Here is a 71,668-nt window from a genome sequence, read left to right on the forward strand (position 1 = left end):
TCTCAACATTTATCTCAATCTCCCAACAAAACTCAGTAGCTCCTCAAAGGATATCAAAAGAGATTTATTTTCTCAAGAAGCGTTCAATGGGAAAAGGAATTTTAAATGATGATGATAGTGACAAATAATAGTTATCTTGCTCTATGTCTTTTTTCCTTATTTTTGTGTGTTTAGTTTCATGCAAATATTTCCTTGTATTCGAATCTTTTTCATTAAAAATTAATCGTAAGTTCTTCTTATTTCTTAATTAATTAATTTTTATCTATGTGTTTGCATATTTTCTTGTCGTTTATCTTTCTGTTTATTTTTCTGACCTTTTTGATAATGTCAAAGGAGGAAAAGTATTTGTTACCGTATATATACGATCAATATTTTATTTTATAATTTTTTTTAATGAAAATATATTTATAAGGGTTAAATGGCTTTCACCCCCTGCAATAGTAGCGAGATTTGATTTTCCCCCCTATTAAAAAAAATTTAGTTTTCGCCCCTTAGAAAAAAAGATTCTGTTTTCAGACACCCCCTATTCCATGTTTGGCTGACTGGGCTGGGAGAATCTTGCTGACTGGACGCCATAATCCATATTTGGCTGACTGGGCGTAGGCTACATTCCTCCAAGCTTACCACCAAACCATGCATGTTTAGTTGTTTATGATTGCAAAATAGTTCTATATATTATAAAATACATTTATAAAATACATTGTTGAATACAATAATTAAACTATATGGTTAATTGCTGAATACAATAATTAAACAATAATTAAATACATTGATGAATACAATTATAAAATATATTTTAATAAATTTAAATATCTTGTTGATTATTATACATATAATTATAAAATACAATTATAAAATACATTGCTGCAAGCTTTTTCAATAATATATAAATTAAAAAACTGTAATAATATTTTAGTTGTATTCCAAAATTATTTTTAATAATTATATGATTATAAAATATTTAAATGTATTTTAATTAACGTTTTTTTATAAAATATTTAAATGTATTTTACTTAAGGTTTTTTGTATAATTATATAAATGTATTTTAAATGTATTTTTTAATATCAATGTATTATTTTATAACGTTTTTTTTATAAAATGTATTATTTTATAATGTTTTTAAATGTATTTTATAATTATATAATTATATAAATGTATTTTTTTATAACGTTTTTTTTATAAAATATTTAAATGTATTTTAAAAACGTTTATTAAATAAAACATTTAAATAAAATTATTTAAATGTTTTTTAATAATTTTTTAATTAACGTGTTTTTTATAATTATATAAATGTATCATTTAATAGTTATATAATTATAAAATATTTAAAAATACATTTATATAATTATATAATTATAAAACAAAATGTTAAAATATTTTAAATACATTTTTATAATTATATATTTATAAAATATTTAAAAATATATTTAAAATACATTTATATAATTATAAAAAAACGTTAATTAAAATACATTTAAATATTTTATAAAAAAACGTTAATTAAAATACATTTAAATATTTTATAATTATATAATTATTAAATAATACATTAATATAATTATTTAAATATTTTATATGTACAGCTTTTTTAAATATAATTATATAAAAAAACGTTAATTAATTTGCAATTTATATAATTTTGGAATACAACTAAAATATTATTACAGTATTTTAAAATATAATTATTAAAAAAACGTTGATTAATTTGTAATTTATATAATTATTAAAAATAATTTTGGAATACAATTAAAATATTATTACAGTTTTTTAAAATTATATATTATTGAAAAAGAATGGAAAATTAATATATAGAACTCTTTTGCCATCATAAACAACTAAACATGCATGGTTTGATGGTAAGCTTGGAGGAATGTAGCCTTAGTGACCTGGGTTGAAACCCCTGGTTTTGCAATTTTTCCAAGCTTTCCAAAGGCAGCCACGTCGTACGCCCAGTCAGCCAAACATGGATTATGGCATCCAGTCAGCAAGATTCTCCCAGCCCAGTCAGCCAAACATGGAATAGGGGGTGTCTGAAAACAGAATCTTTTTTTCTAAGGGGCGAAAACTAAATTTTTTTTAATAGGGGGGAAAATCAAATCTCGCTACTATTGTAGGGGGTGAAAGCCATTTAACCCTATTTATAATAAATATATATATATATATATATATATATATATATATATATAAATATATAATTATTTTATAACACAAATATAAAATTATATCATTAACAAATTTTATCCGTTTATTTATCATAAAATAGATGTTATTTCAAAAATAAAGCTCCAGGTATGGATGGGATATTTTTTCAAAAATGCCTGAAAAGTTATAGGAAGAGATGTGACTGCTGCTGCCAGAGAATTCTTCCAGAAGAAACACATCTACAAAGCTTTCAATCGTGCTCTAGTCACTCTTATCCCTAACATTGCTAGTGCTGAGACTATGAAGGACATGAGGCCTATCTCTTGCTGTAGTACTTTCTACAAGATTATCTCTAAAATCCTGACTACAAGGCTGTGGGAGGTTCTGAATGAGATTATAGATGACAGCCAATCTGATTTTGTGCTTGGTAAACTCATACAGGATAACATATTGATGGCTCAGGAACTGATTAGGGGTTATGGAAGGAAGCATATATCTCCTAGGTGTATGGTACAAATAGATATCCAAAAGGCATATGACACTATTGAGTGGCATGCTTTGTTTAAAATCTTACATGAATTAGGATTCCCTAGTATATTTGTTGATTGGATCTCTGCTTGTGTAACCACTGTCTCCTACAGGTACTCCATCAATGGGAGCCCATCTAGATTGCTCAAAATCCAAGAGAGGCTTGAGACAGGGGGATCCCATATCCCCACTTCTGTTTGTTTTGCTCATGGAATATTTGCACAAGCTGCTCTTGACCTTAGCAAATACACCAAATTTCAAGTTCCACCCAAGATGTGATAATTTGCATATAACAAACTTGTGTTTTGCAGATGACCTTCTTATTTTCACTAAGGGGGAGCCTATTCTGTTCAGCTTATGATGGGAAAAATTAGAGAGTTCTCTGCCAGCACGGGGCTGATTGCTAGTCATCCCAAAAGTAAGATTTATTTTGGTGGAGTGAGGGAAGATACTTAGGAGCTAATTCAGCAGGAAACAGGATTTGCTATCGGTACTTTGCCTTTCAAATATTTAGGTGTTCCCTTGGCTAGTAGAAAGCTAACTATCCATATGTGCCAACCTCTGATTGAGAAAATGACTGGCAGACTTAATCACAGGTGCACCAGGCTGCTTTCTTATGCAGGTAGGATTCAATTGGTTAGGAGTGTCCTCTTCTCCATAGCCAACTATTGGATGCAGGTTTTCCCTCTTCCAAAGAAGGTTATTCATCTATTGAAGCAATATGCAGAAGCTTCATTTGGACAAGAAAATAGAACATTTCAAAGAAAGCTCTGGTTTCTTGGGAGAGCATGTGTGATCCTGTTTCTGCTGGAGGAAGAAACTTGACTGATCTGAATCTATGGAATAAAGCTACCATAGGCAAATGCTGTGGAATCTGTGTGCCAAGGCTGACAAGCTTTGGATTAGATGGATCCACATGTACTATATTAAAGGAAGGGATTGTACCACTTTTATTCCACCCCAATAGAGCTCTTGGCTGCTAAAATACATGTTCAATTATGGAATAGAGGTTAGGGTGACAGAGGCTTGGAAAGAACCTAACACACAGCAAAAGTACGTAACTAGGAGGATCTATAAAGGCCTGTAGGGTACAAAGACTACTATACCATGGAGAAGAATCTTCTTTGGAAATGGAGCTAGACCAAAGGCTATCTTCATCCTATGGCTGACTTGCAGAAATAGATTGATGACCAAAGATAGATTGTACAAAATTGGAGTTCAAACAGATGGCAAATGTACATACTGTGAGGATGTTGAGAACTGCCAGCAATTGTTTTTTGACTGCAGGTATACAAAAAATATATGGAAGCAGGTGTTATGTTGGCTCAAGCTGGATCATACCCCTAAAAAATGGGACTAGGAGCTGGATTGGCTGTGTAAAATTGTTAAGAGAAAGAATAGTCAAATCAAAGTTCTACAAACTGCAATTGCTGAAATGACTTATGCTGTGTGGACTGTGAGGAATCAAAGGATCTTCCAAAAGGATAACAATGTGGAATTGGATAGCCACAACATCATACAAAACATCAAGTGGAGGATATGTCGAAACCCAAAGATGGAAGCTTACTGCAGCATGCTTGAGAAATAGTTTTGTTTTAGTTTCTGTCTGTTTTGCCTAGTCTTTTGTGTTGCCTGGATCGATGGAGATCGGCTTGTATCAAACGTTTATTTTTTGGAATAAAGTTATTCTTATTTGCTCAAAAAAATAGATGTTATTCAACACTTATTTTACTTATAACTCATAATCACTTCCATTATTTCATTAACCAATCAAACACATAATATTAACCACTTTTAAACATTAAATTATAAATTGTATTAACCGATCTTTTACACGCCATTAACCAATTTTATATTAGCACTTAAACTATTTTTTATGTTTGGGCATTCATTAACCAAATTGTGAACTCAATTAGCCAACCGTTTACATATCATTAACCAAAGTTGATTTATTAAGTAAAATTTTATTTTATTTTAGGCTTAAATGCATTTCATGAACAATGAGATGGAGTCGAATGGGATAATCTCCCTGTGATCCTCGAACAGCGTCCATTGGATGTCATCATGAATAATCCGATCAAGGTACTCCCGGAATGGAAGCACAACATGATTCCCTCTGTGAGGGATATACATGGCAGCCCTCGACATCTCCTCCCTATACGCCGGATCAAGATCAAAACCATGAGTGCGGTGGAAGTGAAAAATGATCCATCCCTAGAAACACGAATAAAAGTCATGTAAGAATAAATTATTAATAGTAAATTAAATTCAATAGTTGGAATGAAAGGTATTGTCATGAGTGTAGCTGAGCCTGTCAGCTCCATGGTCCTCTAGTTAGAGGTTTTATTCAGTTTTTGGTACAGATATACCAAACAGGTGGCCCCCTAATTCCACTCCCTCACTGTATCCAAATCCATGAAGTAACAGAGGTATGTTACATCCACGTAGCTTGCACTTTTGCTCACAAAAATGGATGTGTCAATCAAGAACATTAAGTAACACCTCAAGACATAATGACAGTGATACTGAACAAAGAAGTTGTCGCCCTCAGTCTCATAATCAGCTCCCGCTACAAGGTGGTCGTGATAAAGGTCCTTCAGGAATGAGAACTTGGCATGAGCCCCATTAGTCGAGGCATGTAACACCCGAGGCCGAAGAAGGCGAGGGGTGGTTGCACCGCATGGAACACCTGGGGCCAATTGGGGCTAGAGTGGTCGCCACATCGGAATGAGAGGGATCCTAAAGCCGTGCAGGTATGGGACTGCATGGTTGAAAGATGTCTTATAAGGATTGATAGGTACTACTTATACCAACAAGATGCATCTTCTTTTCGGTAGCTCATTCCATAAGAACTCCATAGTTAAGCGTGCTTGACTTGGAGTAGTATTGGGATGGGTGACCTTCTGGGAAGTTTCCCGGAAAGCGTGCGAGTGAGGTCAAAGCATGCTGAAAAGACCCGTGTTGGTTTGTGGGGTCAGTCGATCATCCCGAAAGCAGTCTGGGGCGTTACAAATGGTATCAGAGCCAGACCTCTCCCAGTACGATGTGGTTCGAGGACGAACCATGCGGAAGCTGGTGGGCATGTAACACCCGAGGCCGAAGAAGGCGAGGGGTGGTTGCACCGCATGGAACACCTGGGGCCAATTGGGGCTAGAGTGGTCGCCACATCGGAATGAGAGGGATCCTAAAGCCGTGCAGGTATGGGACTGCATGGTTGAAAGATGTCTTATAAGGATTGATAGGTACTACTTATACCAACAAGATGCATCTTCTTTTCAGTAGCTCATTCCATAAGAACTCCATAGTTAAGCGTGCTTGACTTGGAGTAGTATTGGGATGGGTGACCTTCTGGGAAGTTTCCCGGAAAGCGTGCGAGTGAGGTCAAAGCATGCTGAAAAGACCCGTGTTGGTTTGTGGGGTCAGTCGATCATCCCGAAAGCAGTCTGGGGCGTTACTGTAGCTCAAGTGGTAGCAGGAATTGCTATGAATATGTACTTAACCCCTAGGTACGTGGTTCGATTCCTGCGGGAGGCAAAAACAATATTTCCTGGGCAGCCGATAAGCGGACCTAGGGGGGATTATTGATTAAGCTGGTGACATGCTTGGTAGGCCGGGATCCCTGCGGGGTAAGCGGAAATCCAGGGTGTTACATTAAAAAAGGCGCCTTTTTAATGTAACACCCCGATATCCGCTGCACACATCAAGCGTGTCGGCCAACCGAGCATGTTACCGGCTTAATCAATAATCCCCCCTAGGTCCGCTTACCGGCTGCCCAGGAAAATATTGTTTTTGCCTCCCGCAGGAATCGAACCACGTACCTAGGGGTTAAGTACGTATCCATAGCAATTCCTGCTACCACTTGAGCCACTACTCAAATGCCTTTCCCGGTTGAGCTCCCAAATAGTCAATCATCCATTCGACGGCGAAATCACGAGTGATCTGGGAGTGGTTAAGTAACCTCCCTCTGATAGGAAAGTGTAGCAGGCAGGAGACGTCGTCAAGTGTAATCGTCATCTCCCTAACAGGAAAGTGGAAAGATGACGTCTCCTTGTTCCATCTCTCGACAAATACCCTTTGCATGCTGTGACTGATAATGTTGTAACCGGAACAATAAAGTCCGGCAAGTCCGGAACTAAGAATGACCTCCCTTAACCAATTTGCATTAGGATAATACATATCAAATGTTTTTCGCGCGTGGTTCACAGACTTTAGTGGCAGTCGTTCTTGTAAAGATAAATATTAATATCAATTTAACATATTTGTGAATAAATTATTTAAATGAAAAAGTGTAATAAAAAAATACCTGTCCTGTGGAAACATGTCGAGTGACATGGTCAGAGTAGTAGAAAAATGAATTTTGAGAAACTTACTCAAATTTGAAACTTTGAAAATTGTTGAAATGAGTTGCAATTTGTTGAAATGAGTAGAAATCAATTGATGTGGGTTTTGAAAGTGAGATTTTGAGGATTTTGGGTGTTTGAGTTTGAAAACAAAAGAGAATGAAGGGTTGTTGTCGTGGGTTTAATGTATAAATCCCAGTTCAAAGATGTGTCTCCAAAAAGTTCAAAACTTAACAAAAAGATGTTTCGGAGATGCATCTCCGAAAACACCCTTAAAAAAATTGAAATATGGTGCGTTCAGATATGTCTCTCCAAATTCAGAGAATAAATCTAAAATTTCGCCAGAGGTCTTTAAAAAGATTAAGGGGTTTAAAAAGAAATTCCTTTTATAAATTGGTCTCACGCCGTGTTGGTTAGAAACAAGATGACAGTTTATAAACCTTATTCACACATAGCCTATCGTCATAATTTGCATTGGATCTTTGTTGCAAGTAATTGGGCCTGAAGCCCAACAATATATTGCTTAATGTCTTTGGAAGACCTGGTTCTCAGTTTTTTGTTACGTGATTTAACATGACTATTATTAGTCATGACTCATGTCACTTTATTTAGTAAAAGTAGCTTATACTTAATTCTAATTTTTGGAGGGGGAAATTTAGTTGCTTAATTGTAATCATTAGATTCATAATCAACATAATTTGTTTGTCTCTATCTTAATTAGTAATTAGATGTTATCATGACACTTTATGTGTATTTTCTCATGTTTGAGTTTAGATTTATTTTAGTAGTAAAACTAAAGTTGAATAAGCAGCAAAGAGGAAAAACAAAAAGACGAGGGTGAGCGTGACAAATTCCGTGATGACAGGAACGAGAACGACATCAGTATTAGTTGACTTGGGAGTGGAGGACACAACACAACACCTAGAGATTTCAATCAAGGTTGTTAAATTAATTTTAAATTATAGTATTAAATATAGTAAGAATGTTAAACCATAAAGTGAGCAGGAAATCAATCCCTTCATTCACGGGCAATAGACCTGCTTGTCAAAACTTAAAATAATATCAAAGACAAAACTTAGGTATAAAGTGTGCTTCTTACTATTTTCTAATAAAAATATGACAACTGTATAATTTTCTCTTACATATATGTAATTTTTTTTTATATTCACTCATTAAATAATCCTCGTATTTAAGTATATTTGTCATATTTTTATTGAAAAATAGTAAAAACCGCACTTAAAGAATTGGACAAAACTTAGGTACAATTCTTTAGATGTGGTTCTTACTATTTTCCAATTAAAATATGACAAGTGTATAATTTTCTCATACACGTATGCAAATTTCTCCTATTTTCACTCACTAAATCATATTTAAGTATATTTGTCGTATTTTCATTTGAAAATAGTAAGAACCACGCCTAAAGAATTGTACATAAATTTTGTCCTAAAGAATTGTACCTAAGTTTTATTCTAATATGAATTGTGTTGTTTATTTTTCTAGATTGATATATGTAAAATCAAGTTTTTTTTAAAATGGAAAATATAATCACATATACTATATACTATAATAAAAATGGATAAAACCAGTGTTTTAAAAATTGGGTCGAACCGGCTGGTCGGACTAGTCAGACTAAGAATTGGAGGGGTCATCGGTCTGATCTGATTACTGGACCAGATATGCTATTGAACCGGTGAGAACCGGCCAAAACTGGTCAAAATCGGAAAAAACCAGTGAACCGACGGTTTAGAAAATCAGTGGTTCAAAAGCATACTTTTTCTTTTTTGCACAAAATGGCGTTGTTTCCTTTTTTTAAGGCAAAATATTTTTTTTGGCCCTTTAACTATACCCCAAGGTCCATTCTGGTCCCTTATCTTTAAAAAGTGTCAAAGTGGTCCTTTAATTGTTCAAAAAGGACCACTTTAGTCTTTTCTGTCCTATTTTCTCAAACGGCGCCAACTTTTGCATGGTGACATTTGACGTGTGACATATGTTTATACATGTGGAATTTGACGTGGCATATGATTATCACCAGGGCCGGTCTTTTGAATTTGGGTGCCTTGTGCGAATCAAAATAGTGGTGCCCCTATACTTTTTTAATAATAAATACATAAGGATAAAAGAAATGATTGGATAAAAACACATTTTCATTTGACATTATGCAAAAAGAATAAAAATATAGATCTTTGAATCAATGTTTATACTAATCAAAACAGAAACAACTATAAAGAGACTTATTCTTCTTCTTCTTTTTTATTCGGTCTTTCTTCCTATAAAAAAATTGACCAAACCTCTAAAATTATTTAAATATCATCCTCGTAGCATTTTTTGTTGCAAAATCGTTAATAATTTGTTCATAATCAAGGTTTTTCAAAAAATTATTTTCAATTGAAATCAACGCAAGTCTATTTAATCTATCTTGTGACATAGTAGACCTCAAATAAGATTTTAAGAATTTTAATTTAGAAAAACTTCTTTCAGTAGACGCAACACTAATAGAAATAGACAATATTACTCTATAATCTATGTGTGCATTAGAAAAACAATTAAAAGTCTTTAAAGAACTCAATATCATATAGCTTGATTTTGATTCAACTGTTAAAACTTCTCTAATAACTTTCAATTCTTCAAACAACACTTCACCATTAAGATCAAGAGAATCGTCATGTTTTAAACAAATTTCAAGATGTTTACAACATGCTTTCAAGTTTCTTTCAAATAATGATCTAAGCCTTTCAATACTAAACAAGAATCCAAAAATATTTTCATATGTGCTATACTGCTCAAATCTTCTATCAAGTGAGTCAATTGTTTGATCTACAGTATATAAGAAATAATGATTTCAAAAAGACTCTTCAGTAGACTCAAGATTCAGTTGTGTGGGTTGAGATGTATTTTGATCATAGTGTTGTTTTCTACTAATTTGACGTTTTTGAATAAACACACATTCAATCTCTATTTCATTCTCAATCTTTTCAGCACTAGCCTTAGCATTTACAAATCCAGATTCTCTATTTTTTTTTCAAATATTTGATCAAACCTTTTACTAATTCTATAGCCACATCAATACACATGTCTTTTTTTTTTTGCAAACTTTTGCTAATTTCATTAACAACAGTTAACAATTCAAACCAAATAATCATAGCTACTAAAAATTCAAAGTTTCCAATTTTATGAGTTGTTAAAGATTTGACTTCATTCTTATTTTAGGAATCATTATCTTGTTCAGCTAGTTGAAATAGTGCTCCACTCTTAATTTTAGGATCAATATTATAAAATATCTTCTATATCATTGTTTTAATTTAAGTGTCGCAATTAAACTCTTTAGTTGCTAAAATTATGCATATATTAATTGATTTTATTCTACTCCATATTTTATTTATGAGAAATTACATTCTTTTATTTAGTAGTGCCCCTATAATTTTGTTAACCAGTATTTTTTTAAGAAAATATTTTTAACAAGTATTTTTGTAATAAAAAAAATTCTCTTTTAATATATATAGGGGTGAGAAATTTTTTTTTGCGCCCCTAAAATTATGGGACCCTGGGCTCCCGCCCCGCGAGCCCGTGCTCAGGGCCACCCCTGATTATCACCATATTAATTAAAGGCAAAATACCCTTTTTGGTCCCTTATGTTAACCTCGGGGTTCATTTTGGTCCCTTAACTTCAAAAAGTGTCACATTGGTTCCTTAACTCTTCAAAAGGTGTCATTTTGGTCCTTTTTGTCATATTAGCGACTGATTTAGCGACCGATTTTTGAGTTTTTCCGTCGCTAATGTGACAAAAAGGACTAAAATGACACCTTTTGAAGAGTTAAGGGACCAATATGACACTTTTTGAAGTTAAGGGACCAAAATGAACCCTGAGGTTAACATAAGGGACCAAAAAGGGTATTTTGCCTTTATTAAAATTCAACAGCCTAAGATCTGGATTCAAATTAGGTACATGCTAGTCATTTAGCAATTAATTTACCAATAAGTCATTTCTCCTTTTGTGATTAAGTTTATTAATTAAATTTATATTAATTCTTTCATTTCCTGGGTTTCAACAACATCATGAACCCTAAAGCTCCAAATTTGCTTTGTTCCATGAATATCTCAACTTTGCTCCTCTTCTTAGTAACAATTTCAGACTTTGCAGGCTACAAAGAAATAAAATAAAATCCAACCACCATAACTTTCATCTATTCGAAGGCATAATTATTACATGCTTACCTAGTCGAAGGTCCATTGTGGTCTTTGGAAAGCCAAAACCAACCCACTTTATTGGTGCAAAATCATCATTGGTTTTAGAGCTCAGCCATATTATCTTCACTTGGAATGGATTCTTTGAGATCACTCTGGATGAAGGCATAATAGCGTGGCATGCCATCTTCATCGTCATATGCAGTCCATCAAAGTGTCTTTAATTCGGTTCCCATCAAAGTCATGGAAATCTGGGTCTGGAACACTCGTTGAGACAGAAAGAGGTTCCTCTGAATCAGCAGTGATAGAGTTGTTGTTGGTCTCATAATCAACAATTTCTTTTGGACCAGGCTTCACACCATTAATATCCTTTTCTTTCTCCTTCACTTTGACTTCTGCACCAATGTTATTTAATATAGAAGACGAATATCGTTCATCAAGCTTTTTACGAATTGCCTTCCACTCATCAAGCTTTCTACAACTCTCTTTCCATTCATGAAGTTTCTTACAAATCTCCTTCCGATCCTTTTCCATCAAGATGTTACCTTCTGTTGAGGAAAGCAAGTATGGTATCAATCTTGTCGAATCATGAATCGGTTTAATCAAGTTTTCTATGTTATCAGATGAATACTTTGTTGGATTTGGGAAGAAAGGGTTATAAAAATTCTGGGCAAATCTATCTTGATGAAAGACACAATTTTATTTCACTCATTGTGTAAGACATATAATCAGGTGTGAACTGGTGTAATGGTTTATATGTTGTCAAGCAATTAAGTGTGCTGTGTTCGAATCTTGGCTGAAACAATTTTTTTTAGAAAATTGACGTCAGGTGCCATCATGCAAAAGTTGACGCCGTTTGAGAAAATTGGACAAAAAGGACTAACGTGGTCCTTTTTAAACAATTAAAGGACCACTTTCACATTTTTTAAAGATAAGAGACCATAATGGACCTTGGGGTATAGTTAAGGGACCAAAAAGGATATTTTGTCTTTTTTTATATAAAATATAATTAGACTTTATTCAAACCTTAGTTTGAACAATTTTCCCCTGTTTGCAATTAGACTTGATTTAAAATTTATTTAAATTTAAATTTTGTATTATTTTGTTGTGAGTGATGATTATATTTAGAATTTGAATGTAAAAAATAAAGATGTGAAATTATGATATTTTAAAATTGTAAAATTTTGTAGGTGTTGTGTTATTTTTAGAGACTAAGTCATCCGGTTCGACCGATTTAATAAATATAAAGTATTGCAATAGAGACTGGTTTATTCAACCGAGTTATACGGTTTAATCCGATTTAGTCATGCGGTTCAACCAGTGACACAGTGGCTCAACCAAGGAACCAATATCCCAGTACCCTCACCGATTTGATGACCGGTCCAGTTTTTAAAACATTGGATAAAACCAACAGAAAACCAAACTATAAAAAGACAGAAAATCAAAGTAATAAACAACACTATCGATAATAGAATTAGAGTTTGGTCTAATTTACTTATACAAAATTGATTTGTAAAGCAGTGTATGTTATTTTATATAAAGTCTTTTTAAGTTTTACTTTTAACAAATATTGATATATGAGTTTGGTACGTGAATACACACGGTGGACAGTCTATGGTCTGATTGACAGATTATGATATCATATTAGAATTTGAGTAATTTGGCTTAACACACTCCTACAAAACTATCTTATAAGATGAGATGTGTCACTCTATATAAAATCTTTCTAAGCTCTATCTCTAACTAATATAAAACTTGATGTTTTCTCAATACCCAAGTAGAAGAACATAACTCTATCTACAAGGTTTCAGACACTGGATAGAGAAAGAATAAAAGTCAACTACAAACTTACCAAAATACAATTTTCAAACAAGAAAATTGTTCTTTTCTTCTACTTCCTTCACATGCATGCAATCAAATTATTATATGTGTTGGGATTCAAGTGTGAGTGGTTAAGTCTCACTTCGACTAGAAATGAAGGAAATGTTAGATTATAAAAAAGATGACTCATGCTCTCATTGCTTTAAGGTTTAAAGTGAATATGTAGTGTCAAGGTCTCTTGGATCTTAAACATTTAGTCCATTGACAGTTTTATGCTACCAAGACTCCCTAACAAGTGGTATAAGAGCAATGGTTAGGCTCGATGGAAGAGCGGAAGTGAGATCCTAGTATAGATCAAGACTAGTAATATGGGTGACTCACACATGTGGATGAGATTGTTGGGATTCAAGTGTGAGTGATTGAGTCTCACATCGACTAAAAATGGAGGAAATATTGGGTATATAAGAGAAATGACCCATACCTCCCATAACCTTAAGTTTTGGCTGGATAGTGACCTATCAGAGTTTCTTGATTCTTGAGTTTTTACTGGCCTCACGTTCTGAGTCTTCAGAAGATGAATCTCAACTTTTTTATCCTTCACACTCTGAGTCTTTAGAAGTTGACTTCTTCAAAGTTTGAGTCTTCAGGTTCTGATCCTTTAGAGGTTGACTTTCTTGAGACTCTGGTCTTCAGAAGTTGGCCACTTCAGAGGCTGATCTTCAGAATCTGCATCTTAAGGCTTCTATATGAATGTTCAATGCAATGCCAGAACTAACTTTGAATCAAAATTTTAATATATGTTCCTGCACACTTGAACAAACATTAATATACTCAATTGTTCTTTAAATATTTTGTTATCATCAAAATCTAAGGGGTATGGTATAAACCAATTTTGTTCCAACACCTCTTTGCTCATGGTTGAACGATCCTTGGACTCTTCAATGGCAACCACTACGTTATCGAATCTTGACATTAATGATTTCAAGATTTTACCAACCACATAGTGCTCAGCGATTGTCTCTTCACAAGCTTTCACTTGATTCATCAATCTTGTGATCTTTGTAGTAAAATCGCTAATGGTTTCCTTCTCTTCCATCTAAATCAATTTTAGCTATCTCTTGTGAGTTTTTAACCTCATCATATTTGCCTTATTAGCCCCTACATTACTTTTCTCTAGGATTTCTCAAGCTTCCTTTGAGGATGTGCAATCACCAACCTTCTCAAAGTTGTCAGCATCAACACATTGATGAATGAGATACAAAGTTTTGAAATCTTTCGTCTTCTCTTCCTTGTGTCAGTTCTTTGTGCGGTCGTTCCACCATTTACAAGTGAATTAACACTATTTTTGATCATTTCAAAAACATCTTGATAACCAAACACCACATTCATCTATTTGCACCACTTGTCATAATTCTTCGAATCAAGAATTGGAAGATTTGCAAAGATACATTCACTGGAGATGGAAATCATTTTCGCACAATAAGTGTTTGATCTAAGAACCAGAATCTTGATGTTAAATGTTGGAGCAAAATTCTAATCACAAGATAAAACGATGAACAAGAGAATAATGGAGAGAGTGGGAGAATTAAAGGGAATTATGGTGAAAATTGTGGTTATTCATTAATAACCCAACATGGGGTTGGGGTATATAAACAACAATACACAAAAGTTCAACTATACAACTAAGTAAATAAAAAACAAACTTTTCAACCATGTTACCGGTTACATAAAGCCTATAACCGGTTACAAGATGCTATTGACTTTAAAAATATAAAAAACTGGAGGGTGATAATCGATTACACTATACATATAATTGATTATCTTTTGCTATTGAAAAGGATAGTAACCGATTACACCCCACTCCAATCGGTTACACCAACTTGAATTACTTTTTTTTTTTCTTCCAAGAGTTATGTGATGAATTGGTTCCAATTGTATTTGAGAATTCTAGCAAGCTCAAAGCATGTCCAATATGGTTTATGGGTTAACTTGACACATAGTGCAGGTATCATTTGTTGTCATCTGAGTGTGTACTCAAATTGCATTTGTTGACAGTGATCTAAAGAATAACATGAATAACATGAAGCAAGATCGGATATTTCCAATGTCAAACATGATCAAGTAAAAGATGAATATTGGAAAGTTCGTTGTCATTTTTACTAAAAAGTTACAAGGTGGATAACGTTGCATAATTACATTTCAACAATAAATTTGAATTGTTGAACATTAGTACGTAGGTTCCCTATCATTGTCTACTAATAACTTTGCAATTTGCATCATTATATTTCATCCTCCAATAGAAACATCTAATAAATAGTGGTCTTTATTATTAGATAAAGGAAAAATATATTTTCTTTTTATTTTAATTGTGGAGCTTGCATGTTATAAATTAAAGAGAGAGTTCTTATACAAAGTGTTCTATATAATAGTCATCCACTTTTTCATCCTCCAAGAACTCATTTAACTACAAGAACTCATTTGAGATGCTCCCTTTAATAAAAAAAATTGCTTATGAAAAAAAAAAAACCTATATGCAATGAGTTGCTATTAGAGATAAAGGTTAGTAGATATTTTGAAAGCCAGCTATGATTACGAGTAATTTGCTAGTAAGAGACAACATGATATGTGAAGGTTGATAGTCCTAAAAAGAGAAATGTGACTGCGACATAAAGAAGAGATTGAACATGACAAATTAAGGTATTGTTGGCTTGCGAGGGTTAAGCCATGTGCTGAGGTTACTTAAGCCATAGCATTTAATACACGTATATTATACACTCTATAACATTTTTTAAATAAATCTAGTGACTTAAATGATAAATAAATATGATGTCACATGTTTGAATCTAAATCTTTAATATTTGATATTTTTGCACATCTATCGACTGAACTGGTTTAAGATGACATAAAATTTATAGCATTTAGTATACATATAATACCTTCGACCTTTCACCATCTTTACATATATAACTCTAATTGTTTATCTTTTAAACTAGTAGAAGACCCAAATACTTCTCTAGAGTACGAGCTTATTCCTCTGAGTGGTAGTGGAGAAGAACACTTTTGATTTAACAACATTCACTTTAAGACCAGAGAACATGAGAAAACGATTCAAGATATCAGAAATGATCTCTTCCTAGGAGTTATAAATCTTCACAAAAATAACCCGACAGATTTTCAAGGGCCTTCATCATTTACCCTGATGATTGTCTGTTGCGACAAGAATTCCATGCAAATCACAAAGAGATATAGTGAAAGGGGGTCAACTTGTCGTAAACCTCTAGTTGGAATAAACATCGAGGAGCTGGTTATACAATGCATCATCAACTTTATAGTAATGGGAGGAAACCCGTTTGGCTTCAAACAAAATTTCAAGAAATCTCAATTAGCATGATTATAGGCCTTTTCAAGATCTGCTTTGAACACCATGTCAACTTTTTTTCTTTTTAGATTTACGCATAGACTGAATTGCTTCTTGAATGATAATGACATTATCAATTGTCCCTTTACCATGAAAAAATTTACTTTGGAAAGGTCTAACTATCTGATTTAAATAAAGACGCAATATGTAACCGTGATATTCGTAATAAGCTTGTAAATAGTGTTGCACAAGCTAATGGGCCTGAATTCCTTAAATTTTTTGGGAACAATCAACCTTAGGAGTTAATGCGATAAGAGTCTCAGAAAGAGAGGAGTGAAAGATACCTGTCATGAAAGCATCTGATATAAGTTTGACAACGTCATCTCCAACTATATGTCAAAACTGTTTAAAGAAAACACATTGGAATCCATCAGGGCCAGGCGCCTTGAAAGGGTATATTTGATTCAATGCATAAATAACTTCTTCCCCCGTCATCTGTTGGGTCATAGTTGGGATTTTTCAGTAAGGCTTTGAGTCATAGTTGAGTCTCCCATACTAGCGGGGAGTATAGGAGATGTAAGGCAGAAAAGACCTTTAAAAAAATTAGTGCTTCTTCCTTGAGAATAGTATCATCATTACACCAAATATCATTGGGAAGATGAATATCATGGAGTTAATTTCTCTTTCGCCTAATTATTGTCTTGGTATGAAAAAATTAGTGTTTCGATCTCCCAATTTAACACAATCATCTTTAGCCTTTTGATACCAATGAATCTCCTATTGCGCAAGGATCTCATCATACTCTTGTCGAACTTCCTATTGAAGATAAACTAATCTTGCCAAATCTATTATCTCCAAAGAGTGTTAGATACCCTGAGTCTCTTCTCAATTTTGTGCTTCTGTTTGCTAATATTGCCAAAAGTTTCCTTATTAAAAAAGATATAACTGTTCTGCATATTTTGGAGACAATATACAGTGCCATATAGGGATTTCCCTAAAGTACTTTGGCCTATATTGGAGTATTCAGGGTGAGTGATTCAAGCTGCCTCAAACCTAAAAGGACGCAGACCATGGTCTTCGAGGGGAAAGTCGCACCTAAGGAGATTTAGGTTGTGATCAGAATGGAATTTACACAACACCTCAACATATGCATCAGGGAAACCCATGCGCCTACCAAAGTCAACCAAAGCCTTATCCAGCTTGTTATAATTCATTCAATTACCAGTACAAGGCCTATTCCATGTGAATTTCCCACTAGTAATGTCTACTTCAACTAAACTACATTTATCAATGACATTCAACAAAGAAGTTGCCCTATAATGATTAAAATTACCTCCTGTTTGTTCACTTGGATGAATGATATCGTTAAAGTCTCCAATAAATATTCAAGGACCATCAATTGTGTTCCTTCGGTCAATAAGGTGGAGTCACATGTCAAGACGAGAAGTGTATACAAGACTAGCATAAATTCCAGTTATATACTAAGAGGAAGTTACCAATGATAGTTTGATAGTAATTGTATCCATAAAGTCATCATGCACGATAGTTACAATGTTACTACCATTCTACTTTAACACCCAAATGCCCCCCGGATTGACCACGTACATCCATGTAGTGAACAGTCGCATATCCAGCTCTGTCCCAGAAGGACTTGGTCTTATGAAAACCAATGAGTATCTCTATAATGATTAAAAACACTGGTGAGTGTTTTCTAATAAAATCCGTAATATGTCCTTTAGCCTTATTATTAGAAGCTCCTTGAATATTCTAGGAAAGCACAATGACTTCTTTGAAATCTAACATAATTAGTCATGTTGGTGAAGGAGACAAATAAAGTCCCAGACACGGGACAATTTACATAGAAGATTCTCATTTAATGGGAGTTTGACGAACTACTTCCTCTTCTTGAGTAGCACCCTCATGCATAACGCATTGGTTATTTCCATTTCCCTGACTTGCTGTCGGTTCAAAATGTGAAATGTTGTATCGTGTGATGGTCTCCAAACCCAAACTTACTATGGGAATGATGAAGGTGTATTTAGCAGTGCTAGGCACACCCATTTGTGTTGAACAAGAATTAAAAGTTGCCCCAATTTTGTGTGAAGACCCACTAATAGCATGACATGGTTCCAAAATGGCAGATTTGGCCTTGGTGTGCGGGTCCCCTCTACATGCTGGCTGACACACGTCTAAGATGGATCCACTCTTATCAAATCGTCATTTCTTGGAAATTTGCGTCAAGTTGATTGGGTACAATAGATATGTTGAGAGCACTTATTCCTTTCAAGAAAACATCAATCCCTTGGATTTTAGAACTCCCGGAATCTTTAGGAACATTATTGGATAAAGATTTTCCTAGACCATAACTGACTCTTTTGTTGTGTTTTTTCCTCTGCACCACCAGCCAATCACCATGAACTGCATTTATTTCTCTATATTCTTTTGCTACAATTTCGGTGCTATCGTCACCTACTTCCTGGTGCAGTTTCAATAGTCTTTGCTTATGGATATCATCGTTTTTCGCCAGACCTCTTGGTTGCGGCATTGTAGGAACGATCAGTTGTGTCAACTTATGTGGTCTTTTCTACCAATCACGAGTGTGATGTCCATAACAACCATAATTTAAGCAAATAATATGAAGACCTTAAAATTGCATGTTGTACCAGTAACCATTAACATTAACCTTTCCGACAACCGACAAGATCAGATCAATCTCCATGCAAATTATCACAAACCTCCCCATAAAAAAGTTTCTCATCCATTGTGACCTTTGCCAAAATTTTGTTAAAACATTTTAACTTAAAGTGATATACCATGAATTTAGCCTAAAAAATAAAATTATAATTCCCACAAATTGTCTTCTTTGAAAGGGTTTTGAATAAACAAACTTCCAAACAAATAGTAACCATATACTAAAATTCTTACCGTGATTATCCTCACTGAAATTAAATTAAAATACACTTAATATCTCAGATCATCCAACTCTGTATATCATCAATCTCTCTGCCCCTTCTGTATCCCTCCAAGCCGCGTTAACTGGACCCCACACATCGTTGAACCCAGCGCAGCAACTATATTCCTTTCCTTTCCACCATCCCATGTTCTTTTGTTTTTTTCTTTTTTTTTTCCACAAAAATAGAACCCTTTCAACTCTCATTTCTCTAACTTCCACCATTTTTTTTCAAAAAATATATATATTTTTTTATCACTCAAAGATTCCACAAAATCTTCAGAACCAGCTGGTTTTTATTTATTTTATCAAATTCTAGCAACTTGCAGAATTTGAAGCTTCATAATTTTTTTTTCATTGTGGGGTCCTCTTTTTGACAGGCTATTCACCAGCCTGGAAAAGGGTGTTTGCATTGCATTGCAACCACACTAAAAACTTCACCTTTCATCACTTTCTTCATTTCAACATTTTTTGTGGCAACCCCTTTGTTCTCATTTTGCTTCCTTCAAAGGTAACTAACTAACTCTACATACATTTTAATCAACACCCTTTTTTTGAGCTAATTTATGTTTGTTTTGTGAGTTCTAATGTTGTCTTGTTACAAGATTCATTGTCTTTTGTTTGGTTTTTGTGCATTGATTTTGATAGATCCGAGGTTGTTTTTTTTTCATGTTGTTGCAGGTTGTTTTTTTTTCTTCAAGTTTGTGACTTTTGGGATTGGAAGTTAAAAGGGTATTCTTGTAATTGCTTAAAATCCGTTTATGGGTTGGTGTTAGTGAAGAATACAATGGTGATGGTGATGAGGGTGAAACTTGTTTTGGTTGTTGTTACTGTTATTGCAATTTTGGTGAATGTGTCATTTGCCTTATACACACCTCATGATAATTATTTAATTGCTTGTGGTTCATCTAAAAGAATTAGCTTTCAAGATCGTGATTTTGTTCCGGATTCGGAGCATTCTGTACTAGTGGTAAAGACTGGGAATTCGGTTGTTGTTGGTAATTCAAATTCGAGTGATGTTCCGTCTCCAATTTATGGATCGGCTCGAGTTTTCAGTGATAAAGGTTCTTATAGATTTGGAGTTCAACCAGGTAGGCATTGGATTAGGTTATATTTTTATCCTATTCCAAATGCTAGTCATGATTTGACTTCAGCTTCTGTAACAGTTGTTAGTGATGATTTTGTTTTGTTGAGGAACTTCAGTTTTAGAAACTATAGTGGTTCTTATTTGTTTAGAGAGTATGCTGTTAATGTAACTTCTGATAGTTTGACTGTAACGTTCATTCCTTCGAATGGTTCGGTTGCTTTTGTGAACGCGATTGAAGTTGTGTCAATGCCGGATGATTTGTTTGTTGATCAGGCATTGGCGCTTAGCCCGTTAGCGCCTTTTAATGGCCTTTCGGAACTTGCTTTCGAGACTGTTTACCGTTTGAATATAGGAGGTTCCTTGTTAACTGCCGAAAACGACACGTTGGGAAGGACTTGGGAGAATGATCAGAAGTATCTCCATGTGAACAGTTCGGTCACTAATGTATCGACTAACCCTTCGAGCATTAGGTATCGACCGGGTGTTACATCTGAGACGGCGCCTAATTGGGTCTATGCGACTGCTGAAGCAATGGGGGATGCGAATGTTGCCAATTCGAATTTCAACATTACTTGGAGTTTTAATGTGGATCCGGATTTCTCCTATTTTGTTCGGCTGCACTTTTGCGATATTATTAGTAAGGCGATGAACACGTTAGTGTTCAATGTGTTCATAAATACGGATATAGCTATTGGAAGCCTCGATCTATCATCTATGACTAATGATTTGGCTTTGCCTTACTATAAGGACTTTGTTTCTAATGCATCGGATAGTACTTTGACGGTAAGTGTCGGTCCTGATACGATGGCAGACATTACAAATGCAACGATGAACGGATTGGAGATAATGAAAATTAGCAATTCATGGAAGAGCTTGGATGGACTTTCTTCGGTTTCGAGTCTCCTTCCTAATTCAAAATCAAAAAAGAACAAGATAGGAATAATTGTTGGTTCCGCCGCTGGTGCTTTCGTTGCCTTAGCTTTTGTTGGTTTGAGTTTTTGCTTGTTGGTTAGAAGAAAGTCGAAGTCTCCTCAAGAGGGTGGTCATTCATGGCTGCCATTGCCCTTATATGGAAATTCTCAGACCATGACGAAAATGTCAACAACTTCACAGAAGAGCGGAGGAACTGCAAGCTTCATTTCTTCGACAAATCTTGGACGGTTCTTCACTTTCCAAGAAATACTAGACGCAACCAACAAATTCGACGAGAAGCTTCTTCTCGGAGTTGGTGGTTTCGGCAGGGTTTATCAAGGAAGCCTTGATGATGGTACCAATGTAGCTGTTAAAAGAGGAAATCCTCGATCCGAACAAGGTCTTGCTGAATTCCGAACCGAAATTGAGATGTTATCCAAGCTTCGCCATCGCCATCTTGTGTCTCTAATTGGGTATTGTGATGAGAGGTCAGAAATGATTCTTGTCTATGAATACATGGCTAATGGTCCCCTCAGGAGTCATTTGTATGGAACAGACCTACCACCTCTATCATGGAAACAAAGACTCGAAATTTGCATCGGCGCAGCAAGAGGCCTTCATTATCTCCACACCGGTGCATCACAAAGTATTATTCACCGAGATGTAAAGACAACAAACATCCTTTTAGACGATAGCTTTGTTGCTAAAGTTGCTGACTTTGGCCTCTCCAAAACCGGCCCTGCACTCGATCAAACTCACGTGAGCACGGCCGTTAAAGGTAGTTTCGGTTATCTTGATCCAGAATACTTTAGACGACAACAACTCACAGAGAAATCCGATGTTTATTCCTTCGGAGTAGTTTTAATGGAAGTGCTATGCACAAGACCGGCTTTGAACCCTGTCCTTCCTAGGGAGCAGGTCAATATAGCCGAGTGGGCAATGAACTGGCAGAAGAAAGGAATGCTTGATCAAATCATGGATCAACAACTTGTCGGGAAGGTCAATCCTGCTTCGCTTAAGAAGTTTGGGGAGACAGCCGAGAAGTGTTTGGCCGAGTATGGAGTGGATAGACCATCAATGGGAGATGTTTTATGGAACCTCGAATACGCTTTGCAGCTACAAGAAACCTCGTCAGCACTCAGGGAACCTGAGGATAACAGCACAAACCACATAACCGGGATTCAGTTGACACCACTTGAGAATTTTGATAACAGTGTGAGTATGATTGATGGAAGCAACTCCGTCACAGACGATGATGGTGAAGACGCTGCCACGAGTGCAGTCTTCTCGCAATTGGTAAATCCACGTGGAAGATGAGTTCTTTTTCATGTATCCGTGATTCTGGCCACAGGTCGTTAAGTATAACGGCTGTTCCGGCCTATGACTAAATTGAAAAGTCCTGCTTGATGAATGAAAGGTTATTTTCTGTTACATTATCACATTTGTTTTCTTTTTGTTTTTTGCCTATAAGCAAGTTACTATATAATATTTGAGCAATTTAGCTGACTAGAAATTGTATGTAAGTTACTATAAGGTTCTGTTGTATAAGAGTTCTTCTTTCACTTTACAATAAAAGTTCTTTAGAAAATGAATCAACTATTGAAAAGTTACTGCTTCTGATAATGTAATTTGCTTTTCTCTTTTTTCATACAAGTTTTCTGCCAACTATTGGTTGTCTCATTTCAGAATACTTAAGCTATAAGCTCTTTTTATAGACTTTTTTATATCAATATGCAAAAAATGATCCCAATTTAACAAGGTATTTTCATAATTTCAAGTTTCAACAATGATCTTGATCTTACGCATGATATCATAATGTATGGAAGGAGGAATCGATGAACCACAAACACATACCAGACACGTGGACATCGATAATATTTTAAATAAATAAATAAATAAATTGAAGGTAATCAATCACAAGTATCTGTGTCGTGCGGTGTCTGACACTGACACAAACATGTTTTGGACACGTTTTTTTTCAGAGGTGTTGGTGGCTTGGTGCTACTTGTAATCATAGTATTCAATCATTTATAAGCAAACAAATTAGTACATTTCTTATTCAAAAGGAATATGGTTACAAAACAAGAACATTTTGGCCACTTAGTAGAAACCACAACAATTTTTCTCAGAGTTACAACTTTAAATCATAATAAGAAAACAATGGAAACCACCAAAGTTATCTTCTGCAAACTATACCATTACCACTGCTGGCACCACCAGTGCAATCCATCATACCATATTCAATAATCTCCAATCTTTTCTGCTCAGAATCTTTAGCAGAAGAGAATATACAAGCATTACAGTTGGCCGAAACAAGCGACGTGGTTCTATACTTGTCTTCCCCTCCAACAACCGCCATTGCCACGCCTGGCTTTGCCGGATTTTGAAAATCAGGTTGATAAGTCCTACCAAGAACACCTTCAACTTTGGATGATAAACCATAGAATTTGAACTGTACTTCCAAATGAGGAAAACAATCATCATCAGGAATCTGATAGTTATGGATTTTACTGTCCTCCTTGGTCACCGGCACCACATTGACTGATATTTCAGCAACTTCTGGGATTGTAACCATTACACCATTCTCGTTCGATGTTCGCTCGATTCTGAGCTGACTTTCCTCAGATTGCCATGTAGAAAGGTGACCTTCTGGGATTACGAGTTCCTTTCCGTCGTAAGAGAGCTTCAAATGGTCAACTTCATCATCCCAAATTGTTGATGGGGTGGCCTCAACAGAAAAGTTGTGAGAATCAAAGAGAACTCCTAATGCTTGAATCCAAGTATAGTCTCTTGGTCTCCCTTTCGGCCTAAGGCCGATAAAACGAGCGTTGATTTGAAGGTTGACATCAGATACCAAGGTGAAATGCTCATTCTTCCTGCCATGGAAGTAGAAAACAATGCCATCCGCACCTACAAACCGAGGGTCCAAGCATGCAGATCCTCTACCGTTACAATTTGGTTTGCGACCTGTTCACATCCAATTCAATATAAGATTATTATCTCAGACAGTCAGAGGTTTAAATAAAGGTTTAAACATAAATATTCTTACTTTTGCACTGAGTTTTGCAGACAGGAGAACCACAATCAAGATAGCAAACTTTGTCTCTTGAGTTAACTGGCGATTTTGAAGGGCATTGAGAAGGACAAGGTAGTTTCTTGAGAAAACAAGGGCTCCATCGACTTGCGCATGTTTGAGTATCTACAAAAGCATGCATCATAGTCACACATGATGATACAAGCACAGATAATAACAGAACAGATATTAAGCATCTATTGCTTAGCACATTCATGATGAATCTCTTTGTTAGATACAATGAGAGATCAATGTGGCCTCTCCTTATATACTTTTATTGTCTAATAGAAAACTCACCAAGTGGTTATTTTTGTAGTGATTGTAACATGAACGTGAGTGAGAGTAGGATGAAAAATAGTTTGAATTGTAGTTAGCATCTCTTACATTGTCAAAATAATTACAATATAGCAAGAGGTAATGGAAGTTGACTTTTTGGTTTAGAATCAAGACAAAAGCTTGTATCCAGAGATTGTATTGACTTTTACTAAGGTATTCATGTTCAACCATGAAAGGTGGAATAATATGATTTTCTTAGTATGGAATAACATGAAATTATGAGAAATAAAGTGCAATGTGGTAAAAGTACTTTGGTATGGAAAAAACATGTTTTTTGTTTTAAATTTCCTATCAACCCTACATTCCAACTTAAGTGTTACGTGACGTACGTAGTTGTCAAAATATTTAAAATTAAAAACTAGCAAAGTTTGATTCACTTCCGGGTCTTTGCACTTCTTCAAACGAGTCTCACCTAAAGTAAGATTCTCGCTAATGATAAACATATTCAAATGGTGTACTAGAACTATGTATTCCATTTTCAAACTTCACCATGTGTTGTTTGTCTAGTATGGAATTATCACAAAATTTTAGTTTGTTCAATTTCTCACTTTCTAACAAATTTTGTTCAGCCAGCTGAACCAACTCTCTGTCACTAACATGAACTAATCTCATATGCCATGGTTTGGTTTTGTCATAAAAATCTTGACTAGCTAAGAATGCCTTACCAATAACAGAAACCATCTAAAATATACAACTCACACATTTTAGACCTTTTAACCATGATCAATGCGCCATGCAACATTTTCAACACTCTTAATTCAACTTTAGTGTTATAGCCTAAATCATCGAACATGCTTATAGAGAGCAAATTTCTCTTACGCTTGGAGAACATACCTCGCATTGCGTAGAAGAAACTCACGGTTATCAAATATTTATAGTTTAATTCAGTGGCGGAGCTAGAAATTTTAGGGAGCCTGGGCAAAAATTTTACACTTTATTTTTACTAATTTTATACCCCGTTTCTACTAATTTTGCCCTTGATTTTGTCTAAAAAATTTGCCATTGATTTTGTCTAAAAATTTTGCCCCCTATTTTTACTAATTTTGTCCTATATTTTGTCTAAAAATTATTAATTTTGCCCCTGGTATTGTCTAAAAATCGACTATTAGATGAGGGAGTATACAACGAAAGAAGGGGTTGAGCCCGGGCGCATGCCCGGGCTGGCTGGGCTATAGATCCGCCCCTGGTTTAATTGTATCAATGCCATAAACTTTACAGGTCTTATTGTTACCGAGTCAAACAATTCTACTTACTTTCGGCTCCAAAGTTTCAAAGTATTCTTTTTTTAGACACATGTGATAATAGAATCCTGAGTTTGTGACGCAACTCTTCTCTGTCTCTAGACTCACCTCCAGACACTAGTGCACCAGCACTCTCATAACCTACCTCATTTGAGAAAACAGGAATCTAAATAGAATCACACTTGCTCTCTCTATCATGACAAATACAATCCTTCTTGAAACGATTAGTTTTATCACAAGTGAAGTATTTTAACTTTGACTTATCAAAACCTTTGAACTTCAACTTTGACCTAAATTTTTTTTCCTTTTTGATTTCCTCTACTCTTGCTCTTTCCTCTTGAAACACTTGGACTTTCACCATGTCATAAAACCTTAAACTCTTTTATCTTAATTAACTCCTTGGTTCTTATAGTTGATTGGAGCACCTCCAAGGTGATAATGCCTTCCTTACACGAAAACAGATCACCTGCAGCTGGATGGATAGCAGCACCAAATATGCTGGAGAGGATCCAGATCCTTCCTTACACTAAAGAAAGACATCTTTAAAATCTGTGAGTAATAAGCTTAACAAAAGTAGAATCTTGAGGCATAAAATAATGAAATTCCTAACTTTATTCATCTTCTCGATCCTCTCTATTTGCGTTAGGCTGTCGACACTAACGTCTCATTTTTCATTACTTGTATACACACTTTTGATGAATTTAGATTGTTTGCCTCTTATAATTCCGTAATTGTATGAACTTATAGCACATTGTATGTCTTTATCTACTGATTAACAAAATTTATTGTCTTGCTTCTTAATAAACAAACTTCCATATAATCACCACAATATTTAATCACGTATAAACAAACAAATTATTATACTTCTTATTAATCAGATAATATGATTACAAAACATTAACTTTTAGTTACTGAGCACATCACAGATACTTTTTCTTAGAATATGTTCAATTATTAAAGGAAAACAATGGAAACTACCAGATTTATCTTCTGCAAACTATACCATTACCACTGCTGGCACCACCAGTGCAGTCCATCATACCATATTCAATAATCTCCAATCCTTTCTGCTCAGAATCTTTAGCAGAAGAGAATATACAAGCATTACAGTTGGCAGAAACAAGCGACGTGGTTCTATACTTGTCTTCCCCTCCAACAACCGGCATTGCCACGCCTGGTTTCGCCGGATTTTGAAAATCAGGCTGATAAGTTCTACCAAGAACACCTTCAACTTTAGACGATAAACCATAGAATTTGAACTGTACTTCCAAATGAGGAAAACAATCATTATGGGGAATCTGATAGTTATGAATTCTACTGTCCTCCTTGGTCACCGGCACCACATTGACTGATATTTCAGCAACTTCTGGAATTGTAACCATTACACCGTTCTCGTTCGAGGTTCTCTCGACTCTAAGTTGACTTTCCTCAGATTGCCATGTAGAAAGATGGCCTTCTGGGATTACGAGTTCCTTTCCATCATAAGAGAGCTTCAAATGGTCAACTTCATCATCCCAAATTGTAGATGGAGTGGCCTCAACAGAAAAGTTGTGAGAATCAAAGAAAACTCCTAATGCTTGAATCCAAGTATAATCCCTTGGTCTCCCTTTCGGCCTAAGGCCGATAAAACGAGCGTTGATTTGAAGGTTGACATCAGATACCAAACTGAAATGCTCATTCCTTTTTCCATGGAAATAGAAAACAATGCCATCCGCACCAACGAATCGAGGGTCTAAGCATGCAGATCCACGACCATTACAATTTGGTTTGCGACCTGTTCACATCCAATCCAATATATGATTAACACTATCAGATTTACCATAACAAAATGCTAAACTAAAATATTTCTATGCAAATGTATCATGTAAACATTCTTACTCTTGCATTGAGTTTTGCACACAGGAGAATCACAATCAAGATAGCAAATTTTGTCTCTTGGGTTGGCTGGTGATTTTGAAGGGCATTGAGCAGGACATGGTAGTTTCTTGAGAAAACAAGGACTCCTCCGGGTTGAGCATGTCTGAGATTCCACCTTAGTCGACGTCACACTCACACATGATGATACAAATACAGATAATAACAGAATAAATACTAAGCATTTGTTGCTTAACACATTCATGATGAATCTTATTATTTGTTAGATACAATGAGAGATCAATGTGAAACTCTCCTTATTATATACTCTCTTTTAGGTAATAGAAAACTCACCAAGTGGTTATTTTTCTATTGGTTTTAACATGAACGTGAGTGGGATGAATTGCTGGAATTCTTTGTGGCATCTTTTACATTGTCAAAACATTTACAATATAGAAAGAGGTAAAGGAAGTTGACATTATGAACAGCTTAAATACAGAGAGATTTTTATTGACTTTCACTAATTTATTCATGTTCAACCATGAAATTATGAGAAAATAAAGTGCAGTTGTAGAAGTATATTTGAGTATATGGTGTGGAAATTAACGCTTTCATTGTTACGTTAGGAAGAATGAAGCGTGTTGGATTTTGTGGACCAAAATCCGATTTTGTAACATTGAGTCACTTGCAAGTTTTAGAAGAGGCAAAGGATGTGCTGTGATTTACCCCTCTTAGTTTGAGTGAAAAGGGGTTTGAGTATTAAAGAATCAGTTCAAAGATAAAGAAAATCTGGTTACAAGATATTTTAACTATGGATCAATTTGAAGTACTTAAAAAAAAAAAAAACACTTACAAAGATATTTACGTCATGTTCAAAAGATCGATGTAAAATTCTTGTGGAATTTTCGTCTTAAAATCTATTTCACCAAAAAAGTTGAAATTTTTCGTTCGGTCAAATGACCTTTATGATAAATTGTCTTAAAATTTGTCATTTTTAAGTGGTTTTTCTTTTTTTTTTTCAAAGGATGGAGATTTTCTAGTTACAGAAACTTTAAGAGACGAAGAGAAAGATTCTTAAAGAGTTGTAACCATAAGAACTAGGAGATCATTGGAAGTTATCTACGAGTATATAAATACTTCTTAATTTTTCGAAATCAAGTGACTCATAATGAAGGATGAAAGATTGAGTCACATATGATTAGAAGAAATTATGAAAACTTCTTGTAAACTCGTTGAATTCATTTCTTCTAACTCATTTGTTATCTCTTGTTCAGACTCTTGATTGATAAAGGGTTAAAGAGATGTTTTCTTCTCCATAATAGATCATTTTGGATCGATCTAGATAAACAATTTGTTGTATGTATGAAGCAATAACTTTATTTATTTTGGATGGTGGTGGACAAATACATTGTTGCGAAATTACAGAATTTCACAAAATTATTGTTGACTTGCAAAAATATTGAGGTGAAATTTGACTATGAGGACTATGGTCTATTCTTGTTGAGCTTATTACCTAGATCCTTTGAGCATTTCAAAGTTTCTCTTCTTTATGGTAAAAAATGCAGTATCAACTTGGACGGGGTGTAATCATCTATAGGAACCAAGGTGAAGATTTTGAAGGTTGTTAATAGTTGAGAATGATTGATTGTTTCAAAAGGGATGAATGAGAGTAGGGGAACCAAAAAGGAAATAAATATAGGCAAAATACTAATTTTGGTCCCTTAACTATAGGTCATGATTCACGTTGGTCCCTTATCTTTTTTTCGTGCCAAATTAGTCCCTTAATTTTCAAAACGGTGCAAACAAGTCCCTTCCGTAAACTCTATTAGTCAAAGTTAGTTAAAAATCTACGTGACACATTTGACTAACTATGGTGACAGAGTTAGCGTCAGAAAAATCGACGCTAAAACTATTTCTGGATTTTAATTATTGTTCATCTCCTTATGGCTCATTTGCAGATCTAGCAATTCAGTGATGGCCCGTGGATATTGATCCAATGCATATCAGATTCACCAAATCACAACTCAACATACATACATACTTACTTTTAGCCTTTTATCTCACTTTGCAAGTTTCCATAAATTCCTCCATGGCCGTTTCGCAAGAACAACAACCTTTTATATCGAATCTCTCTTCTCTCAACTTGTCTCTCTCGATATCGCTATTAAACCCAATGCCTCTCTGCTTTCTACTCAACACAAACTCTTAGTACTAAACAACACCAGTAAAACCCAGTAAAAGCAACAATACACACAAGGGTTATCAAATACAAACACTAAATTTGCATTTGAGAGCAAAATCAACGTTAAACGAACAACCCTAACCATAGCTATCAACAACGTGTATTCACACAAACAAGAAAAACCCAAACCCCTTTCAAACCCTAAGGATATGTTTGGATTGATGGAAATGGGTGGAATGGAATGGAACGAAATGGAATAAACTTATGTTCCATTATTTGGATCGATTAAGAATGGATGGAATGAAGCGGAACCGGATGGAATGCATTCTATCCCATTCCATCACTTTCCATCATTTTTTATACCCTCCAATTTGGACGGAATGACAAAATCTCTCTATTCCATTAAGAAATACTCAAACAATGGAATGACGTCTTTATTTCATTCTGCTCCGTTCCGTTTCACTCCATACCGCTCCACTTCTTTCCGCTCCGTTCAATTTACTCTATCCAAACATAGCCTAAACCCCATTTCAATATTTGGTTGCTATATATTACAAATGAGCGTATTAATTGGGAAAAAATAAAACGGAACAACAAACCCATAATCGACGGTGCAAATATCAACGAGGAGCCACCAACGAGTCGATTTTTCTTCAAGGTGATTTGCTTCCTCTTCTTCCTCTTTTCTTTCGATTGCAACAACTGTTTGATCTAGCTCAGAGTATGATCATATTAGGAACTACTCTTGAGAAGCTGAGCATAAAAGGCTAAAAGTAAATATGTATGTGTGTTGAGTTGTGATTTGGTGAATCTGATATGCAATGAATCAATATCCATGGGCCATCACTGAATTTCTAGATTTGCAAATGAGCCATCAAAAATTAAAATACAGAAAATTTTGGGGAAGGAGATGAACAATAATTAAAATCCAGAAATAGTTTTAGCACCGGTTTTCCGTCACAATAGTTAGTCAAATGTGCCACGTAGATTTTTAACAGACTTTGACTAACGGAGTTGATGGAAGGGACTAGTTTGCATCATTTTGAAAATTAAGGGACCAATTTGGCATGAAAAAAAATATAAGGGACCAAAGTGAACCATGACCTATAGTTAAGGGACCAAAATGAGTATTTTTCCATAAATATATGTCTAAGTTCAAGTCTAAGGGATTTGACAAGTTCAAATACAAATGTTTTATATGTCATAAAATCGATCATTTCAATAAGAATATTCCAGAGGGGGAGGATGATTATGCGAATGTTGATGCACTAGTGGTAATAGGTTCGGAGACGAAGAAAGCCCGGGTCATGAACTCAAAAATATTTTATCACATATTTCTAGATTTGCAAGTTTCATGGAATTGGACTATTTGACTCAAGATGTTTGACAACTGTGAGTTCCTTGTAAGAAAATTTGTTGTTTATAAGCATATTTGATTATTTAGGATACTACACTAGAATTGAACATGGCATGTTAAAAATTTCGTATGATGCATTAATAATTGCTAAATAGTCTAAAATATGTGGTTTTTTATGTTTCAGATTGTTCCATTGTTATTAGTAATGCATCAGTATCTAGTTAATACTTTTATAATAAAACCAAATTATTGGATTTAAGATTACAACATATCAATAAAAGAGGTTTGGTTGAACTATCTAAACAATGTATTCTAGGTAGTGAGAAGCAAAACAAAGTAGAAATTTGCGATCATTGCATACTAGTCAAATAACATAGAGTGGATTTTGACATTGGTATGCATAATTCTAGTATATGGTTTTAGTATGTGTACTCAGATTTTTGGGTCTGACAAGAGTCGTAACACATAGGGGTGGTTTGTATTTTTCTCACTATGATTGATGATTTTTCTAAAAAAGTATGAGCTCACATTCTGGAACATATTTAAAAAAGTTTAATGAATGACATAATTTTATAGGAAACCAATTGAAAACTAAACTAGAAGTTTTAAGAATAAACAATTATCCAAAGATCGTTTCATAGTAATGTAATGAGTTTTATAGAAAAAAGATATAAAGAGGCATAGAACCATAGTTGACACACCGCAACAAAATGACATATCTAAATGCATGAATATGATCTATTTGGAGCAAGTAAGGTGCATGATTTTATAAACTAAGCTATCCAAGAGTTTTTGGGGTGAAGTTATTGCTAATGCAACTTATTTAATGAACAAATATGCACCCAAGTGAATAGGTATCAAAACATTTATGTATGTTTGGAGCGGGAAACCGGAAGACTACTTCAATTTTAAGGTTTTTAGAACTTTGGTGTTAGTGCATATTAAACAAGACAAGATGGATGTTAGAGATGTGAAGTGTGTCTCCATTGGTTATCTTGAAGGTGTGAATGAATATGAGCTTTAAGAAATAGAACCTTGTATAACAAAATATCAAAATATCAAAATTACTAGAGGTGAAAAAAATTTTTACAAAATTATACAAGAGGTGAAAAATTTTTTGTACAAAATTATACAAGAGGTCAAAATATCAAAATATCAAAATATCAAAATATCAAAATTATAACAATTCACCTCTAGCTACGAATGAATATCAAAATATCTTTCTTGCGTGGAGACCTTAAAGAGACAGTTGTTAATTGAATATGGTGATCAAAGATTTAGAAGGGGTGAATAGACTGATTCCCTTCAACTAATTTTAAAACAAAAGTTTATTTTGTTGAAGTTTTAATGGTGAAAACAATTTTTAAAAGGAGTTTTATGCAATTTAAAGAATCAGACGTAACGATACAAACACCACCAATGAGATAGAGATAATGAGATTGTAATATGTAGATTAACCTTTAATAATTCAAATAAGAAATTTGAAATATTTTGAATTAATCAATCTTTAACTCTTTAACAATCTACCATCAATCTTTTGTCCTCGCTTGCACCTAGTCCAGTCTTCAATGGTGAACCATTGAAAATTTAATATTCCGTTATATGGTTTTGGTTTAGTTTTTGGTTAAAACAAAATCAAAGAAAACAATTAAGATAAATATGCTCAATCCATATTATCTTTGTCTTCCTTCTTGATTAATTCTTGTATGCAATTTATCTAACCAGAACTGCCAACTTGATCACTATCTTCAATCTAAAGATGCTTCGATCTTCACAATTGAAAAAAAGTGGTGGAACGATTTATAATGATTGATGCTAAAATCATTAACACTCATTTGAGTCATCACTCTAAGTTTCTGGTTATGCAATATCCTAAAAGCAGAGATGATGAAGACTACTCCCCATTAAAGTGGTGTTAGAAGCATCATGTATAAACATTAAAGTGGTGTTAGAAGCATCATGTATAATATGATTTATAATAGACTGGACTTAGCATATGTCATTAGCATAGTAATCCCTCCTTACCTAGTTATAAGCAAAAAAACCACACGTTTTTCTTGTACCAAATTATTAAAAAAAAAAAACATCAAAAGTTATTTCATTTTAACATTTTATTCTAAAAATCCATCTTTTTTTCAAAGTAAAATTAAATATAAATTACATTTAATTAACTTTCTCTTATTTTTCTATAAACAACAACCAATTGAAATTGTTTTTACGTCTCTCTATAAAACATATTTCAAGAAAGACCCAAAAAATTTGAATTTTTTTAATAAGTGTAAAAACATTGACTTTTACTTATAAATTGATACAGAGTTACTCCCTCCGTCTCATAATAAATGTCCTATTTGAGCAATGCGCGGTTTTTAAGAAAATGATTGAATGTGTTGGTTTTAGTAAAAAAATTAATGTCATTTACTAGAATACCCCTATTAATAGTAGTTGAATAACGTGAAAGTTACTAAATAGGGGTATAATAGTGGAAAAATAATAATGATTGATGCATTGGAATTGTAAATGGACAATTAATTTGAGACAAGGAAAAAATGCAAATGAGACACTTATTATGAGACGGAGGGAGTATTTAAATGATTAATTGAAGAATAGTTTGAAATACACAAAGACAAATCAGACGTCTTTGAAGATTTTATAGATGTGGACTATACAGGAAATATCATACATTTAACAATCCTTGCCAGATTTTGCGTTTAACTTATTTGAAACGTCTATAAATTTGGAAAGCAAATCAACTATATGTACTTCATCTAGAACTCATGTGGATGACATAATTAACTTTACTAGATGACTTTTTTGGAAATTTTCTAAATAATCACTTGTCCTGTTGGAGAACAAATCAAGTCCTGACGAGGTAGTTGTAATATCTGCTAATAAGTTGCCCTACATGGCTTCTTTTTTCGTCCTTATCTTTGCAAAGAGAAGACAGTTTTGAGGAATTTTATTGAAGGTATTTAAAGAAATGGTTTAGGAAGTTATGACACTTTGCAGGATACATGCCTACCTACTGATAAATATGCTTACTAGTGATATGATAATACTTCCCTCAATAACAAAATTAAAAAGTAGATTGAAGAAGCATTTTGGTAAACAAAAATAGTAGAGGTGTGATATGTGAAAGAGAAACATCACTGTCAAAAATTATATTACAATTGTAATGCTACTCAAATCAATATATTCCTATCCTCTCTAAAATGTGCTACCATGCATGCACACTACTACACTCTTTCCTCTAGTATGTGAATATTGAGGACACACTCAGCAAAGACTCAATCTGCGTCTTTTATTTCAGCTTCAACATCAATTGCTCTACCGGAATCCTCGTCTGCGATAAAAGAAATAAGGGAGCACAGCATCATCATCAAAGATGAAGGGATAATAAAGAATAATGAGACAACGAAGGAGTAGCATTTAAACAAGCCTTGTGAAGAAGGTTACCGTTTCTAGATCGCGAGATATTGTCAAAAGCTTGTCCAAATGTTGTAGATTGGTTTGAAAAGTTCACAGATTCCTTTACAAACTCATTGCCATCAACTGATATCAAAACAAATGTCTCAATTAATTTTCTAACCACGGATAGGAAGTGTTAAGCTTAATATCGACAGAAAAGCGAATGAAAAATATAAGATTTCCATTCTTACCAGAAAAAGGTTGACCGCAAAAGGGGCACAACTGCAATTCCTCATTTAAAGTGGATCTGTAACAAATAACCAGACATTATAAGGTAAAACCGATCGATTTGAACTGCTTCAAAATAAATCATCATTAAGTAGTTTATTAGGATGTACATAAAATATCTCTTACTTGAAAACCTGAAAATCATTTCCACAGTTTGGACACTGCAGATACAATACAGAAACAACAAAACCGAGTCAGTGAAGGTACAAATCACCTTAGAATAAAATACTTTTCATCTCAATAGTCCAAATAATAAAAAAGCTATTTTGTGTGAGAAAATTAAATATTTTTTGCACAACAATAGAGACTTGTGAAAATTAGATATTTTTTGCACAACAATAGAGACTCATTTCTCGAATCGAATAGGACCACAAAGGGCAGCAAAGCTCGCTCTCAATACAAAAACCAATCGTAAGAAATATATCCAAGTTAAAAAGTGTAAGTTGACTGAGAAAGAAGTTTTAGAGTTAAGTTATGAAGAAGCCTTACAGTGCCTTTCATTATATCTCTTCCTGCCCACCAGAGGAAAGCACCGAGACCTACTATCGGTACTAACACTGCAAAGATCTGCATTCGAATAAAGAAAAACAAGAACAGGATTCAAATAACAGTTAGATGATTAATTCACATGTACTAGTTTTAGAGGAAAAACTTTACTAGAAGACAAAATCAACTAACGAAAAAAAAGATAGTTCTTTGAAAATTTACAAAAAGACATTATAAGGGACTAAGTGTGTATTTACAAATTTAGGTGATGTAAAAAACACATGGAGAAACTCATCAAAAATTTACTACAACAACAACCAAGTTTTATTCCACTACGCTATAATGTTCTATCCAGGACCTTGTTTCTATCCAAATTGTTAATTTCGAGATGTTTCTTAATAATTTCTCTTATAATTTTTCTAAGTCTTCCTCTACCTCTAGAATCGACAAGTTTTCTCTATACATGTTCAAACCACAAAAGCCTATTTTCTACCATGTTTTCTACTAAAGGTGTTATCCTAACACTCTCTAATAGTCATTTCTAATCTTATTTTATCTAGTCTTAGCACACATCCAATGCAACATCATCAAAATCTAATAACAAGAATAAAAGAGATACTATAAGTAAATTGCTCTTCATCCTTAGCTAGTAATTTATCTTCACTCCATCAAGACGACGCACTTTAAAAGTCTCTTTTCTCCTTGTTAACAGTTTGTTAACAAGAAAAACCAACACAAATTTTAAGAGATGAAAATAGAAAATATTTCTACAACAGGGCCTAATTTACATCACCCAAATTTGTCATGAAAAACCATGAAAACTGAAAAGGTAAAATATCAAGTGAAAGTGGGCAATAAGAGCTGATTCCCACCTCATTGATAGGTTTCATGAACACTTGTATTGAAATACGATGTTTGTCAGGCCTCAAGCAACCTAGAGTTCGAGTTGGAAGGCCATGTTTGATTCCACAAACGGAAGGCTTAAACTTGAGTTAGCTAATAGCAATGGTCAAACATGGTTTAACTGATGTAAATACATTTGGCTTCCTACGTTAGAAATCGATTCTTAAGTTGAAGCACCCATTTGTAGCTTCCACCATGGCATGGAAATGATTCTGAATTTCATTGTACTGAAATGTGATAAGAATCTTACCACACCTATTATATGATTGCATATTCAAAAGCAAGCAAGATCAAAAACTATCCAAACAATGAACTGATAAAAAATCACTTTTAACATAAATTATCCAAATACAAATGCAACTCACTTTTAACTAAAATCAATTTTACGAAATCCATTCGGTAAAAATTAATTTTTTGCAGTTGGTTAATCATAACTAGTTCTAAACAAAGAGAGGGAGAGGATACCCAAATGGAGACAATAGCATCCAAAATCCATCCAAGCTGTCCAGTCACTGAAAGATAAGTTAACCCAATAGCCAAAGCAAGATTACCCAAAATCCTAGCAGTCCCACCATCATCCCTTCCACCACCACCACCACCATTATTGAATCCAAACCCTTGATTATTTTTCACCAAAACTACTCTCTTTTTCTTCTTGCACCCTTTCTCTCCCATCAAAACCCCATTTTTATACACTTTACCTCCCAAGAAGGAACCTCTCTCCCTGTATGCTCTCAACTTGAAGCTACCCAGATGAAAAGAAGTAAACTTTGGGTCCAAACGAGAGAAAGAAAAAGTGGGTTGTGTCCTGTATGCACCATCATGGAAGAAATTGAAGTTGAAATTGGGTTTCAAGTGTGAAAATTTGATTGAGAATTGTACAAGGGTGAACATGGGGAATATTGTAAATGGGAGAAATTTAATTATCAACTATTCTAGTTGTGTCAAGTATCAAATTTGAATTATGAACTTAGAATCAGAAATTGAATTGTTCTGTTATTTCTTACCAAGTTGTTGTCTTCTCCAAATCCAAGGAACTGTTGCCACGTTAGTTCTAAGTGGCCCATCAGTCTGCATTATCTTCTTTTGGTTTATTGCAACTTTTCCTTGAACAAAATATTTCTACTTCTTTATACTACCTACATTTTTTATTATAAGTCTGTTTTAGATAAAAAAAATAATAATTGTTAGTTTTTTATTATAAGTCTTTTTCAGATAGAAAAATAATAATTATTTTATGAAAATGTTGTTTTAGATGTTTTACACAGATTAAGAAAAATAATAATTGTTTTATGAAAATGAGAAATTATGAAGATTTTTACAAAATTATCTTTTATTAATGAGATGTGAAAGATAAATTTATACAATTGAAAGTAGACAGAATAATAAATATTTAAAAATATAATAGGAAAAATAGCATTAATTATTCATTGGAATTGTAAAGCGACTTATATTTAAATACAATTTTTTTTTCAAAACGACTTATAATAAAAAACCGAGGGAGTAACTTTTAATATTTTTGAACAAAATGTTACCTTGATTTTTATTATTAAAACCGAGATAAAAATTCTTTATTTCTTTTTCAATCAAAAAGGCGTTTTTATTTTTTTAGATTTTACGAGATGGTTTGTTACCTCAGTTTTTTAGATTATCAAAAATAAATACTCTTGAAAATTTCTTTACCCACCTCCCTATGGGGGGTCACCCCCAGCGAAATTCCCAAACTACCCCTGCTTCGGAAATGAACTTCCGGAGCGCTTTTTTTTTAAAAAAATTTCCTTGATTCGGAAGTTCATCTCCGAAAACACCTCATGGGGGGTGCGTTCGGAGATGAACATCCGAAAACACCTCATGGGGGGCGCGTTCGAAGATGAACATCCGAAAACACCTCATGGGGGGTGAATTCGGAAGTTCATTTCCGAATTATGCAGAAACTGTGTTTTTTTTAATGTTTTTTCTTAAACGCAACCGCATTTTAATTAAACGTTACCGGCAAATAAAATAAACAATAGATAGACTGAAAACACTAATATGATAAATAAACAAAAAAAAATACTAATATGAAAATATTATATACAAACCGAAATAAATAAAAATAGTGTGCTAAATATACAATCCAAAATCAAAAAATGAATAAACCCCACCACTACTGAGTGTGCCTAACCCGCTCACCCTGGGCCCTCCTCTGCCGCCTGTACCCCGCCGCACGGCCCGCATCAGTGACGATGATCTCCATCACGGCGACTGCCTCTGGTCCGCCCTGATGAATGACACCTCGATGCAACGCGTCCCGCCCAAGCATCTCTATCCGCTGGCAGATCGGAAGGAGATCAATGGCGTGGTCATCCTCCGCCTGCCGGTTCTCCAGGATCTCCTCGTGTGCTGGCCTAGGAGCGCTGGGAACGTCGGGTCTCAAGAGAGGATGGGACACCCGGTAGAACCATGTGACGTACCCCTCCACACTGTGCCAGTCCTGGGTGACCCGCATGCGACGGTACTCCTCCGGTACCACATGATGCTGCCACTCCTCCCATATGGCAGTGAGCTGCACTCTGGTCACTGTGTCAGGAGCAGCCTCGAAGGGTGACCTGGGTATGATCTGCACGAACCCAAACTGCCGCATGCACCGCTCCGGGAGATACCGGACCATGATGCCGGTCCCGCATGCCAACCAGCCTGAATATAGAGCAACCCCGTCGAAGGGGACAACCTGAGCATAGTCGGCGAACGGCCTCCAGGTGACGTCGTCGTGCATCGTGCGGTCCAGGTACAAGCGGTATGGTCCCACCGCATCGTTCCCCCTCTGGAGGGCGTATCTGGCGGCCCTGGGCATGGCGTCAACGTACGCAGGATCGATGTGGAAGCCGTGGATGCGGGAGAAGTAGGAGATGATCCAGCTCTGAAACACAAATACGATAATGTATTAAAAATAAATACGAAACATAAATAAATAAATAAATACGAGAATGTGTTAAAATCAAACGTACCGTAAGCAGAGTGCAGGATCCGACCAGCTGCCTCGTCCTCCAGTTGGAGGCCTCATTCAGCTTCTGGTAGAGATATGCCAGAGTAGCTGCCCCCCAGTTCCACTGGTGAACGGTATCCAGGTCCATGAAATAGCGGAGGTAGGTCACGTCGACGTACCTGACGCTCTTGTCCACAAAGCATGCAGCGCCTACCACATGCATGTACCAGCACCGAAGAGCGCAGCCGCGGTGATACTGTGTGAACAGCTCGTCACCCGCAGCCTCGGCAGCCGCGTCCAGATGGTGCTCAAAATAAGTCTTCAGTGTGGTGAACCGGATATGAGGCCCAGATGTCGTGGCGCACTCAAAGTGAGCAACCTCCTCCTCCATGCCCAGATAGAGCGTCATCCACTCGATGGCCTCGACCCTCTGGATCCGGGAGTGGTCCAACAGCGGCCCCCTAATCGGCAGGTGGAGAAGACACTGCACGTCGTGCAAGGTGATCGTCATCTCCCCAACCGGCAGGTGGAAAGATGACGTCTCCTTGTGCCAGCGCTCCACAAATGCCCCCTGCATGCCGGTGTTGATGGTGGTGTACCCGGTCATGCAGAGCCCGCTAAGCCCTGAACCTCGCACGTGGTCGTTAAACCACTGAGCTGCTGGTTTAAACAGAACGAAAATCTTCCTGGAGTGGTTCACCATTTTCAATGGCTCTCTCTCCTGTTAAAAAAAAACAAATAAGCGAGAAATAAACGGTAAAATTATAAAAAATGGTGACAAATAAACGGCTAAGTTAAAAAAAATACCTCTCCCTCCCAGATCCGCCGAGCGACGTGATCCTGGTAGTGAATCAGCAGGGAAGTGTCAAAAGGCCCTCCCGGAAAGCTATCCACCTCCTGCTCCTCCTGCTCCTCCTCCTCCCCGACTGGAGGGTCAACATCCGGTATGACCTCCTCCTCCTCCTCCTCATCCTCATCCTCCTCCTCTCGCTGGCGGGAAGAAGATACCCGAGCCAGCCTACTCCTAGAGCCTGAAGCAGATGAACTCTCCACCAAGTCCTGTGGAACGCGGACACGGCGTCCCCGTCCCTGCCCCCGTCCCTGGATCGACGCCAGATGCGCCGCCGCCCGCTCGCGTCTAGCTGACGCAGTCTGGGACTCTCTCCCCTGTCTGATGCGTGCTGGCTGGTCTGACATAATCCTGTAAACAATCGAAATCAATTAATATGCGAGACAAATGAAAAAACAAAAAAAAATGAACTTTTGGTACAGTTCGGAAGTTCATTTCCGAAAACTGGGATGGAGGTGTTTTCGAAAATGAACTTCCGAAACACCCCCATGCAGAGCTTCTCTGCAACCTCCAATGGCAGACCCAAAAACCTAAACCAAATCCATTTTTTTGCCTACTAAACATCCTAATATCAGTACTAAGCTATCTTAATGTCATTTTTTCAGATTCTAAACACCCTAATATAGTTTAATCAAATAGATCTAAAACTTGAAAAAACAATGATAAACTTACCAATTAGTGTTTAATGATGAGTTTGGTTGAGTTTGGAAGAAGAGTTTGGCTACTTCACACTTGCTTCTGCAGAAATTTCGCCTATGGAAGTGTTTGATGATGATTAGGGTAAATGATTTGGGGGAGGGGGAGAGTTCTGCTTAATCTGCAGAACGCGTTTTATTTCGGAAGTTCATTTCCGAAATTGTAGTTTCGGAAATGAACTTCCGAAATAAGACATTTTTTTCAAAAAAAAAGGCGCTTTCGGAGATGAACTTCCGAAAACACCTTTTTCATGCATTTCGGAAGTTCATTTCCGAAGTCAGGGGTATAATGGGGTTTTCACCAGAGGTGGACTAGAAGATAGGGAGGTGGCCAAAGAATTTCTCATACTTTTTATCTTTTTAATTCCTTAAGGCTATGTTTAGATATCATAAAATCAACGGAGCGGAATAGAGCAGAGCGAAATGGAGCAGAACAAAGATATCATTCTATTGTTTGGAAATTTTAGGACGGAACAAGGTAAGTTGTTCATTCCGTCCAAATCGGAGGGTGAGAAAAATGATTGTAAGTGATGGAATGGAATGAAATTCATACCACTATATTCCGCTCTGTTCCATCCGTTTTTAAATTATTCAAACAATGGAATATCATTTTATTCCATGTCATTCCACACCGCTCCATCCGGTTCCATCAATCCTACATTCCGCTCCATTACTATTGTTCTTGTGTTGTGGGATGGATGAGGAACATCATTGCTCTCGACTGCCTCGGCGGGCGGAGTTATCCAAGGGTTGGCCTTTTTAGCCCTCACGCCTGGGGGCACGTTCTCTTTAATTTAATGTTTTCTACACAGCACTTTCTAGCGATATCCTGGTCTCCGCGTACTACCCCCACACGTTCGTTGGGGAGCGGGTATTTCATGCATAGATACAAAGTGGATAAAGCGGCTCCCAGTCGGTTAAAGGCTGGTCGCTCAATGATCATATTATATGAAGAGGGGACATCGATGACTAAGGTACTTAACCTTTATTTCTTTTGCGTGATCTTGCTCTCCGAACGCGATCCTTAGGGTAGTGGCAGAGTCAGAAAAATTATAAAGTCCGATCAAAATTACCTCAGCTTCAAAGAACTCGTTTATTTGTCTCCTCACTGAGTATCATTCTCTCATTTCTTAAAAAAACCCATAAATTGTAGTGAAAGATTTAAAAATGTCATTTGTAATTTTTTCCACCTAAAAAAATGAGTATACAATAAATTTATAGAGTTAAATAAAATGTTTAAAATAAACTATTTCAATAAGCTTATCAAATTTATTTGTTTAGTTGTGCAAGTAGATTAAAATGCTATACAATGGTTATTATGGTGGTCTTGCTGCACATAATAAATAGTTATTGGTGAATTCTTATCTACTCAACTCAAAAAGTTGGGTAAAGTTACCTTCAATGTAAAATATCTTGGAAACAATAAAAAAATATACTATTTAATAATTAATTAAATAAGATAAAACTAAATAATGCAATGTGATTGGTGGAAGGTACACTACCCAATTTTTTGAAATCGGTAGAGAAGTTGTCCCATAGTTATTTATTATTACAAATGAATTATAAAGTTAATGTCTCAGAAAAATTGAATAATTTAAAATGAATAAAAAAATATGAGTAGATAGAATCAAATATCATATATATGATTAAAAATTTAACTTTGTTAAAAAATATATAATTTTAAAAAATCCAATACAGTAATTTTTAATCTGCATTGGACAATTTTGTAAACTAATTCATAATATCAAAATTTCACACCATTCTTATTTCTTACTTTCATTTGCTATATATTTCCACCCACCCTATCAACCTTGATCAGTAGCACTTGTACGCATCTCCTTCTTCAGTCCTCACCTTCCTCCCTTGTCACCAAAACTCAACAAAGAAAGATGGCCAAGAACAACAAGACCAAGAAGAATAAGAACAACAACGTCGCCGAAGCTCCACCGGCGAATCCCACTCCCGGCTCACCACCACCACCACCACCACCACCTGTTTCTCCCAAGAGAGCCATCGCTGATCCGCGTCTGTATAAAAAGATGGAAGACGAGGCTTTTGCTATAGCCGCCACCGTTAGTTCCTTCCTTCATTTACCGTTTTTGGATTATTCTTTTTCTAGGTTTTGCGTTTCACGGTGTCTTGTTTCTTATAGTCTTGAGCTTTTCTTGAACCAGGCTTTCAAGACGTACGATTCGGACGCAAGAATTGCCGATGAGATAAAGAAAGAGTTTGATCGCAGATACGGCGGCACTTGGCATTGCATCGTCGGAAGCAGTTATGGTAATAATTAATTACGTCTTTCTTTCATTTTTTCACTTAATTAGGGTTGCTTAATGTATGGTTATCAAGTTAATTACTTCTAGGTTTAATAATTGAATTGCATTAATGTATGTATTTTTTTTCTTTTATTTTTGCAGGGTCGTGTGTATCTTGTGATGATGGCTACCACTTTTATTTCTATTTCGGTCTGAAAGACATTATACTTTTTAAATGTTGATAGACACAGACATATGAATTGTGATGATGGTGGCAAAGTTGATAGAAGAATGAGATATGTGTTAGGTCCATCATCATGATCATGTATTAGTTGATAAACTGTGCTGAAGAACACTCTTGATTCTTTGTTATGCTTGTTTGTATTTTTCATTTTGACGTGTCATGCAAATAAACTAGTACCGGAAATTTTGTATAATGACTCATGTTAAAATAGTACTTAGGAAAAATTTGAATGTGAATTGGTTATATCTTGCTACTCGTGCGGAAACTGAATTTGACATAGCAATCACACTCTAAACTAGTTTGATAATAATGGCGTGTAACTCGTTAAAGTAGTTGCATGTTTTTTTGCATTGGAGAGCAGATCTAAGGCTCTGTTTGACGAGCACAAAAGATTAGTTTATAGTTCACATGACTAAAAGAGATTCATTTAAGTAATTAGCTTATTAATTGATTTGAAATGGTGAGTAGAGTTGAATCCAGATGAATTACACTATGAGTTAGAATTGGGATTTAGTTTTGTCTATGAATGAAGAAAAATGAATCTAGAATTATCTTACTCTCTAAACTTAACAAGTTGAAATTTGTTAAGCTTGTCAAAATGGAAAAGTGGTTTAACAAAAGTGATCTATGATCCTCTAAAGACCAAATCATCATTTAGAAATTAAGTCTCCTCTGCAGGATGATTTTAAATAATTGAACCAACCTATGTGTGGATGAAGCTCTTGGTGATGATGGTTGGATAATAGTTATGCAAGAAAAACTCAACCGGTACTAAAAGAATGAAATTTGGGGTCTTGTGAAACGAATACAAGGTAAGGATCTCATTGGAACCAAATAGATTTTCATAAACAAGCTTAATAAGCAAGGAGATATGATAAGAAAAAAGATAGAATAGTAGCTAAAGATATAGCCAGCAAGAAGGTCTGTTATACTAACACTTTTGCACCTATAGTTAGACTATAAGCCGTAAGATTATTATTATCAATTGTTGTTAACCATAATATCACTTTATATCAACTTGATGTCAAAAGTACATTCTTTAATTGATATATTAATTGTTTCTCAAACAATCTCATGTGTTTGAAGATGTTAAACACCCATAGCACTTTCATAAATTAAAAGACAGTAATGTATGGTCTTAAAGAAATTCCTATAGTTTGATATGATATACTTAGCATGGCAAACATGCATATCCGCTTATTTAGATTATGTTCGCAAAAGCCCGTGAAAAAACAGGACGGGTCGGACATATTTTAGAGTACGGGTCTAAAATCTCGCTCCTCCCCCCATGCCCGCAAAAGAACGAGCGGGACAGTGTGGACACATTAAAGGGAGCGGGGCCTAAAATCTTGTCCTGCCTCGCGAAAAAGTGCGAGTAAAACATGCATGCCCAACGGACCGGACCCATTTTGCCACCCTTAGATATACTCGATAGCTTTCTCATTAAAATTGATTTTTCAAGAGTACAAGTTGATACTACATTATTTAACAAAATAATCAAAAATAAAATTTTAATAGTTCAATAGTTCAAATATATGTTGATGATATTATTTTTGGTTTCACTAATGCTACTCATTATTAAAATTTGGCTAAGATAATATAGGCCGAACTTAAAATGAACATGACGAGAAAGCCCAAATTCCTTCTAGAAATTCAAATCAACCAAAACACAATATCATTTAACTATTGTTAAGGGAATATTTAGATATATGAAAGATAAGCACTACTAATTTTAATTTGTGCTATAAAAAATCAAATCTTTACAAGCTAATTGGATTAATTGGATTATGTTGACTAAGCTGCAAATTGAATAAAAAGAAAAAAAACACTGGTGAGAGCGGTCTATTCTTTAGTGACAATCTCAACACTTAGACAAGCAAAAGAGAACAAACAATTGTGTTTATCCATAATATATAAGCAGCACTCAACTTCTTTGGATAAAGCATCAACTTTAAGATTATGAAATAAAGGAAAATATGGTATCATTTGTGATAATACCTTTGTCATTTGCTTATGTAAGAGTAGAGATGACAATGGGCAGAGTTTGGGCAGGGTACTATAGTATCCGTCCCCATACCCGCAGTTTAAAAAAATTCCCGTACCCGAGCCCAAACCCGCGTGGGTTTCAATATTCATGCCCGTACCCGTACCATGTGGGTACCTCAATGCCCATACCCGTACCCGTTTACCCGCATTTATAGTAAAATTAAATCGTTTAATTACAAAATATCATATAATTTAAGTCTTTTTAACAATATTAAAAAAATTATGTATGTTATTGTTGAGTTAAGAAACAAATGAACACTTTAATTAAAATGTGTAATGATTTAATAGCGATATATTTTAAAAAAAAAATTTAGAATCATGCATTTTTATATAATAATATAAATGATATTATAGAAATATGTAGTGTGGGTATGGGGCGGGTTGGATAGTAAGGTACCCGTGCCCGCATCCATACCCACATTTTTTAATGGGTAATTACCCGTGCCCGTGCCCATACCCATTTTTATGGGTATTTACCCTACCCGATATGGGATTTTTTGTGGGTACCCACTGGGGATGGGCCAAATTGCCATCCCTATGGAAGAGTCCAATTTTGCATTCTATGGCAAACATTTTGAGATTAAACATTACTTTATAAAAGACTATCAAAACCCTTAGTCGAGGATATACTCAGTTTTAAATCAAAGAATATAAGTATTATTTTTTGTAAAAAAATATATTTGATTATCGTTAAGTTAACTTATTTGATAATTCTGTTGAGTTTACAGCAGTGCGGATTCAAAGTGAAATTCTAATCACTAGATTATTAAAAAAAATTGATATTTAAAATCATATGAATGATCTTTTAGATTTACATTGTGATCCTCTTTACAATTACTAAAGTAAAGTCCGAGAATGATTATCAAGTGTAGGGGTGGCAAACGGGCATGTCCGCCCCGCAAAAGCTTGCGAAAAAACGGAATGGGGTGGGTTTTTTTAAGAGTGCGGGTCTAAAATCTTGCCCCGCCCCGCAAAAAAGTGAGGGTGGGGCGGGGAAAGCCCGCGGGAATTAGGCTTTTTAGGCCTAAAAATAATAAAATTCTATGAAAAAACAAATGCCCGCAAAAGCCCACAAAAAAACGGGGCGGGGCGGGGCGGACACATTAAAGAGAGCGGGCCTAAAACCTTGTCCCGCCCCGCAAAAAAGTGCGAGTAAAACGGACTTTCCCCGCGGGCCGAGCCCGTTTTGCCACCCCTAATCAGGTGTTAACAATAAAGCGTTTTTTCATTGAATATGCATGATGATTATTATTTTAAAATATTAGATAGATAAGGAATTGAATGATAGATATTTTATCTAACAGAACTCTGAGTAAAAAAAAGAGTAGAATATCACCTTTTGTTAATTATTGTATGAGTAAATGAATATGTCCTTTCATCCAATCAAAAAAAGAATTTGTTCTTATTTAATACTCCGCGTGTGGATTCCAGCCAAAAAAACAAAGGTGACAAAACAAAAGCAGTCAAATAAAATAAATAAAAAAGAGTCAAGGAGTGCGTTGTAAATATGCGATCACTATTTTGTTCACATTTAATACTAATAACGACCATAGACGAAAAGTTTATTCAATAGAGAGAGGGGAAATATCGCAAAAAGACCAATTTGACCTTGGATCTTCTTCTTCCTCTCTCTCGCTTTCGCTTTCTACCAATTCCTTCTCCGATTCGTTTCTGTTACTCTTCTTCAATCAATCGCCATGAACGGAAAGGCCAACGTTACCAAAGAGCTTAACGCTAAGCACAAGAAGGTTTCTTAATTGTACTTTTTCTGTTGTTTTCGCAAATTGTGTGAATTGAATCCTTATTCGTTCGATTCGAATCCGTTATCGCCTGATTTGTTATTTTATATTCTGATGTAGCCTGTGTATGTGTATTTGATACTTTTTGTTTTCACTGGAATTGTTTGGAATTGTGGTGTTTGGATAGTTTTTCTGTGATTTTAATCTGCTAGTTTGTTCATGAACTTTGATGTATGTTTATTGATAGTTGGTAGGTTGATTGATTGATCTATAGTGTTCTATGAAGCACGGACACCACGACACTTACGGCGACAAGCTACCAGTAATAATTTGAAAAAAATGAATAAATTAAATGTAATCACAAGTGTCGATATTGTTGTCTGACACAGACATGTACACGCCTTTTTATAGTGTTTCACTTTGTTGGGATTAATCAATTAGGATATTGTGATTTGTAGTTTTGATACTTTTCAACTGATGCACAAATTACATACTTAGGTTAGGTCTATCTAGTTTGCGAAGGATTTTTTGTTTTCATTTTTATAGTGTTTTCTATATCGATATTTGAAAATCAGAAATACTAGTTGCATTGTTTACGTAATTGTAAATTTGGGATATTAAGGAGGACTTAATCCTTGATGACTTAAGGGAGGGATTTAAGTCATAAATATTGATGACAAGAATGGAGAAAACATTGTGAGGATCTTCTGGCTTTTTTTATTAAATTATGATGTCTTGTTTCATTGATATTTTGAGTGGAGAAGGAGAAAACTTTACTTGTATCTTAAAGGTTATTCATATTTCATTGTTGATTCTCCCAACATGAAGATGGATCCAGTTTAATAGGTTGAGAACAAGTTTTCCTTGCAGTCACTCACTGATATCTGAGATCCTTAATTCCTGTCAACGTACTATAAACTACATTAACTTGTATTATTATACCCTTTATTCAACGTTTTTAATTTTAGGCATTGTCATATCATGTGTTTCCCATCTCTTTCTCTCTCTGGCTTATATATTTTATGTTCTTTACTTCAAATATGTAGATACTGGAAGGACTGCTCAAATTACCTGAGAATCGGGAATGTGCTGACTGCAAATCTAAGTATGTATCTGGCTGAATCTGAATGGTTCTATCCAGATCTCATGTCAGTAATAAATAGAGTAAAGAGATACAAATTGGTTCTTAAAATATAGATGTCCATTGCATTTTTTTCATTTCCAAGATTTAATATTATCATTATTATTATTATTATTCACAGTGTGGACTGGCTCAACTTTATATAATAATTTACTTTGCAGAGCTCCAAGATGGGCCAGTGTAAATCTTGGCATCTTTATATGCATGCAATGTTCGGGAATACATAGAAGTTTGGGAGTACATATATCAAAGGTGATGCTTATCATACTGTGAAATATCGGAAGTGTGGGAGATTTGTGGGTGATCGTATTATATGGTCATTTGTGGATATAGTCTTCATATTACAGAGTAGTTTGTGGTCATTTGTGGGTATAGTATCAAGAAGCAGATGGTTTGTGAATGAATATCATTTTCCTTGTTTAACTTGAAATTGACTTTTTTTCCCTTTTTATTTCATTTGTATATTATTAGCCAATCCCACCTAGTGAGAAAATCTATAGTTGTTGTTGTTGCTGTTGTATATTTAGAGGTAAATTGTGCTGCTGTGGGGAATTCGCTTGTTAATTTATAGTAGGACTATTATTATTTTTACTGGGACTCTGGCGGTGTTGATGGCGATTAAATATTTTTTGTTGGCAAAGTTTTTCAATCTGATTTTGTTGTTTTTTCATTTAAAATCAAGTATTAGTACTAACTTAATTTGACATGGGAATTACTGAAGTATGGCTTCTAAGTCCTAAATGTTGGCTTTTATAGTGATTAAAGACTTTCTAGAAGTTCCAATTACTTGAGGCATTCCTTTATTGCATATTAACGTATGGTTTTCTTGTCAGGTTCGTTCTGCAACTCTTGACACTTGGCTTCCAGAGCAAGTTGCGTTCATTCATTGTAAGGGAACTTGAATGTTCATGATCTTTTGCAGTTAATTTGAATTTGTTGATGTATATTTTTGTTATACAATCAACTCATTATTTCAGAATGTCTTGTTTTGGTCTTATTCAGCAATGGGAAACGATAAAGCAAATAGTTACTGGGAAGCAGAATTACCTCCAAACTACGACAGAGTTGGCATTGAAAATTTCATTCGTGCAAAGTAATAAACCCCAAGACTCTGGCTAAATTTTCATACTTGTACTGTTTGAAGTGTATGCATCTTGTTTTTTACACATGATTTCAATTATTGCATATATATTTAAAGGTATGAAGAGAAAAGATGGGTTCCGAGGGATGGGAACCCAAGAACACCTTCTGGACTACGGGAAGATAAATCTCCTTCACAATGGCCGAGGCCTGTAGAAAAAAGTGGACATGAATACGTCACTGTTCCTGAAAATACTTTTGAGGAAAGGAAGAAAATCCAACCATCAAATGCAGTTCCTGCTACAAGACGTAGGGTTCCTGCTCCTCGCAAAGTAGCTGAGCAGGTTATTACTATTTTATATGTGAACCTTTTTTGCCTCTTCTTATATGACATCTTATGTTACATTATGTGCAATGTTCTGAAACCCGAACCGGACATTGAACTGAAGAAGACACTGATTTAAGTATGGTCCAACTGGGGTTGAACCGGTAGTGATTAGATAATATTTGTTTTGTGATTTTAGTATGTATAAAGTAATGTATTCAAGTTGAACATGTTAAATATTAAGTATAAGTATTTATACAGTAACCTGATTGATTAAATATTGTACCAACATAAATAACTAGTACCGTATTAACTATTTTTGACAGGCCCTACTGTCCGGTTTGGTTTTCAGAACCTTGATAACATGAGTATTCCATTTATAATGCCTGTTAATGTTATAAAATGCTACTTTTTTTTATGCGATGGAAGTAATGTTGGAGGGGAAATTCCAAAGTCTTGTAATAAAACAATTTGGCATATGATAGATAACATCATATTATATTGTTATGAGCAATTGGTTTTCTAGATTTTTTTCTGTAACAGAGAATTTTCTTCCATTTTTCTACTCGAAAATTTGAGATTATTATCGTTTATATAAAATAATCATTTCGTTAACAGGTAACTCCTGCTCCTCAACCTCAGGACACCGAGAAAGTGAAACCAGTACCCCCGCAACAACAAGCTGTAACTTCAAAGCCGACTATAGACACAGCTCAAAGTACCCCTCCCAAAGTAGACTATGCTACAGACCTTTTCAACATGTTGTCCATGGATGATGCAAATGAAAATGGCTCCAAAGGAGCAGGTGCTACTGCTGATGATAATAACTGGGCAGGCTTTCAGTGTATGTTTGTCTCCTTAAAAGGAAAAAAAACTCTACAGAAGCAAATTAAAAATGTTGCTCGGCATTTTGTTTAGGAAGATTTGAAGAGGCCTCTATTGATTGTGTTGTGAAGAACTTGGGCCTGTTCACTTTGAGGATATGTTTTTAGTTTTTACTTCTAATAAAAAAATGGTCACTTTGTTTAAAATTTATTTTCTGTTTCCAAATATTTGCTCAGAGAAAACTGGAAAGCGAGGGAAAAAAACTGTTTTTAATGTTTCCTATACAAATCTTTGGAAATAAGAAACAAATTGTGTTAAATCTTAAAAGTGAAAAAAAAAAAAATGAAATATAATTTTTTTATTCAAGTAAACAGATTTGGAGGTTGTAATTTGATTGCTATTTTTGTTTCAGCTGCTGCAGAGGTGTCAACGGCCGAGAAAACTGGTCCACCAAACGCAGTTGAGAGTACTTCTCAGTCTGCACCTGGAATTGAGGATCTATTTAATGTTTCATTTTCTGTGACACCAAGTTTAGCTCCTGCAAAACCACAGAAAGATGTGAAAAATGATATAATGAGCCTCTTTGAAAAGGTATGAATCAATGCTTCAATAGGTTTGGGTAAGATTGTGGAATTGCTTTCTGTTTGAAACTTGGTCTGCTTAGTCTTATTATTAAATATATAAATTCTTCTATTCTTGTTGGATATCTGCAGAGCAACATTGTATCTCCATTTGCAATGCATCAACAACAGCTTGCCATGCTAGCACAGCAGCAGTCTCTTCTAATGGCTGCTGCATCTAAATCTAATGGCGTCGATCTCAAGTATCCTACTGGCATACAACAACCAAGTTCCAATGTTTCTGTCCAAAATTGGCCACATACTGGATTTCCAATATCTGGGGTAATGCCCATGGCTTCTCAGGGAGAGCTGCAGAAACTTGTGCAGGTAAATGACTCAAGCAAGCCAGAAATTTTTATTGATGAATGATACGTTTGTGTGTCCAGTTACTAACTTATTTCTTGCCTCTCTGGATCAGACTAGGAACATGACTCCAGCACATCCAGCTGGGAACTCTGTTCAACATCCACCATCTGGGTATGCCGTTAGTTAGTCTTTGTAAACCCAACTTAAACTTAAAATCAGATTGGATAACTTACACTAATTTGGCAATATTACCTGCTATTGCTCCACCGAGCTCAGAGTAACCCTGGGCTGATATTGGGTGCTAAATCTTCGGTTTCTCAAGCCAAAATAAATGGGAGTTACCTGTAGACTGTCATTCCAAAAGACTATTTTTAGGGTTATGTTTTTGTTCTCACAATTATGATTGTCAAAAATAGATCATCTGTCAAACTAGATTTTTCATTATGTATTTTCATTTCACTTGAATCAAATTCTATTTCTGCTGCTCCCACACCATACACACACATGTTTGAACAGCTTCCCATTAATTTACCATATTACGTTTTATTTTTCCAACGAAGGTCATCTTATAAACAGGGCATGAATCTACAAACTGCCTGAATTTTTTTGCATCAATTCAATTCATCTATATGTTACTCCTATCTTGTTACTTCCTTTGACATCAACTCAATTGCATTTCCTGTCTGTCAGAAAACCTTATATCTTGATTTTCGTATTAAACAAGTTTCTATTTGTTGCAGTTTCTATGCTATGGGGCAAGTTGGCCAGGTTAATGGTATGATGACAATGGGAGTGAGTAAACCTCAGTCAAGTCCAGTTCCGTCAACCTCTTCGAAGTCTACCAAGGAATATGATTTTTCCTCCTTAACACAAGGGATGTTTGCGAAACAATGATGGCTGTCATGTAGCATAATAGAAAGATTAGATGAAAATTACAGGAACTGCACTTTCTTTTTCAATTTTTCCCTTAGCCAATCCGTGGGTTGTATTGTAGAGCTAGTTCAGTTTTTTTACTCTTGTCTCAGGTGATTTCTTCTTTTATCGGAAGGTGTATTCACTTTTTACAATAAAAGTGATATTAATCATATATTCCTACATTTGCTTCTATCTCTTTTTTCAAATGGTTGAACATAATTTTGATGTTTGGTTTCAACACACATTTTTTAATGATGGTTATAATTAATATGGATTCTATCATATCATATGGGTTCTCCTTCTTTATATATTTGGCGCGACGCATGCATTTTAATTTTAATTTAGAGCGTTGCTTATTGCACCCAGGGATGGAGCCATATGCAATTATCTGTGGGCTACTGCCCCACTATCATTTAAATACTTGTTCATGATTTGTACTTCTTGATACATAAATTACAATTAAAAAAAATATATTTTGGTGGAAAAAAATTCAATGCAATTTCAAAATTTCCTTCCGTTTTCAGAAATACATCTCTCTAGACGCACTTCATACACATTAATACTAAATACGTAATTTTGAAATACGCACTTCATACACATTAAGACTAAATACACCGTAATTTTGAAATATGCAAGATTAAATTTATTCGAGTAAATGTATTTTTGAAATCTCTTGGGAACCTTTAAGCTAAATGTAGTATTGTGCAAGAATCTCTCTACCTTAACTGCTATATTCATTATACTCCATCCGTCTCACAATAGGTATTTTCTTTGCAATTTTTACACTTTTTAAAAAAATTATAAATTATGTTGATTTTAAAAATAAAATGAATATCATTTACTTAATTAACCTTATTAATAATAGATATTGGAGTAGTTATATGAATTAAAATACAATAAATAAGGGTAAGTTAGTGGAAATAAATAATAAATATTACATTGGTATTTTAAAAGGACAAATAATTTGAGACAAATAAAAATTAGAAAAAGAACACCTATTGTGAAACGGAGGGAATACTTTAATGCTCGGAAAATTGTTAGAATGTTACATTTAATTGATTGGTTTTTCTTTTACATATTGTTGTGATGGTTATCATGTTTTGTAAGACCACTTAAAATGGGTCTTGAATAATTTTTTCAATAGTTAAATGCTTTCAATAGTGTGTTGAATGAGATGACGAATATGATGTGGATTAATTGGTGTTGAATACTCAACATGTTGAATGAAAAAGGAGTGTGGACTGTTAGACGCTAGGCTTTCGTATCTAGAGAGGGGTGAATAGATACCTCAGATTTTAATCGTATCTTTCTTAACAAACGTGGCGAAAGCGTTTCGGGATCGACTCGCGTCTATTCCGAACCGCTACGGGAAGGATCAGATATGTGTTTAAACCACTAACTGATTATTATGTGAAGATGAAACTTATCAGAGAATCAATCAAGTTAAACTTTGGTAAATCGTTTAATGTTTGCTTGAGTAAACTTGTTTACAATGACTTTGATTTTAATAGAAGTTATATATCAAACACTTGGTGATAATGTCCAAATTGATTATGAATCAATGTGTGGTGACTTGTGATGTTTGTGCAGAATCTTATCACACAAGTTTAACACTTGATACATTAATCAATTTGCAATTATGACCAAAAATAAACGCAACGTAAACGAAAAGATAAAAGCAATAAGAACACGATATTTGTTCAGTTAGTTCGTCGATCGTCCTCGCTACGACTACATCTGCCCCTAATTCCAAACGGGAATTGGGATGTCTTTCATTATGATTGAAAAGAGTTTACACAAAGAAGATAACAAAGCAATAACGATAAACCGAATATGTTGATTCTTTGTATCTTCTTCCCCTTGATCTTGAGCTAGATCAAATGTCTTCCAAGAGCTTATCTTTGATTCCAATTCTGCAGTGTTGTGAATTGCTTGAACCCTCGTTCTTCAACTTCCACACTCAGCTGAATCTTGATGAAGCCTCTTGACAAAAACCCCCAAAATTCACCAATCTTGGAGGACAAAATCCGCAGATTTTATTCACCAACAATCCCACAAATCTTCACCCACTGGGAATCTTCAATTCCTTTCCATGGACGCTATCGATCTTGATCGCAAACCCTGTGAGGGCAATGGTGTAGTTTTCATGATGCCAAAACATTGTGAATCAACTACAACTTAAGTGGAATCATAGAAACAAAGCAAATGCAACAAAGACAAGTATTTTTGGCTACAAGACACTAATAGGTCGACTCATAAACACTATAGGTCGACCTACTGCAAGCATTTTCTGAAAAATTCTATGTAAGGGCTGAATGCGTCGACGCATTATATCTTCAGGTCGACGCATGGAACATTGGTGTTATCTCGGGTATGTGCACGCCGACTCTTCAGGTCGACGCATCATCTTTTGGGTGATTCAAGTGCAAGAGCAAAATCCGTCGACGCATTGATGGAATACGTTGACGCATGGCATTTTGAGGAACTCACGGGAATGCGCACGCCGACATTTCAGGTCGACGCAAGTGTCATACTTTGCTTATTTTCAAGTGAAATACCTTCCACAGGTCGACCTATGCAGGGGAGCAAGTCGACCTGTCGCTTCTCAAACTGGTTTTCTGCTGTTTTCAAATTAGCCTATGCATTGTGTATGGTATAAATACTCAAATGATCATTCTCAAGCATTTTAACAAGAAACGTGAAAGATATACTCAAGCTTCTTCTCATCTTCAACCTTTCGCTTATTGATCAAAAATCACACATAATCATTTTTTCGATCGGAGTAAGGAATGTGTGTTGATAAGGTTCGACGGTAGACATTTGTCTTGTTCGAGATTCGACGGTAGACATTTATCTTGTTCGAGTGAAGATTGTTGAGGGTGTTTCTTGTATAAAACCTTAGGGTTTTCCTTCTTCATCAACGATTTTGTTCGAAGGTTTTTGACGATCGATTTGCTTTGGAAATCAATTCAGTCGTGCATAAGGGATTAAGGGATTGAAGATCCGCTCAACAAACTTGCTACAACCGAAGGATTGAGAAAGGAACGATCAGGGTCTTGATCGGTGAAGATTATTGACATTGACTTGATTCAACTTGAATCAAGGGGAGGATCGAATTGTATTCAATTTTACTGCATGTGTGTAGTTGGTGATTGGTACTTTCTATCCTTGTTAAACATTTTGCAATCAAATAAAACTTTCCTAATTTCATTTGAAATTAGGGGCAGACGTACTCCTGCGAGGACGATAGAGGAACTGGCTTAACAAATCTCGTGTTCCTTATCGTTTTTACTTTTATCTTGTTTCTATTTGTTTTTCGTTTATTTCCATTGTTGAGCAAAAACTAAGGTTTGGTTAATATCGATCACCAAGTGTTCGATAAAATTACTCAATCAATTTTTTATTCAAATTTTAGTGAAAACGTTCATTGTGAGTAATATACCATCTAGTGTGCAACTCAAACAATTGATATATTTGTTAAAACGTAATTCATTATTCGACATTTTTCATCCGTTCGGTTTAGTGCACATATCCGGTCCCCGATAACGTAATCGCTCTTAGACGATTAAGTGATTCAGGGAAGTCACGTTTCAAAAGCTAAAATTTTCTTAAGTGGGAAAAAGGTGGTCTATTCACCCCCTCTAGACCATTCCTATCGTCTAACAAGTGGTATCACGAGCTCCGGTTCATTTTAGTGCTTGATATAAATTTTTAGAAAATGGAGTAGTGGAACATAAAAATCGTGTGTTGGAAGAACTTGGGAGAACTATGATTAATGAACATGGGCTTCCAAAATATTTTTGGGCCGATGCCATAAATACGGCTTGTTATGTTTTAAATAGGATCTTGATACGACCTATTCTAAACAAAACACCGTATGAACTCTTGAAAGGAAGAAAACCAAACATTTCTCACCTTCATGTATTTGGATGTAAGTGCTTTGTTCTAAGTAATGGAAAGGAAAATCTTGGCAAGTTTGATGCAAAAGCGGATGAGGGTATCTTTCTAGGATATGCCCAATCTAGTAAAGCTTATAGAGTATACAACAAAAGGTTACATATTGTTGAAGAGTCCGTACATGTCTCTTTTGATGAGTCTTGTCCGAAAGTTGTCGGAAAAGGTAGTGTTCTTAATGGCGCAGGTGTCTCAACTGAGAGTTTACTTAAAGATCCGGATGCCAAGCTTGAGAAAGATAAATAATCCCTCTTACCCGAGAATAATGAAGAGGAAGTGGATCAAACACCTAAAGAGAAAGTGGAAGAGCAACCAAGTGAGAAGAGTGATCTTCCTCTTGCATGGAAATCTTCTAAGGACCATCCTATGGAGAACATTGTAGGAGACATATCAAAAGGGGTGACAACACGGTCAAGGATAAGTAACTTTTGTTTTTATTACTATTTCGTCTCTCAAATTGAGCCTAAAAACTCCAAAGATGCTTTAGTCGATGAGCATTGGTACTTAGCTATGCAAGAAGAGTTAAACCAATTTAAGAGAAATGAGGTTTGGGACCTTCTACCTCCTCCGCGAGTCCATCGAGTAATTGGCACTAAATGGGTGTTTAGGAACAAACTAGACGAAAACGGTATCATCACTCGCAACAAGGCCCGTCTTGTTGCTCAAGGGTATAGCCAAGAGGAAGGGATTGAATATGAGGAGACCTATGCTCTGGTCGCCCGACTTGAGGCAATACGCTTGTTAATTGCATTCGCATGTTAACAAAACTTTAAGCTTTATCAAATGGATGTTAAGAGTGCGTTTCTAAATGGGTTCATTAATGAAGAGGTCTATGTATCTCAACCTCCCAGATTTGAATATGTTGATTATCCTGATTATGTTTATAAACTTAAGCGTGCCTTGTATGGTCTAAAACAAGCTCCTAGAGCTTGGTACGAGCGGCTTAGTCATTTTTTGATTAATCAAGGTTTTTCAAGAGGGAAAGTTTATACCACCCTATTCATTAAAAGACATGAAAAGCATTCCATATTAGTTCAAGTGTATGTTGATGATATTATCTTTGGTTCTACTAATATGACTCTTGTAAAGGAGTTTTCTAAGCTTATGCAGGGAGAATTTGAGATGAGCATGATGGGTGAATTAAACTAATTCCTTGGACTCCAAATAAAGCAACTAAAAGAAGGCATGTTTGTGAGTCAAACTAAGTATTGTCAAGAACTCCTCAAACGGTTTGACATGGCAAAGTCCAAGACCATTGACACTCCTATGCCTACCGCGGTAAATCTTGATCAAGATGAACATGGTAAGCCGGTTGATGTAAAAAGGTATAGAGGTATGATCGGTTCCTTACTTTACCTTACCGCTTCCCGTCCCGATATTATGTTTAGTGTATGCATGTGTGCAAGATATCAATCATGTCCTAAGGAGTCTCACTTAAAAGCCGTTAAGCGCATACTTAGGTATCTTGTTGGTACAACTAAGCATGGCTTATGGTTCTCCAAAGGTAGTGATTGCTCTTTGGTTGGATATTCTGATTCCGACTTTGCCGGGTGCAAATTAGATAGGAAAAGCACTAGTGGAACATGTCACTTATTTTCAAATTCCTTGGTTAGTTGGCATAGCAAGAAACAAGTGTACGTTGTTTTATCAACCGCCGAGGCGGAATATGTGGCGGACGGTAATTGTTGTGCTCAAATACTATGGCTCAAGCAACAATTACTTGACTTCAATGTCAGGCTTGATCATATTCCTATCTTTTGTGATAACACAAGTGCTATAAATCTAACAAAAAATCCGGTCTTACACTCTCGCACTAAACACATAGAAATTCGACACCATTTCCTTAGGGATCATGTTGAGAAGGGTGATGTAGTGTTTGAGCATGTTGATAGCAAAAATCAACTTGCCGACATCTTTACAAAACCACTAGCTACCGAGCCCTTCTTTCACATCCGTAGGGAACTTGGCGTCCTTGATATATCGGATAGGTTGCAACTATGAGTAGTTGCATATGCTTTATTTATTGTTATTATCTAGGTTCTCACAATTTCTTAAGTGATTATTCAAAGATATGAGAGGGCATGTTTCTCCATCTCCCATATGTAAAGGTAATATCGTTTCAACCTTAGATTGACTTCATGCTAATATTTCACCATGGTAAAGTTGAAATTTGTTCATTAAATATGGTTGTTTTATGCATAATTTGGTTGTGACATACATACATTCATTGCATCTAACCCAATTTTGAAATTTGCAAAGCATAGGTCGATCTACCCTTTTTGTGAGTCGACCTACTCAAAGGAATTTTTCAAAAATCTGAAGCTAATGCGGCGACGCATCACCTGCATAGGTCGACGCATCGTTCGCAGAATTTCAAAATTAGGTTACATTTAAAAAGGGGACACAAGGCAATTCACTCTCTTCTTTCTCTTCCTTGCTTCGACCTGCTCACACAAACCCTAAAACACCACTCATCTCCTCCCTTTCAATCATCAATGGCTACCCACAAATCTTCAAGAAAGAGAGCCAACAGAGGGGACTCTTCTTCTCAACCACAACCTGACATCGAGGATGATTTGTCTCTTATTCATGATGCTCTTGTGGAATCCTACTCCGCCAACTTCAGCAAACGAAAGGTAATCAAGCAATTCATGCTATTCACCGGAACCTTGAGAAGTCTTCATCTTCAACAGGTAATTGATCTGCTTGAAGTTCAAAAACTCGGTGCTTTTCTTGAACTGAGTCATGATGAAGCCTCTTGACAAAAACTCGTTCTTCAACTTCCACACTCAGGTGAATCTTGATGAAGCCTCTTGACAAAAACCCCCCAAATTCACCAATCTTGGAGGACAAAATCTGCAGACTTTATTCACCAACAATCCCACAAATCTTCATCCACTGGGAATCTTCAATTCCTTTCCATGGACGTTATCGATCTTGATCGCAAACCCTGTGAGGGCAATGGTGTAGTTTTCATGATGCCAAAACATTGTTAATCAACTACAACCTAAGTGGAATCATAGAAACCAAGCAAATGCAACAAAGACAAGTATTTTTGGCTACAAGACACTAATAGATCGACTCATAAACACTATAGGTCGACCTACTGCAAGCATTTCCTGAAAAATTCTATGTAAGGGCTGAATGCGTCGACGCATTATATCTTCAGGTCGACGCATGGAACATTGGTGTTATCTCGGGTATGCGCATGCCGACTCTTCAGGTCGACGCATCATCTTTTGGGTGATTCAAGTGCAAGAGCAAAATGCGTCGACGCATTGATGGAATAGGTCGACGCATGGCATTTTGAGGAACTCACGGGAATGCGCATGCCGACCCTTCAGGTCGACGCAAGTGTCATACTTTGCTTATTTTCAAGTGAAATACCTTCCACAGGTCGACCTATGCAGGGGAGCAGGTCGACCTGTCGCTTCTCAAACTGGTTTTCTGCTGTTTTCAAATTGGCCTATCCATTGTGTATGGTATAAATACTCAAATGATCATTCTCAAGCATTTTAACAAGAAACGTGAAAGATATACTCAAGCTTCTTCTCATCTTCAACCTTTCGCTTATTGATTGAAAATCACACATAATCATCTTTTTCGATCGGAGTAAGGAATGTGTGTTGATAAGGTTCGACGGTAGACATTTGTCTTGTTCGAGATTCGACGGTAGACATTTATCTTGTTCGAGTGAAGATTGTTGAGGGTGTTTCTTGTATAAAACCTTAGGGTTTTTCCTTCTTCATCAACGATTTTGTTTGAAGGTTTTTGACGATCGATTTGCTTTGGAAATCAATTCAGTCGTGCATAAGGGATTGAGGGATTGAAGATCCGCTCAAAAAACTTGCTACAACCGGAGGATTGAGAAAGGAACGATCGGGGTCTTGATCGGTAAAGATCATTGACATTGACTTGATTCAACTTGAATCAAGGGGAGGATCGAATTGTATTCAATTTTATTGCATGTGTGTAGTTGGTGATTGGTACTTTCTATCCTTGTTAAACATTTTGCAATCAAATAAAACTTTCCTAATTTCAATCGAAATTAGGGGCAGACGTACTCCTGCGATGACGATAGAGGAACTGCCTTAACAAATCTCGTGTTCCTTATCGTTTTTACTTTTATCTTGTTTCTATTTGTTTTCGTTTATTTCCATTGTTGAGAAAAAACTAAAGTTTGGTAAATATCGATCACCAAGTGTTCGATAAAATTACTCAATCAATTTTTTGTTCAAATTTTAGTGAAAACGTTAATTGTGAGTAATATACCATCTATTGTGCAACTCAAACAATTGATATATTCGTTAAAACGTAATTCATTATTCGACATTTTTCATCCGTTCGGTTTAGTGCACATATCCGGTCCCTGATAACGTAATCGCTCTTAGACGATTAAGTGATTCAAGGAAGTCACGTTTCAAAAGCTAAAATTTTCTTAAGTGGGAAAAAGGTGGTCTATTCACCCCCCTCTAGACCATTCCTACCATCTAACAAACCCTCACCACAAGAATTGTTGTGTGTAATTGTGTTGGAGTTGAGAAGAAGAAGGAAGATGAGAAGACTTTGTGTATCTTTCAATTATTGGTGTTAAAGTTTCATAATTACTTGAAAATGATATATATAGGTGCAGTACAGCTAACACAAGGCAAACACATCATTTTGGCAAGTTTTGAGGTAATAGTTCGACCTACTTCATTGATTGGGTCGACCTAAATGGAACAGATTCAACATAATTATATTTGGTTCCAGTTGGGTCGACCTGTTGGGGCTCAGGGTCGACCTAAAAGCAGTTGGTTTTGATTCTTGAGGTTTTTCTTCAGTTTAGGTCGACCTAGGTATATGACTGAGTCGACCTAAATGGAACAGAGGTGAAACTTCTCTATTCTCTTCATTTTGAGTCGACCTAAGAACATGGTGGGTTGACCTATTTGAAACATTTTCTTCTGCTGGATGAATGAATCATTCTAGGTTGACCTAGGCTTGTGGTGAGTCGGCCCGAGCAGCCTTAGAGTGCCAAAATTCTGCTTTTTCTTATGTCATTCTCTTGTAGCTTGATATTTGTTCATTTATGATGTTTGCCATGAATCGAAAATTCTTGATGAGTGTATGCTTGCACTTACATACTCCCCCTTTTTGATGATGGCTGTCGTGCACTCGGTTTTTTTTGCCATACCTCTCGTGGAGAGATACGCGAACTGACTCTTTTTTGTTTCTGCTTTTGTATTTTTGAAAATCAGAGAGTCGCCACCGACTTTTATTTTATCCAATTAAGGAAAGGTTTATAAAAGAAACAGAAAAAGACCTTTAAGAAATTATGGGTAAGGGGGTAGGTTATACAAAGGGAAGGTGTTAGCACCCTTTGTATCCATGGTTATCCATGGGCTCTTTAATTTGCTTAGCTCACTTGTTTTCAATTACTTTTCTATTGCCTTGAAATGCTCGTATGTGGTTTCAAATACCTTTGTAAATTGACTTTGTAATGATCCTTGTGCGGATGTATACAAAGTGTTTTTATCTTTCAAAATATGTTTTGAAAAAAAGAACGTTAACTTCGTAATGATCCTTGTTTGGATATATACAAAGTATTGTCTTTTTTGAAAGTTTTGTTTTGAAAAACAATGATATATGAGAGATTTGTTTGTTTTGATTTGAGCAAGAAAATTAGGAGGTCTACCCTGAGTTATAAGGTCTTTATCCTATTTCCTTTAAAAATCTATCCTTTCACCGGATATAAACAAAAGTTCGATTATGTACTCGAAACAGTAGAATTTGATTTTGATTGATTTTGAAAAGAATGAGAAAAGGGATTACCTTAAGAGGTGCAAGTGTGACTCTGTTTAGATTCAGATATTTTATCTTTGAAGTTTAGTGATCTAACGGTTCAATTTTATCTTTGACATACACGCAGTTTATATGTGCTGGAATTTAAAATGCGGAAGTGTTAAATGCGGAAAGTAAATCTACGCTATTACATCGATTGTGCAGGGAATGTAAACTACGCTATTTACATGGATTTGACAACCTATACATTTATCTAGGAATTTAAATTGCAAGAAAATAAAAGAAGTATTTTTGGATTTTTTTGATGATTGATTTTAATTATAATTAATGCATGATTAATTTAATTAAAATGAGGAAAAGATGGAAATAAAATTTAAACCTAAAAATTAAGTTTAAAATATGTTCAAAATGTTTGTTAATTAATTTTAAAACAAAACTAATTTTTTTGGAATTTTTTGAAATTGATTTTGAAATCATTAAGTTAATTAATACATAATTATACAAATAACTAAAATTAAAGAGAAAATTATCCTAAATATGTACAAAATTAGTTTATAATATATAAACAATATTTAATATAAAGAACAAATTTTTTATGATTTTTTTTATTGGTTAAAATAATTAAAAGGTAAATATATGCATATTATCTAATTAATTATACAAAATATTTAAATTATGAAGAAAAATAAAATATTTTTATATCAGAAAATAAAATATTATTTTAGAAGCCTAAAAATATTTTTTGTGTATTTTTTGGATATTTAAAACTATTTTTAATTAATTTATGAAGAAAATAAAATAAAATAGAAAATATAAAGATGATAATCAGATGTGGTAATTAAATAAAGTCCATGGTATGGGGATTCATTCTGATGCGTTAGATTGATGAGTGGACGGATCTGATGGTCACCAGCATGAGGGACCATACCACGTGACGTACCTGCAAAACACTGAATCCAAGGTTAGTTTAAAAACACGCGCGCGCCCTCCAGCCAATCAGAGGACGCCACGCATCATCTTCTTCCTCAGGATGGGGCTTTTACACCTTTCATTTGCAGGTGGTGTAAAAACTCTAACCTTTTACACCTGTTGGAAATAGCGAATACAAGCAAACAACAATATAAATTTGGCGTGATGCCATCATTTAGTTCGTCTTGTTCACGCGAGTTTAATGGTACTATTTAGAGCTTGTAATTTTGCATGAATTGTAAAGCCCTAAATTTGAAAGTAAGAACCCTAAAATGGTGGTTCCTCGTATAGGTGTTCAAACTTCAATTAAGTTTCCAGAAATGATTAGGACCTCAAACTAAACTTAAATATGAGTCTACATCTTGTTAAATATGCATGTATTTTGAGATTTTGGTGAGTTTTATTTCGAGCAAACCGTGAGGTCTTGTGGTCGTATTTGGATGTTCCAAGGCTTGCAAGTTGCAACTGATCTGGTTATGTTCAATGATACTTGAGGATTGTGTTTAAGTGTTTGGTTTGAATTGAAACAAGCTAGAATGTAAAATTCGAATTTTAAATTTCCTTGAAAAAAACAAGTTGATACAAGTATGTTACAAGCTATGCTTAGGTTTTGAACTTGTCTCCCTTTTCTACTGAAGTGTTATAGCTCTTATATAAGCATTGAAGTGCTTAAGAACTAAGCTAGAAAGCAGTAAGTGCTTTTGTTGAATTCTTGACTTTTTCAACACATGTGGCTTTGCATTTAAGCTACCATGGCTTGACTTTCCACTCTCCTTCTGCTGTACTTGGCTTGGGGCAGAGTTTTTGATTGATTCCTTGATGAGTCATGCTTAGAAATTAAGCTATGCATTATCCTTCCATTTTCCATTTTCAATTTAATCTTAAATGGGATAAAATTAAACCAAAAATGAATAAAAATGATGTGGGCTTTGTCTTGGTCGTGGGAGGCCCATTATATCATGTTAAACATGTTTGAACTATGTAAACTTGGCCCCATTTGGAAAAAATACATTTTTGATCAATGTTGGTTTCATGCATTTTCCCAAAATTTAGCCAATTTCAACAAGGTGTAAATCCCTCAATTTTTGTCATATGAAGGAGATATTTCACTTTTTGGAAACCTCAAAGAGTCCTCTAACCAATTTCTTTGGTCTCATGTCAAAATGATTTTTGATGCTCCTTGTGTGTCCTTTTGAAAAAAGTGTCTTTTTGTTGACTTTGAAAATGACCTGTAATGTCTTGATTCATATTTTTCAAATGGTGAATCAAATGGCCATGGGACAAATTGCATTTGAAAGATAATTTAATTTCCTTCAAAATAAGCTTTGGTTTGAATTTTTTGGATGAAGGATGAGAGAGTTATGACCAGTCAAAGTTCAGTTGACTTTTTAGGAGAAAACCCTAATTTTGAATCTTAGGATTTTGTTGATTTTTGATCTTTCCTTGATGAATTATGATCATCCAATGATCAAATGATGAATACTTTGACAAAATATGGATGTTGACAAAAAATTTAATTTTTGACTGTCTGTTGACTTTTTTGGTCAAACGGGTCGTCTGTTGACTGTTTGAGCTGCTGACTGTGCGTCTGAGTGAATTGAAGTTTGAAAATTTGTATGGTGGTACTTTGAGATATATGGAGGTCCATGAAATCCATTTGAGGTCTCAAAAACTTGTTTCTCCTGAAAAAAACAATAAACCCTAATTAGGGACTGTTTGGGTAGGAGACAGTTAAGCGTACCTGATTTTTGTGCAGTGCTGAGTCTCTGCTAATCATGTGATATTCAGAAGACTTCTAGAACAAAAATCTTGGAATTTTGAATTGTAAAAGTTTGATTTGATTGATGGTACAAAACACGGAGAATTGGACTGTCAGCGGTTTGACTGTCAACTGACTGTTTAGAGTGAAAATTCAACAGTCAAAGTTAATATTATTTTTTGTTGTTTTTGTTTTATGTGAAAGATGAAAGTTTATTTACATGACTTGTTAAAAACACATACATAATAAATAACTAATATTTACTGTACGCGAGCAAAATTACTGATAACCCTGAAAATCATTTAATGCACAGAAAAATAAACATTTAACTGGCAGAAAACACACAAAATATTATCTGAATAATTAAGCAACAGTATGACAAATAGTACAACATTTAATACTGAAAGTACAAACATTACATACTATAATGAACGGTACGACGAGTAAACGGTACATTTAAGAAAATAAGAGATACGGCAAACTTTAAGAATGACGATTAATAACCCATGCTATGACCAACAGAAAATAGATGATCGGGAGTGTAACCATCACAGGTCCACATTTTTCAGGACTATGTAGACAGAAGAAGGACATGATCACCGTAGCAATGGTGATGACCATAAGAAAACATGTTTCCATCCGCTTCGCCATTTTGCCGGGGAGGAAGAGAGAATGGATATGAAGTAGAAATTTGAGAGATGAGTTAGAATTAGATGTGAGATTTTATGGAAAAGATGAGAGGTATTTATAGAATGAAAAGAAGGATAGAGACGTTGGGGAATGAAGTGATTCCGTACAAAAGGAAGATTTGAGTGGAAGTAAGATTTGAAAGAAAGTGTATGATAGTGTTGGAAAAAGAGAGATGTGTAGAATAAAGTTAAGATTTGATTTTTGAAAAAGAGATTTGAAAAGAGATTTTGAAAATAATGGAATATAGTACAAAAGTTAGTGAGAAACAAAACAATTAGTAATAATTTACTTGTTACCAGTACAGTCTGAATCCCGGACTCTGCGCCTGCAAAAGATTTATCTCTGTACCAATTGTGTCAGTACTATTTATCTGTAAATAAATATCAAATAAATAGCGTGTGTGAAGTAATAAATAGTAACTGGCGTTTGCGTAAGAATAAATTCAACAGCGAGCCAAAATACTGTATAAAAAATTCTAAAAACTAAGTATTTCATATGTCAGGATATTTATGAAATAAAAATCCATGATTACATGAAACTCCTAATTTTTAGATTGAAGTTTTATTGAAAAAAGATGCGGGCAAATTTTGGGGTATAACAGTTGCCCCTATTCAATATTCTTAAACCTGAAGAGATTGTTTGAAATCTGAAGGTAGAAGATGATTGAATATTTTAGATGCCCTGAAAATTTGCACTTACCTCCAACGGGAGTGATGCTGGAAGTTTGTCTTTGAACGTTGTCTGAGAAATGTTGTTGGCAGATTGAGACATTACTTGAGATGGGCTTCCCAGATGCCATCTGGCAAATGTATTTGATGGTTTGTTCACCAGAATGAATCCATTGATTATATCTTGATGAAGGATTTGAAAACCTCTGCGTTGACTGTTTCAGAACCGTCCAAGGTTACCGCTTTAAGTCTTGGAGGATAATCGTTACGGAACTGTCCAAAGTTTTTCCGCTTTAGATTTTGAAAGTTGATCGTTGTGGAACCGTCTGAGGTATCAGCTTTAGATCTTCGATGGTAGATCGTTCTGGAACCGTCTGAGGTATCAGCTTTAGATCTTCGATGGTAGATCGTTCTAGAACCGTCTGAGGTATCAGCTTTAGATCTTTGTTGGTAGATCGTTCTGGAACCGTCTGAGGTATCAGCTTTAGATCTGTGTTGCTTGTTTTTTGAGTTGATAAGTAATTTGAAAGGAGAGATCTCTTCATAACGAATCCTTGGCTTGATTATATCTGAGAGGACTGCTTATTTGAATAGAGTTCAAGGGGAACACTGTATGTGATTGAGAACATCTTTGTTGAAGACATCCGTCTGCCTGAAAAATCAAGTTAGTGATATGCAATGGCATGATGTATGTAATGCATGAGATTCTCTAACTAAAGGAGAAATATGCATGTTATGTATGCGTTTGTCATGAAATATTATATGCTGTGTATGAATATGTGTATGACGTATGATGTATGATGTATGATGTATAATGTATGATTGGGAAAATAAATCCCAGCTTAGTCAGTCATCTAGAGATGAAGGTATTGTGATCGTTGATGATTTTTGCCGTCTTGTTTGAGTACCCTCGGCTGGGAACCTTTTTTTGAGAACCATGGTACTCTGTTGAAGGATCTTTGACTACCGTTCGGGGATGAAAGGTAATTGGAAAGTTCTGATTTTGATACCCTTTAAAGTGGGAATGAGGAAGATGCATAATCCTCCGATGCACTATTTGACCAAGTCCTGGCGTGGAGATCACACCTTCTGGGGATAGTAATCTGGAACAGCCCTGCTGGGGAATAAGATTTCTCGAATCACTTTGCTTGGAGAGAAAAATCTTGTCGAGGATTTTGCTGAGAAATGCATCTTTGTTGGAGATTTTTCTTCTGATGCTGGTTTCGGGATGATGTCCAAATGATTGGGACATTACCTGAATGCTATTCCTGTTTTTCCTGGTAAACATCAATCATATTCAAATGCACATGTTCATTCAAAATTATCATTGGGACGTTTACGTATTCAAAACAGAAAAAAGTGAAAATGTTGATTTTGAGCATAAGATGCATTGATTTTTTGAAAAAGAGCCATGATAGGCTGATTAGTACAGGGAGACAACAATCCTAGTAGTAGGAAATTGTCATAAAGTTTTGAAAAGAGTTTATAAAGAAAATAGCTATGTGAAAACAACCCAGTCAAGTTTCAATTCTGCTATTGCCAATCTGTCTTCGAGCATCTCATCCCTCACTTGTTGGAAGAAAGTAATTGGACTGATCGGTGTCTTTGATGTGTTGAATCTTGAAGGTAAATAGGCAGCTATACAGAACATAGTTGTACGCTTTATTCCCTAACTTTTGCCTAGGCTGCCTTTTCAGGTTTTCAGCCTACCGGGATAGTATTTATTTAGTCTCTAATTTTTGCCTGGATCGCCCTTTCGGGTTTTCGATCCACCGAGACGCTCATTTTTTGCCTAAGTTGCCCTTTCAGGTTTTTAACTTAGCGAGCTTTTCTTTTCAAGCGAAGTATTTTTTGACTATGTCCGCATTTACCGGGTGTGGGAAATCCTCGCTATCCATGGTGGTAAGCAACATGGCACCGCCGGAGAATATTTTCTTGATTACGAATGGTCCCTCATAAGTGGGAGTCCACTTGCCCCTGGGATCACCTTGTGGTAAGATGATGCGTTTGACAACCAAGCCACCAGTTTGGTATGCTTGACTTTTGACTTTCTTGTTGAAGGCTTTAATCATACGCTTTTGGTACAATTGACCATGACAAATAGCTGCGAGCCTTTTCTCATCAATCAAGTTTATCTGGTCCAACCGAGTCTAAATCCAATCGTCTTCGTCTAGATCGGTTTCTTTCATAATCCTTAGGGAAGGAATCTGAATTTCAATTGGAAGAACTGCCTCCGTACCATAGACTAAGGAGAATTGAGTTGCCCCTGTTGAAGTACGCGCAAATGTGCGATAACCATGAAGAGCAAAAGGTAACATCTCATGCCAGTCTTTGTAGGTTACTGTCATCTTTTGTATGATTTTCTTGATGTTTTTATTGGCAGCTTCCACTGCGCCATTCATCTTTGGTCGATATGGAGAAGAATTATGATGTTTGATCTTGAACTGTGTGCAAAGTTCAGTAATCATTCTGTTGTTTAGACTTGTGCCATTGTTTGTGATGATCCGTTCAGGGATGCCATACCGACAAATGAGATTGTGCTTGATAAATCGGGCCACAACATTTTTTGTGACAGAAGCAAAAGAAGCTGCTTCTACCCATTTTGTGAAGTAGTCGATAGCGACCAGGATAAAGCGATGTCCGTTGGAGGCAGTAGGCTTGATTTCTCTAATCATATCAATACCCCACATTGCAAAAGGCCAAGGAGCTGTCAGGACATTTAGCGGGACTGGAGGTACATGTACTTTGTCAGCATATATCTGGCATTTGTGACAGGTTCTGGAATGATGATGGCAGTCTGTCTCCATGGTAGACTAGTAATACCCTGCTCTGAGGATCTTTTTAGCCATTGTGTATCCACTTGAATGAGTACCAAAGGCACCATCGTGTATGTCTTCCATAATCTGTTCTGCTTCCTTCTTGTTTACACAACGAAGTAAAGTCGAGTCATGGTTGCGTTTGTATAGGGTCCCATTACTTAGGAAGAATTTGGCAGCAAACCTCCTTAGAAACTTTCTGTCGTTAATGGATGCCCCTTCAGGGTACTCCTGAGCTTCGAGATATCTTTTTACTTCATGGAACCATGGTTTTTCTTCCGTTCCTTCGGCATCAATCTCATTGCAATAGGATGGTTCATCTTGTCTGTAAATGGTGATCATCGGCTCCTCATTGTCCCACCTGACTTTGAACATGGATGACATGGTAGCTAAGGCATCAGCTAGTTGATTTTCCTCGCGCGGGATGTGTTCAAAAGTGATCTCTTCAAAGTAAGGAATCAAACTCAGCACATATGCTTTGTATGGAATTAGGTTCGGGTGCTTCGTGTCCCATTCCTCTTTGACTTGGTAAATTACCAAGGCCGAGTCTCCGTAGACCTCCAGGAACTTGATTCTTAAATCGATTGCAGCTTTGAGACCCAGAATACATGCTTCGTACTCGGCTATATTGTTAGTGCAGTTGAAGCATAATCTGGCAGTGAATGGTGTATAACCTCCTGCAGGAGAAATGATCACAGCTCCGATGCCATTGCCAAGTGCGTTAGAAGCTCCGTCAAAAACCATAGTCCATCGGGATCCTGGCTCGGGTCCTTCTTCCGGTCCTGGTTGTTTGTAGTCATTGACTAGCATAATGTCTTCGTCTGGGAAGTCAAAGTTCAATGCTTGATAATCATCCACTGCTTGATGAGCCAGATGATCAGCTACCACACTTCCTTTGATTGCTTTTTGTGAAGTGTATTGAATTTCATATTCTGTTAAGATCATTTGCCATCGTGCTATTCTTCCAGAGAGAGCAGGTTTTTCGAACACGTACTTGATAGGATCCATTTTGGAGATTAGGAAAGTGGTGTGATTTAGCATATACTGTCTTAGTCGGCGAGCCGCCCATGCTAAGGCATAGCAAGTTTTTTCGAGTAGTGAGTATCTTGTTTCACAATCGGTAAACTTTTTGCTAAGATAGTAGATTGCATGCTCCTTTCGGTCAGACTCGTCATGTTGCCCCAGTACACACCCCATTGAATCTTCTAGCACGGTTAGGTACATTATCAGAGGTCTTCCTTCCACTGGTGGTAACAAGATTGGCGGTTTTTGGAGATACTCTTTGATTTTGTCAAAGGCTAACTGGCATTTGTCATTCCACCTTTCCACTTGATCTTTCTTCAATAGTTTGAAGATCGGCACACAAGTAGTTGTCATATGGGTAATAAATCGGGCGATGTAATTCAGACGTCCCAAGAATCCTCTGACTTGTTTCTCGGTACGGGGTATAGGCATTTCTTGAATGGCTTTGACCTTGGCAGGATCAACCTCAATACCTTTGCTACTGACGATGAAACCTAAGAGTTTGCCGGATCTTACTCCAAAGGTACACTTATTTGGATTCAGTCGCAACCTGTATTTCTTGAGTCTGTCAAACAGCTTGTGTATATAACCCAGATGTTCTTCTTCGGTGTTGGACTTTGCAATCATATCATCGACATACACCTCTATCTCCTGATGAATCATATCATGGAACAAAGCTACCATTGCACGTTGATAGGTTGCTCCTGCATTCTTTAAACCAAAGGGCATTACTTTGTAACAAAAGGTTCCCCAGGGTGTTGTGAAGGTTGTTTTTTCCATATCTTCGGGTGCCATCTTGATTTGATTGTACCCTGAGAATCCATCCATAAAGGAGAATACCTTGCATTGTGCGGTATTATCAACCAGCACATCGATGTGAGGTAAAGGGAAATCATCTTTGGGACTTGCCCGGTTCAGATCTCTGTAGTCTACACACATTCTGACTTTCCCGTCTTTTTTGGGCACGGGTACTATGTTAGCTATCCAAGGAGGATAACTCACAACTTTCAGAAAGCCGGCATTGAATTGCTTTTCAACCTCGTCTTTGATCTTTTTTGACATATCGGGCCTACTCCTCCGCAATTTCTGCTTGACTGGAGTGCTACCTTCTTTGATTGGCAGGCGATGAACCACAATATCTGTGTCAAGGCCAGGCATATCTTCGTAGGACCAGGCGAATATCTCGACGTAGTCTTGCAATATTTGAATCAGTCTTTGCTTAACACTGTTTTCTAGATCAGCCCCTATCTTGACTTCTTTCTTTTCTTCGTCGCTGCCCAAGTTGATGACCTCAATTGGTTCTTCATGCGGCTGTATAGTCTTTTCTTCTTGTTCTAGCAGCCTTGCAAGCTCTCTTGGTACCTCACAATCTTCCTCACTTTCGTCCTCAGTTTGGTAGATTGGATTTTCAAAGTCATGACGGGAAATAGCAGAATCGTTATTGACTGGATCCAAAGTGAATGTGAATCTGCATTCATTTATGTGAGTGTGTGTAAGAAAACATAGCTATTTGAAAAGAAAAGAAAGAAAAAGGATCACAAAATTTGAATATG

The 71,668-nt window shown here is 35.6% G+C and overlaps 6 protein-coding genes across 9 annotated transcripts; 3 read left to right on the forward strand and 3 right to left on the reverse strand.

The window, feature by feature from the left end:
* Positions 1-19,336: 19,336 nt before the first annotated feature.
* On the forward strand, positions 19,337-22,917 carry LOC131653665 (receptor-like protein kinase THESEUS 1). The gene is made up of 2 exons (XM_058923918.1): positions 19,337-19,833; positions 20,004-22,917. The coding sequence occupies exon 2, from the start codon at positions 20,110-20,112 to the stop codon at positions 22,636-22,638; it is 2,529 nt and encodes an 842-aa protein (XP_058779901.1). The 5' UTR covers positions 19,337-19,833; positions 20,004-20,109; the 3' UTR covers positions 22,639-22,917.
* A 445-nt stretch (positions 22,918-23,362) lies between these two features.
* On the reverse strand, positions 23,363-24,611 carry LOC131653667 (uncharacterized). Its single transcript, XM_058923919.1, has 2 exons — positions 24,371-24,611; positions 23,363-24,288 (listed from the first exon to the last, which is right to left on the reverse strand). Exons 1-2 carry the CDS (start codon positions 24,609-24,611, stop codon positions 23,498-23,500), a joined length of 1,032 nt encoding a protein of 343 aa, XP_058779902.1. The 3' UTR covers positions 23,363-23,497.
* Positions 24,612-26,820: 2,209 nt separating this feature from the next.
* Positions 26,821-28,440, reverse strand: LOC131648008 (uncharacterized). Its single transcript, XM_058917807.1, has 2 exons — positions 27,850-28,440; positions 26,821-27,745 (listed from the first exon to the last, which is right to left on the reverse strand). The coding sequence occupies exons 1-2, from the start codon at positions 28,088-28,090 to the stop codon at positions 26,955-26,957; spliced, it is 1,032 nt and encodes a 343-aa protein (XP_058773790.1). The 5' UTR covers positions 28,091-28,440; the 3' UTR covers positions 26,821-26,954.
* A 6,052-nt stretch (positions 28,441-34,492) lies between these two features.
* On the reverse strand, positions 34,493-37,447 carry LOC131648009 (uncharacterized). The gene is made up of 6 exons (XM_058917808.1): positions 36,912-37,447; positions 35,547-35,624; positions 35,184-35,218; positions 35,021-35,076; positions 34,818-34,913; positions 34,493-34,704 (listed from the first exon to the last, which is right to left on the reverse strand). The coding sequence occupies exons 1-6, from the start codon at positions 37,338-37,340 to the stop codon at positions 34,649-34,651; spliced, it is 750 nt and encodes a 249-aa protein (XP_058773791.1). The 5' UTR covers positions 37,341-37,447; the 3' UTR covers positions 34,493-34,648.
* Positions 37,448-42,729: 5,282 nt separating this feature from the next.
* On the forward strand, positions 42,730-43,698 carry LOC131648010 (dynein light chain 1, cytoplasmic-like). Its single transcript, XM_058917809.1, has 3 exons — positions 42,730-43,028; positions 43,131-43,236; positions 43,374-43,698. Exons 1-3 carry the CDS (start codon positions 42,846-42,848, stop codon positions 43,451-43,453), a joined length of 369 nt encoding a protein of 122 aa, XP_058773792.1. The 5' UTR covers positions 42,730-42,845; the 3' UTR covers positions 43,454-43,698.
* A 3,272-nt stretch (positions 43,699-46,970) lies between these two features.
* Positions 46,971-52,644, forward strand: LOC131653668 (ADP-ribosylation factor GTPase-activating protein AGD5-like). Of its 4 annotated transcripts, none has more exons than XM_058923922.1 (11): positions 46,971-47,249; positions 48,287-48,345; positions 48,543-48,633; positions 49,215-49,269; positions 49,384-49,474; positions 49,580-49,805; positions 50,429-50,630; positions 51,024-51,202; positions 51,325-51,558; positions 51,650-51,708; positions 52,278-52,644. In XM_058923922.1, the coding sequence occupies exons 1-11, from the start codon at positions 47,199-47,201 to the stop codon at positions 52,429-52,431; spliced, it is 1,401 nt and encodes a 466-aa protein (XP_058779905.1). In that variant the 5' UTR covers positions 46,971-47,198; the 3' UTR covers positions 52,432-52,644. The 4 variants fall into 4 exon arrangements, with proteins under 4 accessions (XP_058779905.1, XP_058779907.1, XP_058779904.1 ...); XM_058923921.1 differs by having other exon boundaries at positions 46,977-47,249; positions 50,405-50,630; XM_058923924.1 differs by lacking the exon at positions 51,650-51,708 and having other exon boundaries at positions 46,976-47,249; positions 50,405-50,630.
* Positions 52,645-71,668: the final 19,024 nt, after the last annotated feature.

The sequence above is a fragment of the Vicia villosa genome, linkage group LG2 (assembly GCF_029867415.1).
Source record: "Vicia villosa cultivar HV-30 ecotype Madison, WI linkage group LG2, Vvil1.0, whole genome shotgun sequence".
In the NCBI taxonomy this organism is placed as follows: domain Eukaryota; kingdom Viridiplantae; phylum Streptophyta; class Magnoliopsida; order Fabales; family Fabaceae; genus Vicia; species Vicia villosa.

What these genes read in the sequence shown, in the direction of transcription:
- LOC131648008 (XM_058917807.1), bottom strand. Translation starts at nt 28,090, where the DNA reads ATGAATGTGTTAAGCAACAAATGCTTAGTATTTATTCTGTTATTATCT. An exon ending in GTGCAAAACTCAATGCAAGA is followed by an intron (nt 27,746 to 27,849) that starts GTAAGAATGTTT and finishes GGATGTGAACAG; the next exon opens with GTCGCAAACCAAATTGTAAT.
- LOC131648009 (XM_058917808.1), bottom strand. Translation starts at nt 37,340, where the DNA reads ATGTTCACCCTTGTACAATTCTCAATCAAATTTTCACACTTGAAACCC. An exon ending in ATGCTATTGTCTCCATTTGG is followed by an intron (nt 35,625 to 36,911) that starts GTATCCTCTCCC and finishes ATTCGAATGCAG; the next exon opens with ATCTTTGCAGTGTTAGTACC. An exon ending in GAGATATAATGAAAGGCACT is followed by an intron (nt 35,219 to 35,546) that starts GTAAGGCTTCTT and finishes TTGTATCTGCAG; the next exon opens with TGTCCAAACTGTGGAAATGA.
- LOC131648010 (XM_058917809.1), top strand. Translation starts at nt 42,846, where the DNA reads ATGGCCAAGAACAACAAGACCAAGAAGAATAAGAACAACAACGTCGCC. An exon ending in CTTTTGCTATAGCCGCCACC is followed by an intron (nt 43,029 to 43,130) that starts GTTAGTTCCTTC and finishes TTCTTGAACCAG; the next exon opens with GCTTTCAAGACGTACGATTC. An exon ending in CATCGTCGGAAGCAGTTATG is followed by an intron (nt 43,237 to 43,373) that starts GTAATAATTAAT and finishes TTATTTTTGCAG; the next exon opens with GGTCGTGTGTATCTTGTGAT.
- LOC131653668 (XM_058923921.1), top strand. Translation starts at nt 47,199, where the DNA reads ATGAACGGAAAGGCCAACGTTACCAAAGAGCTTAACGCTAAGCACAAG. An exon ending in TGGGAGTACATATATCAAAG is followed by an intron (nt 48,634 to 49,214) that starts GTGATGCTTATC and finishes TTTTCTTGTCAG; the next exon opens with GTTCGTTCTGCAACTCTTGA. An exon ending in GAAAATTTCATTCGTGCAAA is followed by an intron (nt 49,475 to 49,579) that starts GTAATAAACCCC and finishes ATATATTTAAAG; the next exon opens with GTATGAAGAGAAAAGATGGG.
- LOC131653665 (XM_058923918.1), top strand. Translation starts at nt 20,110, where the DNA reads ATGGTGATGGTGATGAGGGTGAAACTTGTTTTGGTTGTTGTTACTGTT.
- LOC131653667 (XM_058923919.1), bottom strand. Translation starts at nt 24,611, where the DNA reads ATGAATGTGCTAAGCAATAGATGCTTAATATCTGTTCTGTTATTATCT. An exon ending in CTGCAAAACTCAGTGCAAAA is followed by an intron (nt 24,289 to 24,370) that starts GTAAGAATATTT and finishes GGATGTGAACAG; the next exon opens with GTCGCAAACCAAATTGTAAC.